This window comes from Hyalella azteca, unplaced genomic scaffold (genome assembly GCF_000764305.2).
Source record: "Hyalella azteca isolate HAZT.00-mixed unplaced genomic scaffold, Hazt_2.0.2 contig5880, whole genome shotgun sequence".
Taxonomy (NCBI): domain Eukaryota; kingdom Metazoa; phylum Arthropoda; class Malacostraca; order Amphipoda; family Hyalellidae; genus Hyalella; species Hyalella azteca.
The window spans coordinates 158,803-230,685 of NW_025936059.1; the positions used below are offsets into that span (position 1 = coordinate 158,803).

The 71,883-nt window shown below is 37.8% G+C and overlaps 1 protein-coding gene across 1 annotated transcript; it reads right to left on the reverse strand.

The window, feature by feature from the left end:
• Positions 1 to 29,947: 29,947 nt before the first annotated feature.
• On the reverse strand, positions 29,948 to 60,447 carry LOC108665908 (mucin-5AC). Its single transcript, XM_047880669.1, has 18 exons — positions 60,329 to 60,447; positions 56,012 to 56,142; positions 47,944 to 48,127; positions 45,750 to 45,868; positions 41,349 to 41,500; positions 40,604 to 40,749; positions 39,664 to 39,798; positions 39,095 to 39,278; positions 38,480 to 38,593; positions 37,603 to 37,749; positions 36,279 to 36,392; positions 34,448 to 35,503; positions 33,818 to 33,977; positions 33,229 to 33,350; positions 32,458 to 32,557; positions 31,403 to 31,567; positions 30,955 to 31,053; positions 29,948 to 30,615 (listed from the first exon to the last, which is right to left on the reverse strand). Exons 2-18 carry the CDS (start codon positions 56,124 to 56,126, stop codon positions 30,110 to 30,112), a joined length of 3,618 nt encoding a protein of 1,205 aa, XP_047736625.1. The 5' UTR covers positions 56,127 to 56,142; positions 60,329 to 60,447; the 3' UTR covers positions 29,948 to 30,109.
• Between the last annotated feature and the right edge of the window lie 11,436 nt (positions 60,448 to 71,883).

The following is a 71,883-nucleotide window of genomic DNA, read 5'->3' on the forward strand; positions in this document are numbered from 1 at the left end:
TTGATGAGTTACAAGGCTTGATGAGTTACAAGGCTTGATGAGTTACAAGGCTTGATGAGTTACAAGGCTTGATGAGTTACAAGGCTTGATGAGTTACAAGGCTTGATGAGTTACAAGGCTTGATGAGTTACAAGGCTTGATGAGTTACAAGGCTTGATGAGTTACAAGGCTTGATGAGTTACAAGGCTTGATGAGTTACAAGGCTTGATGAGTTACAAGGCTTGATGAGTTACAAGGCTTGATGAGTTACAAGGCTTGATGAGTTACAAGGCTTGATGAGTTACAAGGCTTGATGAGTTACAAGGCTTGATGAGTTACAAGGCTTGATGAGTTACAAGGTACATTACTTTTTATTAACCGAGTGATATAAGATCAATAGATGACAGAAAAAAATGAAGAAAAAGCAATAAACAAGTTGAATACATGAAATTCTTGGAACATTACCTAACCGGCACGAGTTTAGGTCAGTGGGATGCTGGTAAGTGGGTCGAGGTGACTCATATCAGCAAATCATCCTCTCTCTTGACTGCTATATGGTGGCCTCCATGGTAACCTGCCTCACCTCTACAGCCACACTCCTGACTCACGTCTACACAGCCACTCAATAATAATATTAATATAATATCCAATATAATATATAATATTAATATAATATCCAATATAATATATAATATTATATATAACAATAATATAATATATGATAAGCCACACAATAATAACGCCAGTAACATCAATCTGTATGCTGACGAAGGATCCCACCTACGGAAACTGAAGCAGGTTCGTAAATTACGATTTAATTATTAGGATTAACAAGACAATTGCAATAAATGATTAGTGAATAAATGTCAGAGTTGAACAGATGTCAAGTGATTGCATTATACCTGGAGTGAGCAGCCTTAGCCATGGTTGAATTAATTAATATGTATTAATTCAACCATGGCCTTAGCTACCATGACTCACTTGGTGCAGTCACTCCTGGCGTGGCCGCTGGCGCCTGTCTTGTATAAGTGTAGGTCTCGTGCTCAGACGCAAGGATATATCAATAAATAGTAAATTTATGTGTCTAGTGTTGGAACAAAAACAAGAATTTAGTGTTGTATATTGAAGAATTTATATCATTTGGTCGTCAAGTTCACAGCTGCTTCTCTCAAGCGTCTACAACTTCTCGACCGACACCCCTCAACAGACGGCAGCTGCTAATCTCGATTGTTGAATGATTGATTACATTGACCTGGTGGTCAATTGATCAATTTTCATTGACCTGGTTGTTAATTGATCAATTCTTTTGACCCGGTTGTTAATTGATCAATTCTTTTGACCTGGTTGTTAATTGATCGATTCTTTTGACCCGGTTGTTAATTGATAAATTTATTGACCCGGTTGTTAATAGATCAATTCTATTGACCCGGTTGTTAATTGATCGATTCTGTTGACCTGGTTGTAAATTGATCAATTCTATTAACTTAAATATAGTAACTACTAAATTCCTCACTCGTGTCATAGTTTCCAGCAAATATTTAATCATGAGATGCTGATTTTCAAACGACTTTCAATCAACTCAATCATTGTGATTTTTAACTGGATTCGATTTTTAGCTCCCCCTAAATCGAGCACCGTGTCAGATATGCCAGTACGGAGCTGCGGCGTACGGCAAAAATATCGATTGCGTATCGGAAAGCAAAGCTAAAGAACTCATCTGTTGCGCTCATAGCTCTTGCGCAACGGGAAAGATGACGAATGTGACTGCAAGTTAATGTGACGGGTGACTCTTATACTGTTATACATTTTAACAATGGAGATACGACGAGATATAACAGATTATTCGGCACCGTTTCCATGTTAGTCTTTCAAGAATATAAACCATGAACAACTTAAAAATCATCCTCTTGATTCACACTTAAAGACTACGCGTTTACTCTATTCTTACAAAGTCTATTTATGTATGCGTCACTCGGCGGGCTGACGCTGTGCTGCGCAATACCTCCTGATGACGTCACCGCCGCCCTATTGCCAGCTGATCCCGTGTACAAGTTGCTATCTCAACTGCGAAGCATCAGGTTGTAAGTCTTGTTAATTCCATTAATTATTATATAACTAATATCATTGTATTCACGAATTAAATATAATTTTTTTCTAGCCATGATAAATAAGCAAAATAAATAAATCTAGTGCACATTACAATGAATTGAGAGTTTAAAGCTGAGATTTTAGCAGAGTCATTCGAGGTTCAGAGCATAAATCGACCTTCGTTTTTGCGTCTAATCTACTCAAGAAGAATCGGGTTAAGTTTGCTCTAGAAATTTAGCCAGAACAAGTTAATGAGATCAAGGCTATCGTAGAAAAGAACAGCACTAGAACGTTGAGAGGAGACCAAATCTCTCCCTATTGGCTGCTCATCGATGACGTCGAACGCCGCTATTGGCTGCTCATCGATGACGTCACACCCACAGTGACGACATCATGACGTCACGACTCTCCGTTCATGCAGACGACCAAACATCGCATTTGCTTGGAAATAATCGAGGAATTTATAAGCAGCGAAGACTCCTGCAGTCACGCCATGAGCTCAACATCCGCAAATATTATGAATGCAGTTCCGCGTAGCGAAACCATTCGTGGAAGAGGCCGAGTTAGCGACAGCCAGGAACGTATTGGCCATCACATCAACATCCGGGGCGGCGCGTGGTGACGACATGGCTCATGGTAACGTGGCTCTGTACTCTATAGGAATACTTGCTGGTATGATTCAGAACGTCCGAGAGGTCTCGGGGTTCCTAGAACTAAATGCATCCGCCCACCGAGCCTCGAAGGACGCGCGTGTGGAGTGGTCAGGTATACATGTGGCTCGTGTGGCCTGTGTAGGTGATGAATGATCAGCTGATGCAGTGAATGGCCGTTGCCACGGTAGTCTGCTGGCAGCCGTTATTGCAGCCGTGAATAACGGCGACTTCCCTTGCGCTGACAGCCGTTATTGCGGCCGTGAATAACGGCGACTTCCCTTGCGCTGACAGCCGTTANCAGGTGACGTGTAAGTGATCGTCCCGACGTGCAGTATGGCATATACTAGTCCCTTAAGTCAGTGGCAGGTGCCAGGTGACGTGTAAGTGATCGTCCCGACGTGCAGTATGGCATATACTAGTCCCTTAAGTCAGTGGCAGGTGCCAGGTGACGTGTAAGTGATCGTCCCGACGTGCAGTATGGCATATACTAGTCCCTTAAGTCAGTGGCAGGTGCCAGGTGACGTGTAAGCGATCGTCCCGACGTGCAGTATGGCATATACTAGTCCCTTAAGTCAGTGGCCATGATTACATAGAAACGTTGTCTTAGGATAAGAGGAGGTGACAGGTGCACGTGGTGTACCGTTTATGTGGTAATGATACTTTCTATTATATAATTCTATTATATATTTAAATAGCTTTACTAAAAATGTCTGGGCTTCTCTACGCCTGGTCATGCAGTCTCTCTGGTATCACTAATCTTCTTTGAAGATAGATTTTATTACCCTAATCTTAAACCTGTTGTAAACACGATTTTAAATTATCCTAATTCAAATAAATTTTAAATATTCTTTCATTATTGTAACATATAACTCATTATGTGTCATACGTTACATATCCGTCAATAAATGTTGTCTCGAGCGAGGTTCTGTTCAAGTTAAACCAACTTCTCACATCAATTAATCATGATAATAAGCCAGATGGAAAATATTTCATTCAGAACCATTGATACAACTGCAAAGTGTGTGCAAACTGACGAATTCTAGTGGAATTCTTTGACATGCGTAATGTTGAATATAAATTAGGTGGTGAATAATGTGAAAGGTTAGCAGGAGCAAATCGTCCTATCCAAGCGACTGTAAAATTTATAATGACTAAATATAAATAAAAATATAATTGGGCCATAACAGCTATTTAGGTTTTCAAGTGTGATTGTCACGTAGCCAGTGTTGCTACTGAGCCTCACTGTAGCTAGTCCGCTTTTCCCTGCATCATTAAAGTGAATTCAAGTATAAATCCATAATATATAAAGGCATTCGTAATATATAAAGCCACAATATATGAAGGCAATCGTAATATAGAAAGGCATTCGAAATATATAAAGCCATAATATATGAAGGCGACCGTAGTATATAAAGGCAATCGTAATATATAAAAGCAATCGTAATATAGAAAGGCAATCGTAATATATAAAAGCAATCGTAATATAGAAAGGCAATCGTAATATATAAAAGCAATCGTAATATATAAAGGCAATCGTAATATATAAAGCCAATAAATAAAGCCGTAAAATATAAAAGCGACCGTAATATGTAAAGCACTGCTATAAAAATGCGTTGCAATCGTAGTATATAAAGGCAATCGTAATATATAAAAGCAATCGTAATATATAAAGGCAATCGTAGTATATAAAGGCAATCGTAATATATAAAGGCAACCGTAATATATAAAGGCAATCGTAATATATAAAAGCAATCGTAATATTTAAAGGCAATCGTAATATATAAAGGCATTCGTAATATATAAAGCCATAATATATGAAGGCGACCATAATATATGAAGGCGACCATAATATATGAAGGCGACCGTAATATATAAAGCCAATAAATAAAGCCGTAAAATATAAAAGCGACCGTAATATGTAAAGCACTGCTATAAAAATGCGTCCGTAATATACAGTATAGAGATGTTAATATCGCGGTCGCCACCACCTGTGTCTTCCAGTTAGTGCGGTGTTTTACAGTAAAAAAATAGAACTTTGTAGAATTAAATACGTTCACGCTACCATTCAATAATAAATAATTATTTGGTAACTCCCAGCTCAACGAATGGCAAAAACCAAACTTTGCCTTCTTTTTTTTTTGCGGCTATAAGGGGAAGAGCATCTGTTACACATAAATTACACATAAATGATAGGTTGCATATATTACTTTTAATTAATATCTTTTCTAGCAACCATATTTATTAGCTAACTGAGCATAACTTCGTCCTATATATACCTCGATTATTGAACTTTGACTGTGAATTTTTTAATCTATCCAAGGACATTATTCATGTTATTCACTCACTCATGCCTTGATAAATTCATGTTCATCAGATAGGTCATGTACACTTTAGGATGACAGTTACTGGAATTGACCTCGTGGAATTGGAAGCGTCCTCTAACAGCGGGACGTTCAGCCACTAACAGCAGGACACTCAGCCTCTAACAGCAGAACGTTCAGCCACTAACAGCAGGACGTTTAGCCACTAACAGTAAAACGTTCAGCCACTAACAGCAGGACGTTCAGCCACTAACAGCAGGACGTTTAGCCACTAACAGTAAAACGTTCAGCCACTAACAGCAGGACGTTCAGCCACTAACAGCAGGACGTTCAGCCACTAACAGCAGAACGTTCAGCCACTAACAGTAGGACGTTCAGCCACTAACAGTAGGACGTTCAGCCTGTTATTAGTCACCTTTACTTGTTGAATTCGTCTCGAGAATTCGATGTAACCGATCCATGCTAATCAGGTTTGGTTTTTCCTTCATTACGGGTCATGAATTATTCAGACTTTTAATGGTATTTGCACTACCTATTTCGTGCAAAATAATGGCTTTGACATATTATAATTTAATTAACGTCAATGCCTTAATTATGTCGTCATATTTCACTCCTGTGAACAGTGAGCGGTGCGCATCATTTTTTATATGGGAGTCTCTGCGAAAAAATTCTCAACTCTAAGTTTTTTTAGTCATTTAGTGAAGTAGAGTCACGCGTGAAAATTTCTAACAAAGCTTCGCTGCCGGCCGTCTACCTACTTCAGGCGACCCGCGAGTAAACAGGCTTGTGTTTACCTGAAAGCTTAGCCACTTTACTTAATAATTTCATATAGTCTGAACTCTGGATTGACTTACCGATTTATTCTTATAAAATATTTGAATAGGTAATCTATTACCTACCTTACCAGTTCATTGACTATTTACCGTCGGAAAAGAATCAGGAATTAAGAGAATAATACCTAGCAATGAAATAAACGTTGCATCGTTTTAAACATGTGACACGATTGGTTATATTTAAAATGATAACGTGAGAGTCTCGCGTATAAAACTCAGCTCAAAAGATTAAAGTTAATTATATTTTGATAGTCGTTGTTGAAGTCCACCTGGATTGAATTCGAATAAATAGATTATTCTAAGTATGAATCACTTTAGAATCGTAAATAAGAAGTAAGGCGTGAACCTGCTTTTGGTTATCTACAAACGCGGCTCTGAAAGCGGCCTCTGGTCGCCAATTGTTACCGCATATTTTTTGTTTAGAAATGTTTTTCATGCACTCGAATAAAAGCTTTCCCGACAAGTCAAATCTATTCGAGCGCATGTCCCGGAAAATAATGCAGATCTTTTAATGGACCTGTAGTGCCCTTTTCTCCCCTGCAGCGGCGCTTCCTTGGGTTCGTGGAACTCCTGCCAGGGACCACAACGCGTGCCTTGTTTATGGTCGGCAGCGAACGATGTGCGTTACCGTCTTCTGAGCGATGTATGTGTGTACAGATGTGTGTATAGCTGTGTGTGTACAGCTGTGTTTGTACAGATGTGTGTGTACAGCTGTGTGTACAGCTGTGTGTGTACAGATGTGTGTATACAGCTGTGTGTGTATAGATGTGTGTATAGGTTTGTTCTTATAGAGCTTTAGCACCATACTCAGAGCTGGGATTCCCTTAATATATAAGCCCAGCAGCTATCTCAATCAAATCGTCAGTTATGGAAAGATCGGGTTCCTAAGGCCAGATCCCTTGTGAATCAAGTCACGAAAAGTACAAGAATCGGAAACAGGTCATGGGCCTACTTCTTCAGTGCTGACACTTCTATTCTATAATATTGATGTAGATTAAATGAAATTTACTTTAGAACCTATGTTAGGGTTTTTTCATTGCCCATATCCGATTATATTATATGAAATAGAAAAAAACGGACATACATGTTGCCTTTACGTAAGACATATTCTAATTATTGAATCTCGTAAGGAATGAAAGTTAATTATTTGATTTACTGATGACACGCTCCTAAATAGAAGGTAAATAACTTTCATCGGAATTGAACTCTAATTAAAAAATGCTCTAATATGGCAGCAACGAATCCTCAAATAGGTAATTTCCCCGGCTAATGTTTCCCTGCGTGTGGCTGGCCCAGGCTGAGATTCATGCCGGATTACCGAGAATCAAGGAACGTTCCTGCGAGTCCCGGACGAGTCGCAGGACGTAGCGTCCCACACTTGGCACTCCCTGCGTCACTGTTTGCAGGACACCAGGCAATTGACCTACGTTGACGGAAAAAGGATCAGACTTGTGCCGGCAAATGTTTTGTCACTGCGTATAAAAAAAAACTTAAGATCACTCATAATATTTTACTGAACTTGAACCCAGGCCTTCCAAAGCCGAACCTCCTTTATCGAACATCCTGCATTTTTAGAGCATTTTCTCATTCATGGAAAAAATGCACTATTGTGCTCGCCGTGTCCGTCTGTCTATCTGTCCGTCTGTCCGTCCGTGACTTCACGTTTTCGTCAACGAGAAAATGCTCTCTCTGTCACTCGCTGCAATGAGTACTGAGTTTTATATGTTTTTTTAAACATGTTGCTCAAGGTGGTTTCATAATTAACATAATTTGTGTGATTGCTTTCGACGATACCCAGAAAAATAATTTCCGATGATTTCAATTCTTCGCCGCCCCTGACCTCATGAAAGTAGGATCCGCCTCTCATGGACTGGAGCTCCTACTGAGCATTTCCGAAGCTATGCTGCTGACCTCAATTATAACGTTCTACGTTGTCATTCTCGGCTCCTTGACGCAATCCGTAGAATGCTTTCTCTTCGCGCATCTTAAAAGTGATTTTAAATCAGTCGACCATGCCTGGCGTAGCACAGAAATGGTGTCGGTTAAATTTGATCGCTGGCAGGAATAGTGATCTTATTCAAGCTTTCTAATTATCGAACGTTGACTACTTCAACGCATAAATCATTGAGATTATTGACTGCATAATATATAATCGAGAATGAAAGTTTCAGAATTTTTAACGCCTGCTAAGAAAATAGACTGTATTGCAAATCCCTATGTCATCTGTCTTTAAAAAATGGCCGATAACAACGGCAAGCTTTAGTTCAGCGCTTGCTTTAGCTAGTTACGATTAGTTCAATGCAAGACTAAACCACAATAATTCGTAAAAGATCTTTTATTGCACAATTGTTCACATAACACTAAATGCCTGTAAATTTGCACATGAACCTCATGGCACCATTATTCGTTATCAATTCAATATGGTTTGCTCGATTAATTAAATTCGGTAGCTGGATGAAAGTTGTACGTGTCAAATTACTAATAGAAAGAGATTTATGAGAGATTCTTATGGAATTGAAGCTCACGGACTCTCAATTTATTGATCGCTGCGAGATAATTCAAAGGATTCATATTAAATGATGGGCAAAAGTTCCCACGACAAATTGCATAATCCAAGGTAATCACGATCTTTGTATTGATATCTTACATTGTAATAATCTTACGAGCTGCCACTGAATTCTCCTTAATGATCCTAATCTTAATAAACCTAATCACGGAAGACAAAATCCACCAGTTTTTAATTGCTACATCAATGGACGTATAGCTAGCGTGTGGCATATAGGAGCGCCGACACGAAGTCCGTCTAAACCAATAAACGAGGTCGGTCCTGCGGTCAATAGCCTCCCTGCACAGCATGGTGACTTTAATAGGTCAGTTACTAATATTATTTAGCGTACATTTCTTATTATATTGATATTTAATGTACAATACAGCAAAACTCTCCTAATTGTAAGCATGCCCAGGCAGGTGCAGTTTTATATGCCCTGTAGATCACGCCGGTACACGGCATGGCCACCACAGCAGTTCACCTACAACTCTCGCAATTTCCTCACCCTCGATCGCCACCTTCCAATGAATATCAACCGTGTACTTCTTAAATACATATAAATACAATTAAATAAACAAATACTATAAGTATGTACGTAAGTTGAAAGTGTTCTCGTAATTCAAGCTTTGATTTCAATCTGTAATCCATTATACCCTATGTTTTTACTAAATACAATTAAGTGAACAGACCGTTAATAAGAGAACCTCGTCTACTGTTTGCACGATGCCCTTATACGTACGTTTACTGAAGGATGCTGTATGGCAAGGCAGCATCATTGGCATTTCCCGTTACAAATGGTAAGGGATTATCCGAATTCCTGCGTTAGATTTATTCGTGCGTTGGAGGTATTCGTGTGTTGGAGGTATTCGTGTGTTGGAGATATTCGTGCGTTGGAGGTATTCGTGTGATGTATTCGTGCGTTGGAGGTATTCGAGCGTTGGAGGTATTCGTGTGTTGGAGGTATTCAGATTCTATAGAGTTATTAGTGAAAGTTTTCAACATAATAAAAGGCTTACAGCAGCTTACACTTACATTTTAACAGCAGAAATTTTTCGCTTTAAATTACACCTACGAACCTATGAACCTGGAGCGTAAATCTCAAATCGGGCCTTGTAATGAAGTGTTGCTGCAAATTTTCCACTACTGTATGTCAGACTACGAAGTTTAAGTAGGACCGACTCTGACGTCGGTGTTTTGAAGATGTTTCCTCTACATACAGTACAATCATTACTCGATTTCAAGATATCTGAATGATCGTCAAGCAATCCAACCGCGCACCGCTGTGATGGACCGTGCCACTTCTACGCACTATAGTTATGAGTCTGCACCATGATAATATTAATAAAAATGAAATATTTCAAACACGGTTTGTGTTTTGTTTTCCTTATTTTCAAATGGAACAAGAATCTTCGAACAAGAAGCATGCGCTCTTCTTTCAGCTCTGCGCCTATTCAATATTTATGCAAATGATGTAAAGACATGGGCAATGAAGATAACTACATCCAGCTATATTTGCATGCTGACTATATTCAATATACATGTACATAATACAATGGCATAGACTGATATCATGACTATATTCAATACAAATGTACATAATACAATGGCATAAACTTTTATGATGACTATATTTAGCTCTGATTGACAATTAGGATCGGTTTTTATGAAATCACATTTGACATCAGAATTAAAGCGAAATAATGCGATTTCATATATAATTAATAATTTTTTGAAGTTATGCAATGGTACATTACAATTTGCAGCCTTCAAAGTCACTGGGACTAACATGACAACTGATTTCTATTCCATTGCCATATAAATCTATCGTTAGAGAAGCAGTATATCGGTAACCTACTTATGCTCGCTTAGACCTGCACTACAAAAGGTCTGGTAACTATAACCATCCACCCAAGATTAGTGTGGTGGATGATGATTAACGTCTCTGTACGATCAACTATAAATAGAATTATTCAGCGAGTCACTAGAAAAGCTCGTAGAGGTCTAATTCATCCCTCGTGCTTGTCATACGAGCCATAAATTGCAAGAAGCTTTCGGCTTAAATCCTCGTGAAGAAAGATGAAGTTCGCAGGGAGCGTCAAGCGCTGAGGGGGCGCACGCCGACGCTGCGGCCGACAGAGACGATATCTTACCTCTTGTAGGTGTCAGGGGGAACCTTCGTAAACGGATGTTTTTGTTCATGTTGTAAGCACATGGAAATATATGGCTAATAATATTGTCTAATGATATTGTTTAACGATTGACCAATATTAGATAATATTATTGTCTAATAAAATTACTGTCTGATATTAATCCAAAAGTTAATGTTTCAGAGCAATGAATTTCATCCCTTTTGTAGGAATTTTAAAATGATGTTTTTTATTGGTATTCAGATGTTATATCCACAGAAAAAAACATTGAATGTCTTGCCTGCCATTGCCTCCAATATAGCAAGCACGTCATAAGACAGCCGTAAGAAGAATTATTGTCGATGTTCATGCAACATCTTGCGTTAAATTCATTGGAGAAAGATTTCATTAAGTATTCAGGATGCACTTGAAACTTTCTGAAAATTACAGGGATTTCATTTAAAATAACTCTCATGTTATTGATTCTAAACCATGTACAGCTTCAGCTGATTTTAGTCATTGACATGACTTTTATGAATATCTAATTGAATATGCTTTCAAAGAGAGTCAAACAATTGTTATCGCACCATAACTGATAAATGTTGATGACATTTCCCTAAAGTCTTTGATAACAAACTAATTATTAACAGATTATTAGAACTTTGTCCATCAATCTCATGCTCGTTTACAGCAAAGTAAATGGGATTTGCATTATTGTTTATAAGAATCACTCCGGTGTCATCGACAAAGAAAAACAAATTCCGTAAGATATGAGACGTCGATAAGAAATCTCACATTCGAAAAACGAAGGAAAGATTCCTCTTATTTCATTGTATACATGTAATGTCTGATGCTTCGTTTATACATGTAATGTCTGATGCTTCGTTTACACATGTAATGTCTGATGCTTCGTTTATACATGTAATGTCCGATGCTTCGTTTATACATGTAATGTCTGATGCTTCGTTTATACATGTAATGTCTGATGCTTTTACACCACACAGTCGAAGTCTCGACTCATCGTTGTTGTCGATACAACAAATTGGCACTCGTTTTGTGTCGCCCGTATCGATGTCTCTTAATTGCTTGTTTACGTCTACTGCTGGGCAAGTCTATTTCCTATGAGCATGCGAGGACGCCAGAGTCTGATTATCTCTGTATAATGCCGGATACTAGACGTGCTAAAATGTCCGTGGTTGTTTCAGTTCAGGAAAAAGTGTTTTGATGAAGCCACAAGGAAAGTGTTCACGGAATTTTTTCTCAGAAAGCGTTCAGAACGAAAGATACGCGAACATAGGCTGCAGAAATAAGTGGATACGCGTTCGAGAAATGGTGAAATTTAGGTTACAGATATATTCGAATTTGGATGCACGATAATCAAACATAAATAGGTTGCGAAATAAAAAAATTGAACATAAGTTGTGTAAATAATTTAAAAATCTTGTAAAAATAATTGTACATCATATATTGAATAAACAAATGACTATAATATTCTTTAAATAGGTCAATGTAGAACATGTATTGTGGGATATATATCTTTTTAACAAGTCATTCACTTGACATTTCGACCTCGCTAAAAGCTTTCATTTGACACGTTGTTCAATTTTTTATTTTGTACTCATCCATAACGCGTTTCTTGCTCACTCCTGTTATGCCAGGCAGTGAAGTGCTCACTCCTGTTATGCCAGGCAGTGAAGTGCTCACTCCTGTTATGCCAGGCAGGGAAGTGCTCACTCCTAATTTCCCTGCCCCATCTCTTCGATATTTCATGTAGACTACAGGTGCTTATCTTTTTATTCTATGTTTGACGAGGAACATTTAAAAATTGCAAATACATTAATGACGGTATTACCTTTCAAACGATCAATTTTGACAGAGGTGCATATCAAATTAGAAAATGAATAACAAATGTAGGAACAACTTATTCCGGCAAGTTCAGCGGCTAGTTCATGCACAGTATTTCCATTGAAGTGAATGGACATGATTTAGTTTATAAAATGGTTCATATTTTAATACTAACATGTATTATCAAAAATAAATCTTCACTCTCTTCACGTAAGACTCACAAGTGGATGTTTGAAACAGCAAATAAAAAATAATCTAAAGTCGTTTCTGAGTTTGGGCATTGGGCGAAGTTTGGGTGGAACGGTAGGAAAGATGGACCAGTGAGCAACATCAGAGTCGCGTTGCCAGACTCGGCCGCGTCTCAGACCTAAAATGTATAGCGCGCTCATGCATTTGTTTGTTCTTCATCTTTCTGACGGAAAGATCTATTTCAAGGCTCTATTTACGTTGCTTGTGCATCAATGATATCTTTTTATTTTTTCATTATTTATCGTCTAGAATTTAGTAGCGCCTATATTTGGAAACCAGGTTTCATTTCCTGCAAACTTCAAGGAAACATCATCAACATCAATTTCCCCAAATCTAATTTCACTTGATCGCCAATAATCAAGTATGTTTTCTCTACGGAACTCCGCCTTCGCATTAGTCTGTTATGTTTAATGGTTTAATGAGTGGATGCAAATCTTGTTCGTTATTTTTGCCCATTTCAAAAAACCCACGGGGCTGTCGCCATCAAAAAGTTGGTCTCAACTTAGACAATTTTCCCTCCATTACTCCCGAAAAAGTTATAAAAATGAATTCATAACAATAGTCTGATTTAATTTGGGGTCATGAAATACATGGGTGACACAAACAGTATAATAACGTCCCGACTTCCCGATCCCAATAAATGATTACTTATTGAACCTCGAGTATAAATTATCTCCAGTTTTTATAAATTATAATCATGTTTAGAAAATTGACTCTATTTGATTATTCATAGCAAGCAAGAATGAAGCAGTTATCAACGAGCGTGGCTACTGACAGCTCTTGACGGCCGGAATGTCGTCAAGTCTTCGTCACCGGAGGCGGCGACCTGTCGTCATAGATTTTTTGAGAGTCACGTGAGGCCTGCAGACGACGAGGGTAGGGTGAGGGGAGGGTGAGGGTAGGGTTAGGGTAAGACGAGGGTAGGGTGAGGGGAAGACGAGGGTAGGGTGAGGGTAGACTGAGCGTCTGACTCGTGACTTCTGCCAAGCGTTGGCAGTCATGAGTCACGGCGAGAGAATGACAAGCTTCCGGCGCCCGTTTTACATTGATCGATCATACTAGGAAAGACCAGAGTGAGGAGAATGCATTCAGTAATTCATTAAATGTTGAAGAGGACTTACTTACGAAACATTACTAGTTTTATTTGAATTAAATAAGTGGGTTTAGTAATTTTATTCATTGATAATATATAATTAATTATTATATTGATATTAGCACTAAGATTGATATAATTGATATTAGATGTATATGATATTAGATGTATATAATTGATATTAGCACTAAGATTGATATCGATTGATTATTCATTTGTATATAATAGATATTTGCACTAAGATCTTATAAAATCTTCTTATAGATTGAATTCGTTTGAAAAGAAGCATTTCCACTTTGATCCGAGTGAAGAAAAAATATTTTCCTTCAAAAAATATATGAGCACATTCTTTTATTTAAATAATGTAGAAAACAGAATTCAAATAGTAGATTCTGTAAATTTGAAAAATGAATAAAAAAATTACACAGTAAATTGTGTAAATAAAAACGAATTGTTTTTCTTAGTGGCTTTTAAAAGAACAAATTAATAGAATTTCCATGTCAGTTAAAATATTTTTTTTCGATGAATCAGAACAGACAACTGAAATTGACAGAAAAGATTTCCCGACCAAGTTTATTGCCAAATAAATGAGAAGATTCTTCTAAATAAAATGTAAGAATTTAACTATGTCCAATGTTACGACGTTCCAAAGTTATCAGTTTCTTCTCGAAAAAAATTTTATTCACTTCGGTACGGTATAGAATAATTTTAGTGAGAGCAGAATAAAGTGCAGATGAACACGCACTGCATGTTACCTGAGCCTGAGAGCGGCAAGGCATCGCGGTGTCGTGAAGGCATTTCCGCTGCAGCTGCAGAGCAGGAATGTCGCGCTTGTTGCGACGTACGATTAAAAAAATTATATGAACTCTGTAAAAATATGACACTGAAAATCGGGAGCTTCCGTTGAAAAATTCCGAATTCCGCATATATAAAGGTTAAGGAGTCATGCTGAAATGATCAAAACTTTGTTAAACTCCTATCAACAGTGACCCGAAAAATGAAACCCTCTAAATTCTTCACAATTAAAAAAGTGTTTTTGTACCAATTTCACTACTACAGGTTTAAATTAAATTTCAAATTAAAGCAAATTTTAAATTAAAGTAAATTTTAAATTCAAATAAATTTTTAATCCAGTTCATTTAATTTTTTCAACATTGATCAGGCGTCAAGAGCGTATGTTTTACCTTATTTGATCGAGCAAGTAACATCTGAGAATGTAACGCGACACAAGAATCAGAACTCTGTGTACGATCGATAACAAACAGACTAGCTTCTTGATAACTATTACTGCTTGACTATTAACTGCAATAAATAGACTCATTGACTCATTTGACCCCAAGTAACCACTATAATAAGAAAGAAGAACTGCAGCTCAGTAATTCGATGAGCGCGCGTGAGTTTGGCTCGCTCTCCTCAGTAACGTTAGCTGCTCGTGCTGACACCGCGGCGCCTTGCCCCCCTCAGCGCCCCCCGCTCTTGTGCACAATATACTGTTAGAAAAAACGGTGAAAAAACGGTCCCACCGGCATCCTAGTGGACGGTCGCCCAGTGAAAATAAACTGTTTCGCCGTTTTTATCAGATGTTTTACGGATTTCTGGTGTTAAATTAGAATAAAAACGGTGCCACGGTGTTTCTTTTCACGTGCCGACCGGCCACTGAAACGCCGGTAATACCGTTAACGGTAATTTTTCTAACAGTGTAGCGACGTTGCTTTGTATTGTAATGCGTGTGCTGCTTCGTAAACGAATATTTATTGCAGGAGTAATATAAAGTTCGATATATTTTGTGTAAGACACGGTATTGTACTGCAGATGTGGAGCAAGCGCACGGTATTTTGGTTCATTAGTATTCATATAAACAGCGGAATGAAGAGTGAGTGATAAGAACTAATTTTACTTGTGTGTTGCATTCAAAAAATAATTTAATCAGAAGTATTTTTTTAATTAATGTGGCATTAATGCCTGACCATATTGCCGGCAGTCTGTGGCAATGGAGTCACAATCACGAAATATATCAAGTTATTCATCACTGTTCCCGCTGAAACTATTCAGTGAGGAAACGCGAACATGGTTTCAGTTTGCAACCTTCATGGTAGCAACCATGAACTGCTGTACATTTTTAAAGGTAGAATATGAACTTTATTCTTACAATGTTAATTTTACGAAGCCATTTATTTGTTACCACTTATGTTTGTCTTGAAATAATGCAGCTTTATACTGAGTAAATTCTATTACAACTATTAAAACTAATAAGAAGCGTCAAATTTTTACGAAGTTTGCGGTAAACGCACGAGAAAGCAATCAATAGCATGAAGATTGCGCTCAATTATACAAAAGAAGTATAAAATATATATTCTATAACAGATTAATCATTGAGTTTTAGTATGATAGATGAAACTGAAGTGTAATTTACACAGCTGCGAATGTAACAAACATATATAACTCATGCGTTCATTATCTCTCTAGAACTAAAAAAGAATTTTTGGGAAATAGGTTTCATTGAAATTGATGAAGCGGCAACAATAAATTCATCAAAAGACAAATTAACAGCAACAATAATGTCGTATAAGCTCTTTGTAGCAGGTTAAATAAATTCATCGGAACTTAATGAAGTAGTTCCAAAAAAAAGAAAACGAAACTCAATATAACAGTTCCAATAAAGTTATTGAAACTCAATTTAGGAGTTCCAAAAAATTACTTGAAACTCAATTCCGCTAACTTAAACCAAATTCAATTTATAACATTTTCGTTAAATTAAAAGAAACTCTATATAACGGTTCCAATAAATTCATTGAAACACAATATAATAGTTTGGATAAATTTATCAAAACTCGATTTAACAGTTTCAATAAATTCATTGGAACTCAATTCAACAGTTAAAAAAAATAATCAAAACTCAATTCAACACATCTAATAAATTCATCAAAACTCGAATTAACAGTTCCAATAAATTCATCAGCAGACAATTAAACTGTTAAAACAATTACGGTCTTAGTGAATTACCTTAAATTTTCCTTGTTTTCTTAGAATTATCACGGTTCCAATTACAAAATCCTTTCTTAAAAAATAGAAAAATTATTCATAAGGACATATATTGATGAATCAACACACAAATTCAACAAAATTATTATGCGTCTAATATTACTCTACACTTTTATAAAGAGTTCGAATAAGGTAAATGAATGTACTAATCAATGCCACAATATATTGGTGCAATTTGTCGCTGGCAACCGACCACCTATTAAGCACAGAAACCTTTGCTTCAGAGTCAATTGTTTTGCTGAAGGTCGGACGAACTAGTAAATTTCAGAAATTAAATGAATAAATCACATCATGAATAAACATTTCGTATCATGAATAAACATTTTAATGTTCGAAATTTCCGAAAATAATCGTAACAGCGATAGTTATATTAAATTCACCAGCATTAAATACATCAGTTATAACACGTATTCAATTCACGTAAACTCACACCATACCAAACTAAGAAAGAAAAATGTATACATTCCATCCCACATAAACTATATATAGTATGCAGACATGTTGATACATACCTCGGCAATCAACAACAGGAAATACCTTAGTTTTTCTGCCCCTCGTATTGAACACAAATCCTAACAGTCGTCTTCAAACATCCAGTCTAAAATTACTGCTCTCGGAAAACTAGTTTTTTAAGAAAAAATATGTTCTTCAAGGATTTTTGTGCCTCAATCATGCAAGCATTAGATGATCAATTTGAATTTTTTATATGAATAAGGATACGGAAAACCATTATATCTGATGTTTGCTTTGACTTACAGGCAGTTGGTCCGTCTTGCGTCTGTTATATTTTCAACGTTTCCCTCCTCTCTATCCGTTAATTTTTATTTTTATATGCGATCTCCGATATATTTTCTTCGCTAGACTTTAATTTGTGGCGTACCATCGAGTTCTAAAAAAATTGTTCCGATTAATTTTCGAAGTCTTGAGTCGTAATTGAAATGCAGTAGAATTTGTTAGGATTAGAGGTTGTTTNTTCCGATTAATTTTCGAAGTCTTGCGTCGTAATTGAAATGCAGTAGAATTTGTTAGGATTAAAGGTTTATTTTCTTTGGCCGTTACTTGCTTGTTTTCGTCGGAGCATAAACTTGACTGTTATTTCCCTTCTTTTAGCAGCTCTAATGAAATAATTTATAAAGTTAAAACTTCAGCAAAATTTTCGTTTATGCGACCTCAATAAATCAAAATAATGTAAGGATTCTGAAAACACAAATGAAACGAACATGAAATTTCACGACACTACTCTACTTAACTGTTTTCATTTCCAGCAGTTAATGCCACCTTAAAGCTAAGTTAATAGCACCTTTAACAAAGATTCACATTTCGTGTGGTGCATAAAATGTGAAAATGTGGGCATTGGCTGCGAATGTGCCGTGTTCAATTGTCCTCTCAGCACATGCATATTATTTCTTAATCGGTGGTAGGTTTTAAAATACTGCTTCTTGAACTGCTAACTTGAACGAATCAATTTTATTTCGATTAATTAAGTATTTTTCTTGTCTCGATATAGGAAAAAACAATAATATTAATAAAAATGTTTGAAAATTTAACACATTTTATTAACATTGGATTTATCGTAGGAAGTACTTTCGAAAAATATGCGCTGAAAAATTTATGTCTCGTATATTTATTTCATAACCCAGGTGGAATTTCCTTTGAAACATTCATGGCCTGAGCCTTAACCGGTACAACTCGTGTCGGTTGAGCTTATCAACAACTACCAAGACAGAGGCAAGCGCTGTAGACTCAACTGCAGTTGGAATGTAGTCGAGTAAGTCTACAATTGAAATAACTTGAGTTAAAAAAATTATTTTAACTAACATACTGAATAATTTATATTAATACACAATATGCTTGTGGCATGTAATATAGGGTACGCGGCACTAGACATGCGTTAATATAGGGTAGGTGGCATGTAATATAGGGTACGCTGCACTAGACATGTGGCAATATAGGGTAGGTGGCATGTAATATAGGGTACGCGGAACTAGACATGTGTCAATATAGGGTACACTGACACATTCGTACGTATGTCCTATATATGAACTATGAATACTTGAATGAAATTGTAATTACACACTAAATATGAAATTAGGGTAATTTAATGAAACTGTAATCACATGCTGAGTAACTGCAACAGTTTTTGTATCGCAAAATTTTGTATCACATAACCAATAAAAATTTTCAGCGTCTCAAATTTTTATGAAAATTTACGCTTTTAGTAATTTTTATTATTTTGAAAAATGACTATTTAATTCTTATATATTATAAATGTTTAGAGATGTGTAAACTTTGTTAAGGTTTGCAAATGGTGGCCAAAAAAAAGCAAATGGTGGCCTCTTCGATTTTAAGATTACTAGGTGATGCTGGTTAAAAATGAAATTTATGAAAACCTGAAAAATATTGCAAGAATCTATATATCTATTACCAGAAGCGCGTTTTCCGCACCACAACTGCTTTCTCTAAACCGTTTCCTGTTAAAAAGCTACAACTTCACAATATTCTTGAGATTGTTCTCACACAATACATTCTAAGTCTTAGGTTCCCATTGCAAAATTAGAACACTTTATTATACAGATAATTGCACGTGCCGACGCAGAGATTGGGAGTCTCTACTGCCTGACTCAGGCACTGACAACACGCGCGCCTCTGTGATTTGCATCGCAGAATATCTCGCAGATTTTCCTTGAACATTAGAACTGACGTGCGGGCATTCGGAGGTCCACGTGTCTTTTATATCGTATTCACGTGGTGCTCCACAGTTATAATTATATAAGGTAGCACAAATTTGACTTCAGATTCAGAGCGAGAATCGTGTCAAAGTTTGGTTTTATATCCGAATGTTTTAAACATACAGTCAAAGTTTAACTAGAACGAGAATTGATCGCTTGTTATTTTTGCGGTTCAAGTAACATGCTTTTAGATGTTAAATTTCAATGATCATTTCAACATTAATGCTTTTCTCTAATACAACGTAATTATTTAGCTTCAAAATTTATACATTGGCACTCCCTCAGTCTATAACAAAGCTTTGTTGGAAACTCAAACCATCGCCCGTTTTTGATGCATGGAGCGTAGCACTTCAAACTCTAACGTCTATATCACTAGGTGTATATTTCTTAACCTAGGTAAAAATCATACTGAAGTGGAGACGGCCATCAGCGGTTCATTTGCAAGCAGCAGGTGTTGTTCTGCTACTGTGTAGGTGTAGCTCGGCTACACTTATTGTAGACTTGACAGCTAGCAGCCGGTGTTGTTCTGTTACTGTGTAGGTGTAGCTCGGCTACACTTATTGTAGACTTGATAACTAGCAACAGGTGTAGTTCTGTTACTGTGTAGGTGTAGCTTGGCTACACTTATTGTAGACTTGACAACTAGCAGCAGGTGTAGTTCTGTTATTTGTAGCTGGGCTACACCTATAGTGGACCTGATCACCAGCATCTGGTGTAGTTTGGTCATTTAGTGGATCAGACTTCAACTCCGATGAATATATGTTGCGTAAGTTCCATGACGCACCAGAACCAAAGATAAAGGCAGCAGGAATAGTGTCCCTGTTCAGTGGGACACCCTGCTCCGGGCATGAAGTTGAAGCAAATTTGCGTTGAAGCTAGTGGTCCTTTATTACTTTTTATTCTCTTTTTATTAGCATACCAAAAATAATTTATCAAAGTCCTTGATCCGGTTAATTTTCCGGACACGTGTCTCCGGAAAAAAACGACGTGTCTTCAATTATTAATTAGATCCGTTTCTCGATTTTGAGTCATATAAAACGTACAACTAAATGAGAATGAATAGTGCGAATGTAAATTTTTGTATTTAGAGCGAAATTTTGCCCGTCACCGATTCTAGATCGCAGAATTTTTACATCTTACTTGGGATTTAACCCGCAGTACTGTGTTCATTTTTGCTTCTCTAAACTTTGCTCGCTCATTTACCTTACCGGTCATATTTTTAATTGTTCTAGTGAAATTTATCCTATCGCAAAGAAGGAACGTTCATGGTTATGATTTTTCGACGCCTTGAATTTATAAAAATTCCCGAACGACCCGAATATATTTTTACGAATCGGATCCGCCCCTCGTGACAGGTCAGTTGAATCTGTAACCTCACGCGGTCGCAAATAATCCCTAAGAGATATTTCTGCCTTTAGCCATCTGTGGAGCTTTGTGTTTGACATTTTAACACATGACTTTTCAGGAAGACTCGCTTGATAAAGGGTACACATTTTAGCATAAGTCACATGTCGCGCTATGACTGAAGCTTCACCGGCACTCGCGCGAAGACATCAACTTGAGAGTGAGAACCGAGATTCGCATTTGTCGTCAAATATTTAACTTGATAGACTAAGATGCTTACATTTATTCAGTGTAGTATTTTATGCACATTATCAAGAAAAGACTCGGGGGATTTATCGGAGTATCGTAACGTAATCTCTGACTATGCCACCGACGTATGATGAGTGAAATGAGAAGCTGTCGCCATACGCAGTAAGGCTTGCGTCTGAACATTGCATGCATTCTTCCTGTCAACCTCATGATGACATGATATGTTAGGATACCTACTTTCTACATTATGTTGTCGGTGCAAGCTGTCAGGATAATTTTAGCAATTCCCTTAGTAAACATTTGAAGTTTCTTTCATTTGCTCTCTATCTGATGAAATTTGTCGTCTGCATATTTAAATGTTCTCCTTTTTATTCGTGAAAAATTTTTCCTCAGGAAATTATTTCGAATTTAACAATGTAACGACTTCATCCGCAAACTTCATTTAAATTATTAATAGTTGTCAGTTTAGATGTACCTGCTTGCATTATCTTATTTACGTTTTGAAGTATTATTATTTACGTTATATAGTGTTGTAGTGTAAACTAATCCACACAAGAGCGAGTGCCATACTTTAATAATTAAAGTTGTTTGACATCGTGTCTGGTTGACCGTGAAAAATATTATTATGTCTCGTTAAAGGATTCCATCATTAATAAATCAAATAAAAAAAACTTTTATAAACCCCGTTTTCTTAACGGACAAAAAAGAAAAACATTTACTCTTACATAACATTTAAGTTATGTAAAATGTCATGTAATGTTATGTAAGAGTAAATATTTTTCCTTTTTTGTCCGTTAAGAAAACGTGGTGTTTAAAAGTATTTTTTATTTGATTTATTTAAATATTTTTAGTTTTGTAAAAACCAGAAAACGTGTTTTTTCTGGTTTGTGGCACAATACAAATCAATTTCTAGGGTTGGAAAGTGCGGATGTTCGAGAAAAAACTCAATTCCAAACCGTGAATTTTACGAAACGAAGTCAAGAAAAACGTGGTAATAACAACGATTGATTTGGTATAAGGAAATAATTTTGATTGTTATAATATTACAGACGTTCATATTCTAACATTGGACCTCCTATTATATAAACCGTACTGAAGCCAAGTTACTATATTGAAAATGAAATCGGTTTCTCAGGAATAACCTATCACAACTAATTGCAGTTCACAGCGCATTTACCGGAAGATAAAGAAATAACGGAAAGAAAATCCGGCGAAATTCGATCAAAATACGAATACAAACTTTACGTATTCGAATAAAAAATTCTGCAATGAAATAAAATTCATAATTTTTCATGCGGCTTCAATAACTGAAATGAAAAGTTGTCATACATGTACATTAGAGTCAGGGAATGTTGTGTTACCTTGAGTTGCTTAATTAAACACTTGCGGTTGCTAGGGCCATAAATTTCCTCGTCTAAGATGAATTGTTTCTTGTCTGACTTCCAATCATTTCTCAGATTTATGGTTTGAAATTACATTCATTCGCTGCATGCACATGCCACTATGAAGACAGCTTGTGTTGCAGCGAAAATTTACTTCTGATGTGTTAGCAGCTCTGCCTTTGATCTTGTCCTCATTAAATATTAAGTCTATTGTTGTGCATCGAGTGTTTTTTTTGTTTGATTTAATTTGTTATAATCCAAACAAACCTCGCTTGTTACAGTTGTACTCGCTTGTTACAGTTGCGTGTCATTGTTCACTGTATATTTCTTTAGCGTACAGTTCACCCGGTGTCGTTACAAGGCCTTGTTTTCGTTCGTGGTGCCAAAGTCCAAAACAACACAAAAATGTAATCTGGCAATTAAAAATAATCGCTCTAATCCATGGATCACGAAGAAATGAAAGGGACATGTAACATATATCGAAAAGGCGATATTATTTAATAATTATGAAAATATCTACCTTCTCCTCATTCAGAAGCAAGTACTCTGCTTACCAAATCAATATGTGGCTCAAATAAAGCAAAGCGGAACCATTTTAGATCTGAAAAAAACGTCAGTTTTAAATGAAAATAACAAGCGATGAAACCAGTTGAAAATATTGTACATTTTCTAATCTAAATCTCGTCTGAAATCTGAAAAATGAGCGATTGTTGGTTCACCAGAAGAAATGAACGAAGCTGAGTCATAAGGAGGAATGAGCGATGTCGACTAATGAGGAGGACTGAATGAGGCTGGGTAATAAGGGGGAATGAGCGATGTCGACTCATAAGAGGGAATGAGAGAAGCTTACTCATGAAAATGAACGAGCGAGACTGCCTCATTACTATTCCTGACTCATCAAGCAATTCCAAGACTATAATAAATGACAAACATAGCTGTCACGACCTCCATAAAATGGTACAGAATTCTCCATAAAAGTCGTCTCATTTTTTTAAATCAATAAGAATTATTCCTAACAAGATGAATTATCTGAGCGTTTCTATATCAATGAGCCAATAACTGACAATTCTAAGCTCAGAAGATGGCATTTGGTGTTGCTGAGGCCTTCCATTCCATAAGCATGACCAGCCACAAAATCAGACCGTGTCTTAACACCTACGTCGACCAGCCACAAAATCAGACCGTGTCTTAACACCTACGTCGACCAGCCAAAAAATCAGACCGTGTCTTAACACCTACGTCGACCAGCCACAAAATCAGACCGTGTCGGCAGCAGCTTGTTTTTGGTCTAGCGGCATCACGGTACGTAACTGCGCAGCAGTAAACACTAAGGGTCTAAGCTATATAAATTCTCAGGTGTTCTTGATACCAAACTTGGTTTAGTTGCCAAAAATATCTAACAATCATTCGTATACGAAAGCTTTGTTAAATATGTTGGAGACAAAAATCCCGCTTCTCAGATGTAAGGAATGTCATGTCAACGATGCAAACTCATGTCGGTTTGTGATGTCTGAATTTGTGAATCAGCGCAAAACCTTGAAGAATTTCTTCCACTTACAGTCAGGGCGTGCCATCGAAGTGAACGATCACTCAGAAATACAAAGGGAAAATGTGAAAACTCTGTCACAAATATTTGCTGATAATTTCAGGAAAAGTTATTGTGTTCTCATTTTTTCGTAAGAGATGTAACAATAAAACCTTTCAATAATTTCCTTGCAATAACACGCCCATGTATGTCTGGTATAAGCATGCTTATAAAAAAGCTGTGTAAGAAAATTAATTCACATATACACGTGATGGCAGAACTTATTCTTTTATGCAAGTTTCATTGAAGGCTTGAGAATGAGTTATACTGATAATTTTTTTAAATTATTTTCAATGAGTCGAACAAAATTATATTTTACTGAAAAAACGACTTTCTGTCATTATCCTTCACTATGTTACATTAAAAAAAAATTGAAAAAAGGAACAATGAAACTCATTCTCAGGATTTCGACTGTCAAACTTGTATAATAGAATTATTTGTTATGAATGTAATGTTACTTAAAACCGCCCTTTTGATTTTTAAATAGAAATATTGTTTTGATTTTGATGATAATGTGAGCTTTTTATGATTGCAGCATGCAGTTGACACCCTGCCCCAAGTACCAACAAAATAATTAAGTTAATTAATAATTTCCTCATGAGAGACGATCCATGCTCCGACCTTCAAAATTCCCGCAATTATGTGCAACGGCATGGCCGTTCATAGCCGGTTCCTTCTACTGTTACGTAGAGCTGGCAATGTTACGTCTACTCGACTACCTATGGCAGCAAGAATCACTAAGAAGCGGTAGAATACGTAGAGCTGGCAATGTTACGTCTGAATTATTTGTTGTGAAGGTAATGTTACTTGGGGAATACCATCCCTTTGATTTTTAAATGGAAATATTGTTTTGATTTTGATGATAATGTGAGCTGTTCATGATTGCTTCAACCTGCATTTGACACGTACCCTGCACCTGAGCTTCGCTGTTCGCATGGCTACGCATCGCTTGCCACGAGTACCAACAAAATGGGCATGAAATAAGTTTATTAATAGTTACCGCATGAGAGACGATCCTTGCTCCGACCTTCACAATTCTCGCAATTATTTGCAACGGCATGTCCGTTCATGGCCGGTCCCTTCTACTGTTACGTAGAGGCCGGCAATGGTACATCTACTCGACTACCTACGGCAGCAAGAATCACCAAGAAGCGGTAGGTGTTTTCTGGGAGCTCTGAGTGATGGTGAGTGATTTGCAAAAACTTCCTATTTTGTATTCCGAGCCAAGCAGTCAGATGTTGTAGGAAAAGGAAGGGGAACATTTCATATAAAAGGAAAAGCCATGACGTTTTTTGTTCCGCTTAGTCAATTGTCACTATGTATTGGACAAGTGAGCAGCGTGCGCTTGCTGTCGAGGCGTACTTTTCTAGTGGCCATTGGATTATCGCCACTCAATGAGCTCCGTACATGTTTCCATATTCGTTTTTCTGGTCGAATTCCTGTTCGGAAATCGATTGTTACATGGGTGAAGTGTTACGTGATTCAGCTTTGGCCATAAAAGCTCATTAGTACGAGCCATAAAAGCTCATTAGTACGAGCCATAAAACCTCATTAGCACGAGCCATAAAAACTCATTAGCACGAGCCATAAAACCTCGTTAGCACGAGCCATAAAACCTCATTAGCACGAGCCATAAAAACTCATTAGCACGAGCCATAAAACCTCATTAGCACGAGCCATAAAACCTCATTAGCACGGGCCATAGGAGCTTTTTAGCAGCACATGGCACCTGCAGGTTCGCACTTACTGTCCTAAGAACAGATCTTGAAAGGCCTGCAGAAGTAAACTAAATTTGCGTCTTTATATCCGTGGAGTTTTTTAGCCCGCCGTGAACTGCAGTCTTCTGTCACCGAGCTGGTGCACGTCGACTCAAATGTGCGCGAGACAGAGTCTTCTGCTATGCACTCTTATCGGAGTAGTAGGTGTCTCATGTAATGTATTTCTCAGAGTAGAAAGGATCTAAGTTCTCAGAGCAGAAGGTGACTCGCACAACGCAGTTATCAATGTAGAAAAGTTTTAAGTTCTCAGAGTAGCCAGTCTTGTGCCACTCAGTTCTCAGAGTAGAAGGTGTCTCGTACAACGCAGTTCTCAGAGTAGTCAGTCTTGTGCTAAGAGCTTCTCAATGTTGAATGGAGCTAACATTTCCACAGTTTCTGTCCCGAAGTAATAAATTTAAGACAGAATTTTTTTTTTAATTATATGAACTCAGATCAATGCATTAACAAAATTCCGAGTAGAACGCCAAGTGTTCGATGTCGGAAGCTTCTCGTAGCAACTAAATCGACCACAAGAGATGCTTGGATTCTTTGCATATCTACTCAATTGGACTTCCCAATCAAGGTTTTATTAAAATAAAGAACCATCACTGTTCTTTATATTGTTTGCTTATTGCATTCTTTATTAATATTTACTTATTGTATTCTTTATTATTGCTTTCTTACTTATTACTTTATTTGAAAAATAATATTACAAGTCTTAGGAAAAGAAAGAAATAATTTGTTCACACCTGCGCGGTGAGCCTCGTGGCTCATACCTCGTGGGTTTGGGGCAATTAATGAGCGCGATTAACAGCTCCGCTAAGCTGTCCCTGCTTGTGAATAAGCAAAGTACGGCCAATTGTTTTACCTTGAAGCTCAATACCTGAATTATTTCTAGATGATAAAAATAGAAGTACGGAAAATGATGAGATCGTCTCAACTAAAGCAACTTGACCGTATGTATATCTTGATTGCCTGAGTATAGCTTGAAATTAAAATATTTTTATTGGCCATATATCGGGATAAATTATCTGGTAATAAATTAAATTTGGTGGCTTCCATGCGTTAACAATGTATTGAGTTTTCTTGATTCATAAAGCTTTGTCGGTCAGGATATAAATTTTATAAGAACTAAATTCTCGGGCGGCGTCGGCTGCCCTTGTTCCTCAATTCCCTGGTGCAGGTGACAAGGACAGCGCCAGTGTTGCCTTGAGCAACAGACTGCAGCGGCTGCCAAGATCTACAGACACACAACAGCCTTCTTGCTGACCTCGCATGGCTGGCAACCTCATGAGCGTAAAAACATTTCAGCTCTCGCCGCCAGTAACTCGAGTACTGCTTCCCACATAACCGATGCAACTCTAGTGTCGCGACACACATTCTTATTGTACCTTAAACTTCACTTCCGAACTTTTTGCAGCAAAGCAACTGTAGGAACTAAACTTTCCCAAGTCACCACTATTACATTGTGCCGTTACACTCTCTACAGCAACATTGTGCTCCTAAACATTTACCACTATAACACTGTGCTTCGCAACACTCACCACTGTAATTTTTTGCCCCTAAACACTCACCACTGTAACATTGTGCCTTTATACACTTCATTGTAACTGTGTCCCTAAACACTACCTATTGTAACACCTGATCCTGCGTAGGAGCTCGAACTGAAAGATTTAGGTTAGCCAATATGTCTTCAAGGAATAAAAAGCTTGCTATTACGAATAACGCTCGCCGTCAGTTCTCTGATAGTAAATTTCTAACTGAAGTGCGATCTTTTTTCCTTGTGGAGATAAAATTGTTTTGCGTTCACTCCTTTGGCAATCGAGTTGTTACGTAAGCACATACGCATTCACTTGTGCGTTATATTGCTATGAACGCATTTACTTGCTTTCTCAGCAGCGCAGTGCGCATTCAATTGCCTTTGAAATTACTACGTTGCTAGGTACTCATTCACTTGTCCTTCAATTTATGCTCATGCTCTCAGATCAAGACAGCATCATATACTTTCACCTAAATTTTTTTTTATGTTGCAGCTGAGACATCTGACTCTTTCATAAATTTTTGCTATATAAGAAATTAGTTTGGACAATTATAATATCGAAACATGTTTTGTGCAGCGGAACTTTAAGAACTACTCATGAGTTAAGGGCAGTCTGGCAGTGAGGGTCCAACATTGCAATATAGGTTTTCTCTCAGTCTACATTATCACGTTTTCGTTGACCATTTCAAAACATTATTGTATTCAGAATGTAAACTAGTTTATGGATAAAGGAAAGCGCTAACGCTCTTATATTAATTTACAATTTAACTCTTGGACTAACAGAATTTTAGTTTCGGGGGAAATTTAAAATTAGAATGAGGCTTGCGCAACTCACATGACGAATTATATTACAATAGTTACCCCCATGAAGAAGAATTTTTCTTTGACTAGAGAAAACTTTTCTCCCTGGAACTAAAATAATAAATAAATCATATGAGTTTCATATAGAAACTTGGCAACTTTATATAGACTTTTGAACAGCTAAAAAATGACTTGTTGATAAACTATGTTCAAGTTTTCACATTGTGAAAAACACACATTCCTATTTAACATTTGGAGCAAAAGTTCACATTGGTGAGTAAAAAATTCTGATACGCATTGTGAGCAAAATAAATTGAGTCACAAGGAATTAACAGAATGAAAATTTGGAAAAATTATCATGTTCATTTAAGCTATCAGTTATCACACGCTCAAAAAATTACAGCACTAGAGGACAAATTCCTCAAATAATAAATACTGTCACTAATAAAACTTTTGTGATATTATCAGTACATACTGGTCGTGGTTACCTATATTTTATACGTGATTATGTTCAGAAGAGCTGAGATTACGTCAGCTACGATCAAAACGGTTAATAAATTGACATATCCAATCAAAGTTATTGATACTTGAGGCATCCAATCCCTTCATCAAATAGGCTTGGGTAGAATCGGTATCATTCACGCTAGCTCGACGAGGCTGAGTGGATCATCAACATTGAAGTAGCGAGTAAAAGCGAGCTGTAAAAATTCTGCAATTTCTGCATGCGGCGAAAGGCCACACCAGGGCCTATACTTTCAAAAAAGTTAAGAGATCGTAAGTTCATCAGCCAATCACTGACGGCCTTTCAAGCAAAATCCACCAATCATAGACAAGAAAATAGCGCGTAAGTACTTACGTTCACTATACTTTCAAAAAAAGCTTAGAGATCGTAAGTTCATCAGCCAATCATTGACGGCCTTTCAAGCAAAATCCACCAATCATAGACAAGAAAATAGAGCGTAAGTACTTACTTTTATTTAGCGAATTTTGAAAGTATGGCCCTAGGCGTACATCTTAATTAAGCGCAGATGCTACGCTGCTCGTGCTATAATAAACAGTGTACTGGAATGCTGTAGGATAATGAACTGATACAGGAAAAATAATCATTTTATTTCACTCACAACGGAACTTCTAAACTCCGAATGCTTCTTCATAACACACACACCAATCGCCAGTCATCACAATATAATGACAGAAATTCAACCATTCTTAAATAAATCGATAAATCAGAAAAGAAATAATAGAATGAAAAAATAATATATTCCAGTACATCACTGCAAGTATTTGGAAATAATTAAGGAATTTTCTAATTAATAAGTACGACACAGAATTGCTCATTAGAATGGGAGATAAACAAAATTTGTGAAAAATTCAAAATTAGAGTAGATCACGAGAGAAAATTATTCAAGGAAAAATTTTAAAATTCCGCTGACGCGACCTGTTCCTGTGAAAAAATCAAGGTTAATTCATTTCCACAACAGAGCATTTGAGATAACAAAGGGCCAAAAGGCACGAACTGTTAAAATACGTCAATTATATAATGAAGAAAATATTTCTGGTCATTTCTGATAAGTACGTACGAGACGAGAAGACTCATATGTTTTACAAAGAAACATATATCAGAATTCAGAATTGACACGAGATCAACTGGAAACACTTGGATTGTAAATCAAATGATGCATGACATAAAAGTAATGCAAAGAAATATATAAAAATTGCCACAATATCAAATAATTTTAATTCTTACAGATAGATGATATGATAGTGATGCTAACNTGAGTACACCACACTCTACCATGTTTACCTGGGTACACCACACTCTACCATGTTTACCTGGGTACACCAAACTCTACCATGTTTACCTGGGCACACCAGACTCTACCATGTTTACCTGGGCACACCAGACTCTACCATGTTTACCTGGGTACCCCACACTCTACCATGTTTACCTGGGTACACCACACTCTACCATGTTTACCTGGGTACACCACACTCTACCATGTTTACCTGGGTACACCACACTCGTGACACCAGCAATGGAGGTGGTCGCCGCAGGGTTACTTGCCGCTGTGGTAGTGGTGGTAAGAGTTGCAGTGGTAGTCGCATCCGTGGTTGTTGCGGTGGTTGTGCCGATAGTGGTTGTGGTGGGAGTTGTGATAGGAGTTGTTGTGGAAGTTGATGTTGAAGTAGTAGCTTGACTTGTTGGTGTTGATGTGACCGTGGTCGTGGTGGGTTGAGATGTGGTAGTGGATGTTGTGGTTGTGGCGGCTGGAGATGTGGCAGTGGATGTTGTTGTGGTTGTGGTTGGTTGAGAGGTGGTTGTGGTAGGTTGAGAAGTGGTGGTGGATGTTATGGTCGTGGTAGGTTGAGGAGTGGTGGTGGATGTTGATGTGGTAGTGGTAGGTTGAGAAGTGGTAGTGGAAGTGGTTGATGCCTCAGTTGTGGTTGTGACTGTTGGAACAAAAATATCAGATGAGAACGTATGAAGACGCAACCGTTTTCGGCTTCGCAATCAATCACAGCCAATTTTAATCGTCGAGGATTTTGAATGTATCTCGATATAAAGGTTCTACTTGTATAATTATTATCACAATAAGATTAAAAATATCAATTACGCCTACATTTAGGACAAAATATGCAATAAAATATGAAAATTGTTTCTACAGTTGTACAATTGTACAAAAATGTACAATTACGATAACAATAGCAGACCCCTAACAAGTATATTTGCAAATTCCCCTGCCAGTATATTTGCAGTGACAGCATAGCACTTATGGTTGAGACACGCACTTATGCATGGCGCGGGATCGCTGATGTTGAGACTCCAGGTGCCTCCAGCCTGACACTGCGGCAGCACCGTGACCGTGCAGCTCACAAGGAAGCGACAGGCTCTAGACATGATTCAAGTGATTCCTTTACATTGCTTCATGTCTGCTATACCGCAACACTATGTACGGGCGCGCATAATGCTATTTCTACCAATATTGTGCAGCTCACTAGACTGCGACAGGCTCTAGACATGATTCAAGTGATTCCTTTACATTGCTTCATGTCTGCTATACCGGAACTCTTTGATCGGGCGCGCATAATGCTATTCTTACGAGGATAGTGCAGCTCACTAGACTGCGACGAGCTCTAGACATGATTCAAGTGATTCCTTTACATTGCTTCATATCTGCTATAGCGGAACACTATGTACGGGCGCGCATAATTCGGGCGCGCATAATGCTATTCTTACCAGGATAGTGCAGCTCATTAGACTGCGACAGGCTCTTGACATGACCGACCTGAGCGCCGGGCAGCGCATACGGTGAAGCAGGCGCGCCGTACCCCATGTCAGGCTGCGTCAGGCCGTTGTAACGTAAATGAGGTGCCAACGTCTGGTCCGGGACTTTGCACATCACTGTAACAAATTGTCAGGGGATTTTCTACTGCACCAGGTCCTGTTATTTTCTTGTGCTGTATTTTTATTCTCCATATTGACGAAAACGCTGAATTTAAAACTACACTTCTTCCATCAAGTTTCGAGACAATAGTTCAAACTGTTTACACAGATTATGCCTCACTAAATGAACGGTTGACAATCATTTGGTATATATTGTGTGGATTAACATTTTTATTTTTTATTGAAGTTAAATAATTTGAGAATTTGGCACAAGGAAGTACAAGGTTTGATCGTTTCTATGGAACCTGTTCTCAGAATTTAATTGTAGTGGTTTTAGTTTTCAGTAAGATTTTGTAATGAATGGGGCTTGATTCTTTCTTTACTTGATATCGACTTTGAACTTAATTCGACTGGTTAAAAAAGAAACAATAATGAAAATTAAATCACAACTTGCTGGCATATATCATGTATTCGATTAATAAATGAAATCGAAAGTTTGCCTTTCTTCCCTTCAAGATATTTCAACGAGCTTTCAACATGTTCGGAAAAAGCTTCCTATTTTTTATAGTTAAATCTTTCAAGTCAGTGTTTCACAATTGCAAAACTTGTATCGAGAAGTAGCAAATGTTACGATTTGGGCACTTTTATGGGGAATAAATGAGAAATTATTCTGAGATAATACTTCTTACTGAATACTTCGTTATTTCGAATACTTCGTTGTTACCGATAATGTTACTGAAAACTTCGTTACTTCGAATACTTCGTTGTTACTGATAATGTTACTGAATACTTCATTATTTCGAATACTTCGTTGTTACTGATAATGTTACTGAATACTTCGTTACTTCGAATACTTCGTTGTTACTGATAATGTTACTGAAAACTTCATTATTCAAACTTGTACTCACACACGCACGGCGGCAGCGGACGGTCTGTACTGGGTGACTCGTACGTCCAGCGCATGTCGCAGCCGCACCCGCTAGAGAGGGTGGCCGGGTACGTGGAAGCCTGAAATGTTACGATTTGTTACGATGAATCACGACGCTATATACCATTAAATTGGGCAAACTTTGACAAGTGGGAGAAATTACAAATTAAGTAAAATAGTAATACGACACTTTGTATTAATTAAATAATTAAAATGATCACTGATTACATACTGATTACTTCCTGACTTCACATTTAATAGCAGTTCAAATTTAAATTTCCGACTTTCTTGTACATATTAGGTAAATTAAAGCGAAGTAATTTCAATACTTCGAGGAAAAGATACTTCGAGTATGTGATTAGCTTCAACGGATCATGATTCGCTAATGTCTAACTTACTTCGATTTCGAGTTTGCCTCAAATTTTGGTATCAAAACCAAATAGAATGTATGGAAAGTTGCACTGAAGTGAGGAAATACATGAAAAGTGCCAGCGCATCTAAAATTCACTTGCCTTGTGTTGAAATACTACAGAAAATTGTCATCATGCGTCACGAATGACAGCGACGCTTTCGCAAGCAGAAAAAAATATAACTCAGTACTCACTACAGTGAGTGACAGAAAGCGCATTTTCTCGTCGACGAAAACGTGAAGTCACGGACAGACGGACGGACAGACAGACGGACGGACGGACATGGCGAGCACAATAGTGCATTTTTTCCATAAATGAGAAAATGCGCTAAAAACACCTGCCTGAAAAAAGTGATCAGCAGGACAAGTGAACTTCATGGAGCTGTCGTGCCGAACGGAGCCATCCCACTCCCTGGTGCCGTTGGTGGGAGCAGCACTTGGCACCGAGGAGCTGCAGTTCACAACTGGAACGACCACAGACCATGCAACAAACATAAGTTCTCTTCGAGATGATGATAAGATAATAGCTTCAGCATTAGATAACTCCTTCATTTCAATACAATATGTGCAAGCATCAGCATTACAGCCTTTTCAAAAACCACTCACGTACACTCATGTTCTAATGAACTGAGTACATTTGTACCGCGCTACTCACAGACGCAGCCATGGAAGGTGTTGGGGTAGTAGGAGAAGTCAGGCTGCACTTATGTTATAATGAAATATTTACATGTGTAAGGCGCTACTCACAGACGCAGCCATGGAAGGTGTTGGGGTAGTAGGAGAAGTCAGGCTGCACTTATGTTATAATGAAATATTTACATTTGTAAGGCTCTACTCACAGACGCAGCCATGTAAGGTGTTGGGGTAGTAGGAGAAGTCAGGCTGCACTCATGTTATAATGAAATATTTACATTTGTAACGCGCCACTCACAGACGCAGCCATGGAAGGTGTTGGGGTAGTAGGAGAAGTCAGGCTGACAGACCAGCGGCTCAGCGTTGGACGCGTTCAGGGCGGTGATGTGTGGGCACTTGCAGCTGATGCGGTCCTCTGTACCCACGGCACGACCTGGCCCCGTCGTGCTGGGATACACCTGCAATGCGAAATATCCTCGAATTATTTAGTTTCCATGGTACTACTTAAAAACTGTTACACCTGCAATGCGAAATATGAAATATCAATACAATATGCAATATGAAAAATCCTCGAATTATTTAGTTTATACGGTACTACTTAAAAGCTGTTACACCTGCAATGCGAAATATGAAATATCAATGCAATATGCAATATGAAATATCCTCGAATTATTTAGTTTATACGATCCTACTTAAAAACTGTTAGCAGAGCTGTAAGACACGAACAAAAAATTATATTTTTCTTATAATTTTGCAAATATTTTATTTATACGTCCACATATGTTTGTTTCTAAGTTTGTTTATAACTTTTGTTTATTATGTCCACGTACTTCAGACGACTCTCATTTTTCTCATTTCAAGATTAAGCATTTCACTTCACAATTTAGACACAAATGTGCGTTTTTAAGAGTTGAATTCTACAGCTTACTTCAGAAATGATCCCAATAGTAGTGGCATCTATGGCGTTGATGCGTCCGATGATTGTACTAGAATTACACAGCGGCTCGTCGAGCAAAGGCAACCGCAGCTGCAGTGCATACAGAGCAGCGGGGGGGCCGGGGACACAGCGAGATGACTCCGGGGCAGGAGGGCTGCTCAGCGGCGGGACTTTGACCACCGGCGTGCAGTTGCTGGAGGCGTTCCCTGCTGCTACACTGGATGTTACTGGCGTAGTGTCGGGTGCAAGCGTCGTAGATGTAGTTGATGTTGTTGATGTAGGATCAGTCGGTGCAGGCGTCGTAGATGTAGTTGATGTTGTTGATGCAGGATCAGTCGGTGCAGGATTTGTCGGTGGAGGATAGGTTGATGTAGAGTTTGTTGATGTAGTATCAGTCGGTGCAGGCGTCGTAGCTGTAGTTGACGTTGTTGATGTAGGATCAGTCGGTGCAAAATTTGTTGGTGAAGGGTAAGTTGATGTAGAATTTGTTGATGCAAGATCGGTTGACGTAGAATTAGAGTCGAAGGCTGGTGGGTTGGTAACAGAATCGATTAGATTCCCGCTGCTATCGGTCACAGAACGCTTACGTTTACGGCCTGAAGATGTATCTGTCGGATTCAGGTCTGGAGCCGCGGTCGTATTTAGGGACGTGGTGGCCCTAGCAGATGTGGTCGTGTCGGCGGAAGTGGTGGTGTCGGCGGAAGTGGTCGTGTCGGCTGAAGTTGTGTCGACGGAAGTTGCCATGTCGGCGGAAGTCGTCGTATGGGCGGAAGTTGTGTCGGCGGAAGTCGTCGTGTCGGCTGAAGTTGTCGTGTCGGCTGAAGTTGTCGTGTCGGCTGAAGTTGTCGTGTCGGCTGAAGTTGTCGTGTCGGCTGAAGTTGTCGTGTCGGCGGAAGTCGTCGTGTCGGCTGACGTTGTCGTGTCGGCTGAAGTTGTCGTGCCTGCAGAAGTGGTGGTTTTTGCAGAAGTTGTGTCTGTGGAAGTTGTGTCTGCTGAGGAAGTCGGGTCTGCGGACGTCACGAGGTTCGTTGTCCCGGAGCAAATTAACTAGAAAAAGATAAGATTTATTCCTACTCAATTCCAAGAATGTTTTTCAGTCTTTTGGGCAAATGCTAAAAAGAATCATGTACAAAATTTTGTTTGTCAGGTTCTTTTAACAGATTTTCATTTTGAGTAAATGAATAGGCTAAATGTTTAACTTCAGTTTTTTTTACATTACATCACAATAATCATCACTACATTTTTCACATCACATCTCTTCATTTCTTTCAGTTCACAATATGAAAATCGAAAGTTCTGAACAAGATAATGTTCATATCACATCCCTCCATGAAGAAGAAGCATATTTATATTGTACCCTGTAACTTTTTGATGCTGTGATGAACACTAACTATATACTTTTTCTTCAGCATACCCAGTTGATTTATAATTCTAAAAATTCATATTTTTTGTTAAAACTTTGATTTTGTTCTAAAAATTATAGACCCCCAATCATATTTTAAATTAATTTTAGAGTACGCAAGTTCTACCAAAGTGTCATTAATTATTTTTCTTTAAATTAACTGAAGATTCCCATCGATCAAATGATTAAACAATATAAGTAATAAAAAAAAATCACTGAAACGTGAAGATTTGTTAAACAACAAGAAATTTCGTATATTAGGCAATACGAACCGAGACGCAGAGGTAATAGGACTCCTTATAGTGCGCGACAATCTTCCTATCGATCAACTGATAAAACAATATTAGTAATAGAAAAATCACTGAAACGTGAAAACTTGGTAACAACAGTAAATTAGCAACAACATTTAGCAGCACGAACCGAGACGCAGAGGTAATAGGACTCATTGTGGTACGAGACGAGCTTCCTGTAGAGCTCCAGGGTTTGGTTGGGACACGTAGAGTGATGGCTGCCTTCGATGACGCGTTTCAGGACCTGACAAAATTCAAGCGTTTAATCTAATGCATTACAAACATGGATTGATCACTTTATCGTTCAGGAATATTTATCGGAATGCTGGGAATTTTAACACAACGAGCGCAGCTAAACATGAACAAATTTCGTTGTGCTGTGAAGCTGGATTGAGATATAAATCTCAAGACCCTAACTTCAACTGTAATGTGTTATCTCGCATGTACCTCAACTGTAATGTGTTATCTCGCATATACCTCAACAGTAATGTGTTTCTTCGCATGTGTCTCATTTGTGAAAATGGAGCTTTGCTGGTGCCACTCTCTGGCTGAATGCAGTGAGAAGCAAAGGTCTCGAACTCGTCCTAAGATGTCTACACAGCTGGTGCGGCTAACTCTCAAGTGTGTTCGAGGCCAGCAAATAAACAGCCTAATTAATGAGTGCGGTCGATTCACCTCTTACTTTGTAGCAACCTTTAATGGCCTCAATCAAGGAAATGCGTTACTGATCTCTATTTAGCAAGTGTATTATCTATTATACAGTGTATTATATCTATTTCGCCGTATTTGTGCGAAATAATTAGGAATAAATAAACGCTTAAATTAAATGCTTGAAACAATCAAATCTAAAATTTAATTTTTTACAACCTAAAAAGAATTTCTTTGGGCCCAAACCAATTTTGAAGCCTCATCAAAACCAAGAAATTGTTCGAAAAAGTAACTATAAATTTCTGAAGGGTTCTTCAGATAATAAATTGTATAGTTGAAGAAATAAAAAGATCAAATTTCCCATTTCGAAGTTCTGTGATTAGTAGCCTTGAAAATAGGAGCTAAAGAAGACATTGGAACATTTTGTCGACTTTTTATCACAAACTTTAATTTTGAACGAATTTTTGAGACAACGAATCAAAATTTCACAACTGAGAAGCACCACGATCACGCCTACTGTATAGCGCCGCTCCTCTCCCATCAGTTAATGTACGAATTTGACGCACTCAACAACTACCGAAAACATTACTTTAATTATATTATCATCATTACTACCGAAATCTTTCGTTACTTAAGTGGTAAAGGCGTAATTATAATCATGTATTAACCCCGAAGGAACAGTGGTGAAGGCTCAATTAGAATCATGCATTAACCCGGAAGGAACAGTGGTGAAGGCTCAATTAGAATCATGTATTAACCCGGAAGGAACAGTGGTGAAGGCTCAATAATTAGAATCATATATTAACCCCGAAGGATCGAAGAGCCGCCTTCTCGCACTCAGAGGCGTTGCTGTAGACGCCAGGATTCTGTCGCACCACCGAGTAGTTGCTTGCCATGGTCGCTGCCACTGACGCCGGCTGGCAGTTGATGGTCCCATTGTTGCCCATAATAATCTGCCATACACCAACAAACACAACTAATTACTGATGAGGTGTACGACTCAAATTAATAGCTCAGCTTAGCAATGCGTAGCAGCTTGACAATCAAATAACGCGCCTACACTGTTAGAAAAAATAACCGTTAACGGTATTACCGGCGTTTCAGTGGCCGGTCGGCACGTGAAAAGAAACACAGTGTCGCCGTTTTTATTCTAATTTAACACTAGAAATCCGTAAAACATCTTATAAAAACGGTGGAACAGTTTGTTTTCACAGGACGACCGGCCACTAGAACGCCAGTGGGACCGTTTTTCACCGTTTTTTCTAACAGTGTAGGTGATGTGGTACAGTACAGTATCCTGATAACACAAGCTGATAAAACGTTGTAGAAAACTTAAAACCACGGTGAATGGGATGATACCTGTATGATGATCGTACACCTTCACGGTTGAGATAAATTCGTCTTATAGAATAATAATGGATTAAGATAATTAAAATTTTACACAAACTATTAAAGTAACTTCAATTATGAATGAGTTTCACGTTTTACCATGTAAATTGGGATATTCTAACTACTACTCATTAACATAATTCAAATAACACCACTTGACCTCAATATACCTGATCATACTTTCATCTAAGAAGTTTATAGTAAAGCACTTGAATTCCAATTTTCCTGAGATCGTATAACTTTAAAAATGATCAATTAATTTATATTGTCATTTATAAATGACAGGCAGCTGACCGCTTCCTGCGTGGCGCAGGTCGGCGGGCTGACGGTGGAGCACGAGGCTGGGTCCGGCGCCCGGCCCAGCGGCAGAGACGCTATCTTTGGTCCGTAGTAAAGCTCTTCAGTGATCTGATGTGGACAGCAATACGGTCATTTTATTAAACATTTTGCATGATGCGGAGTCTCACAATCAAACAAATATAATACTTTTATGTAAACGAACTAACTAGTATACTACCAGCACGCTACATCGCGGAGCGTTTATCAGCTGTACTGAGGGGGAGGTACTAAAGGCTGCTAGCCCTTTTATAGGCTTCGCTTCCGCCCACAACTAAGGTCTTGATCGCGTGATCTATCACGTGTCTTCCAGATGTTGACTCGTTATCAATCTCTATCAGTTCGAGTGAATATTAAATCTCAATTACATACAATTATGATGATTATAATGAGAAGCCAGATTGACACGGGACACAACGTTGAAATCATAACTGCGATCATATCTGCACGATGTAACTATTTTATTCCGCGAGACAGTTTTCACAGTTTTCTTACAAACATCTTAAAAACGTCGCTACAGGCAGGCTCAACTACGATAAACAGAACTGGACGTGGTGATAACTGCACACTGACCGTGATGGCGTCAGTATAGACGTGTTCCCCCGAGGTGTAAGCAGCGGTGGCAGACGTGGTCTTCGTCATGGGCTCCTGGAAGACCTGCGCGGTGCTGAAGAGGTAGCAGCCGTAGGTGTTGTACGCCACGCGGTTGCTCTCCATCTGCTCGTCGTAGCGGCACCCGATCAGCTCCATCTTCAGCCTCACCGGGTTCAGGGGCGAATTTGGGATTTCAGTATTGTTCACATTGATGAGGTTTAAAGATTCTGATATAAATTGTAAAATAGACCATGATGTTCTCATGTTCAGTAGTTTTGTTGCAGTGAGTATGTTATTTCCAAGGTATTTAATGATCATCAAAGTTATTCTACATTGACAGATGAAAAGGCCATTGAAAGTGATGAACTTTTCGTACATATGTCGACGACCAGTTATCAGAGAACTAAGATCGTGCTTGATCGCACTAATTTAAGACGTATATTGCAATTTTTCGCAGCATTGTTAGCTGTTGACAAATCTCAGACATGCTTCAACACGAGCAGACAATACTAAAGTAAATGAGTAATAAGTTATATTAATTTACTTACAAGGGATTACCCACACCGGTGGCGGTTATGGTGATGGCCTGCGCAACAAATCTGCGCACTGGAATTCTTACGTAGCTCGCGTTCCCGAAAGCAACGGGTATGGCTTCAGGCGCGCTGCTATCGCTGGGCTTGGACCTGTGTCGTAACAAGCGCAATTAAAGATTATATCTTACTGGACATCATCATCATGGAATCAATTGAAATTTTGTTGATTAGAAATGAACATCAGTCCCTAAAGTAATACGGTCAAAAATCAGGGACAGGCCATAATTGGTCTAATGAACGCCGACACCATATAGTAACTATTCTACTAAAAGGACATAAGCACGAATCCATAGATTGTATTTGTACTGCTGTATCTCTGTATGCGCATTAATACGATTACATACCTTCGATCTTATGTATTATGTATTATTATGTATGTATTATTATGTATTAAAATAATAATACATTATGTATGTATTATTATGTATTATGTATTATTATGGGGAAATTTTGAAATATAAACTATACCCTAATATTTTTGACATTTTTTATCACCCTCGAATAATGACGATGATAAGATAGTGCAGTAAGTACGGGAAATATATTTTTTGTAATGATTTTTGCCCGTTTTGCGTGTTTTTGTAATGATTTATGCCCGTTGCCACCTCTATAAATGGTAAATGGATTTTTGGGACAATTTTCATATGTACGAAATTCATTCACATTTTTTGAATTTCAAACGACCCTCGAACCATGAAGGAATCAACCAGGGGTCTGAAATAGGGTTGAAGCCAGGGATTGATCTTCCACGACTTTACCGTACCTTTGTGAGACCGAATTCCATGAACATGAAGAAAACGTTCTACCCAACTGCATATACTGTGTTCATCCAAATATATGCAGCGTAAGTATTAGCACAATTAATGCATTCTATATGGAATTATTGGGTGCTCACGAGTATGCGTATTTGCTGATGTTATTGTAGTATTGTACGATGTTGTTGTCATAGTTGTAGTTGACCAGCAAGGAGGAGACGTAGTTAGACTCGTCCTGCCTCCATACGTCGATGTATCGCACGAGTATAGAGTGGTTGAAGCGTATCTGCGGACAACATCCCCGGTCATCTTAGATAATAATGACGAAATAGTATAATGAAATGATTCTGAAAAAAATTGGCTGTTCCTGCTGATAAAATTGGGACAACTATATTTGTAACCGATGATATCCTTACATGAACAAATCTATCTACCTCAAATGCCTCAAATTCGGCAATAAGGCTAATTTAAAGAGCATCATCAAAATTTTTTCTTGATAGAAAAATCGTTATGTTTCTGCAAGAAATGATTTTCAGCCAATATTTAAATAGAAAATTTTTACTTAAGAGTTAGAATGTTGAGATGGAACGAAAAAAATATTGAAAAGAGAAAAATGTACTTCCTGAAGAATAAATGACTTTTTCCAGTTACGGATAGAAAAACCTTGAGCAGCCTTGAACTAAGTAATTCATCGAAAAGTCACACAATAGTCCAGCTAAATATATCCGGCAAACAGCGCCATCGAGCATCACTCGTCCAGCTCAACAGCCGCTGTGAACAACTCTCTTTAACTATTATTATCATAACATTCCAGTTGAATGAATGACTTGATTAATATGTGTGTAATAATGTATCTGCGAGTGAAATTTACGCCAGTTTTCTCACTGTGAAAGGATTGTCTGCCTTGAAATAGGGATGGACAGAAGGGTCGAGGAAAGGTGAGAGTTCGTTGAGCATCGTTGAATTCTGTGCGATCATGTCGGGGTGCAGGTGGCCCGATGCGCCGTGGATTAGGTTGCCGCGACACAAACCGACACCTGTGACAGACAACGCTTATATTAACACGTTTTAGCGCCAGGATGTGATAGAGAAAAAGAGATTAACACGTTTCAGCGCCAGGATGTAATAGAGAAAAAGAGATTAACACGTTTCAGCGCCAGGATGTAATAGAGAAAAAGAGATTAACACGTTTCAGCGCCANAGGATGTAATAGATTAACACGTTTCAGCGCCAGGATGTAATAGATTAACTCGTTTCAGGATGTAATAGATTAACACGTTTCAACGCCATGTTGCAATGAATTGAGTAAAATTGCATTAAAATCACTAATAATGTCATATGAAAATTTTAAACGATTTTTTTAACTCTCCCAATTTAAATATTGTAGAGGCTTTTCTTTTTTCAAGACTTTGTTCACTTGCCTTTTAAGAAATAAAATGATTTCACTATTTATAGTTTCTATTTCCTTAGCCTCTGAGTTGCGAGCATTGCATTCAGAGCGTGAGAAACGGAAATCGTCTTTTACGTTGTAGACTGAACAGAGTCATTAGTTAGTAATTGATTTGCGAAAGGAAAATAATATGGGTTTAAAAATTACTTTTTAACGACAACACTTCTAAAGAGGCCAGTCTCTCCGATGTTACACATGTACAATGAATTTCTTATTTTATTTTTAAATATTAAAAAAAATATTTTTCAATTTTTTAATATTAAAAAATTTAAATTTTTACAATTATTTATTCTGTCAATTTATTCATGCATTGTCTCTGACTTTGCGATAGTGTGCAAAGTTTCAGGTCGATTGGACAAGTAGAATGTGTTAAATATCGATTATAAGATTTATAGCACACAAACAAACAACAACAAGTGAAGTTAAAGAGAAGTGTTGTGAAAACGGGCACGATCTATAAAAATATTTTATTTGTATCCACAAATAAAATACTTTTTAGTGCCCACGATCAATTGAGCCATGGTTGAACTATATAACTGTAACTTCCTGGGGTTTCACTGCGTCTTCCTAGGCATTTAATCCTTGCTTAATAATTATTTCATTATTGCTGAACGCCGCTACTCCTGCGAGTAATCGTTTTAGTGGCGAATATATGTTCTATGTAATCTCTAGTTAGAATATCAATTCTATGCGCTGGAACTATATACTTGTCGACATGCCTCATTTACTCTCTATCGCCATGCCTGGAGTAAGAAATCTTTTCTCTTGCCAATTTTTGAGCTTACAAGAACATTAAATGGATGATAAACCTACGTTCATTTTGCTTACTGTCTCGCCGACATTGCCTATACATGAAACACCTTGCCACTGATCATAGATGATCATAGATGATCAGTGAAGAAATGATGAACATAGCATTAGCATCAATGGTCCGTGCTTATATATTTGAGCTGTCGTGAATGTTGAGCGACTCGCTTCATTTTCGTCAGGCTTGAATACTTGCGGCATGAATTTATCCGAACGACTCGTCACAAGCTGGTAAAATAGATACCATGTTTGATCAAATGGCGGTCAGTGTGCGAATTGAGTGCGTTTGGAACATCTGGACGGTCGGGCGAACATTGCGGCTAGAATGAGACCTGCGGGACGCTAATTTTGGTCTCATTTGTCATGACAAGTTATTGGCTGCAACAAGGTTCACTTGCGATTGTCATATGCGTTCTGCACCATTCCTAAAATTGTCTAGCATCATGTATAATGAAAAACTATGCCATCTTCAAGCGGTAATTTCAATCAATTATTTGTATGAATTTATGTCGTAACAACAATATTCGTGCACAACAAATTCGTGTTGTGTCGTAACAACAAAATGATAATAGTGCAATACGGATAGACGTCATCCTGAAATTTTGCGTGCAAAAATGGTAGCATCTTTTAAGTAAGTCATTTACTTCTTCACGATCACATTCAGCAACATATGCGCGACGAGGAAGAGAGAAGCGGCTGGAATTAAATTGGATTTCAGTGTGTGAAGTTTATCTAGCCCGCTCATGTCTTCATCAGGCGCGAACAATCACAGCCATCACGGCACCATGCAGGCATCGTGATGAGTTGAAGAACCATATACTGAATTGTTGCAAAGAGCCCTCATTTAACGCACACATTGATGGTCGAAGAGACTTGGCAGTTTTGAATTAAAATTAAATTTGCATTCATGTGAATAAAAGCAAAATTACTTCCTTATTTCAGTATTTAACTCCCTCATTACCACATCACCTCATGGTATCATGGAGACCACACAATGGCACGCCTTCGAAGTAAATTGTAAATACTTTCATTCAGTTATAAAGATAATGGATTATTTCATTTGGAATATCGTTGCCTCAGGCCACGTTGTCTCCATTTCAGCGATTCATGCATTTAATCTGCCTTCACGATCATTATCGCGTAATTGCGGTACAAAGAAGGACCAATCCCGCTTCAAACTCCGACAAACTACAAAGGTTAAACACAATAAGGGAAACACCTAAGAAATCAACAAATTTTATTTTTATATGGCGTAGGTCAGCCCTTTGCGGCGATTTCAGCCTTAATTCTCCGAGGTAAAACTCCCTCCAGAATTTTTGAAGACGATGGCGGCGGGAATCAACAACTGACTTTCTCCAAAACCGACCATAAATGCTCGATAATATTCAGGTCTGGTGATTGTGGTGGAAAATGAGATGCTCAACTTCATTAGAATGTTCATCGTACCATTTTTTACCAATTCCTGCTATGTGGAGCTGGGCATTATCATCTTGAAAGATGGCGTTCCCCTCCGAAAACAGTGCTTGAACCATTGGGTGAACTTGGTCCTCCAAAATTACTAAATAGTCACGGATATTGATAGTTCCATGATGAGAAATCATTGATCCGCCAGATGTTCAAGAAATAGCTCCCCAGATCATTACAGATCACCCGCCATGTTTTACGGTTAAAATGAGGCAGTCGGGAATAAATGACTGTCTTGGCTGTCTCCAAACGTAAAATCGGCCAAGGTTTGGAAATAAGTTAAACGATGATTCGTCAGGGACCGAGGGACCAATCGAGGGACCAATTCTGGGGGATAATCGAGGACCAATTCTGGAGGAATAATCGAGGGGATTCTTCGAGGAATAATCGAGGGACCAATTCTGGAGGTTTCAACACCACTCTAAACACTTGGAAGCATTTGTATTTGACACCAGAGGAATTCTAATTGCAGCTTTTCCATAGAATCCAGATCTGTACGTGCAGCTTTCGGCGGTCAGTCTTTATGGAAACTGGATTCTGTAGGTGTCCATTGAGGTCTGCAGTAATATTAACAGCCGCGGTATTTCGATTGTCCCTCACCATTCGATTTAGGTATCAACGGTCTTTCTCAGACATTCGAATTTCGGTCAGCCCTGTGTTTTGCTGAGGACGTTTTTCTTCTCTTTCAAAAGCAGTCATTACTTTTGAGACAGTACCTCTAGAAAATTCAAGCATTCGGGAAGTTACTGTATCACTAGCGCTATACGGGCACCAACAATTTGGCCACTTTGGAAGTCAGAGAGGTTTGCCATTTATAGGCTATAGGTTAGGTTGTAGAAACAAAAATGTACTAAAAATATCAAAGCAAAGATAAATATAAATTAGCAGCAACGATAAACAATAAAACATGAAAATATGTTACGTTTTCATAGTTTAAAACATGTTAAAAATTTACGACACCAAAATGTCAGGGGTTTCGCTTATTTCGTCCAACCTAATATTACGGTTTCTTGCTCAGATTATAGATGGTCATTCAGCATAAAATAGTTGACCATTATTGATTCGCGATGTTTTATGGCCAATTCTTTTTTAGGCGATTTGTGTTGGGGCAAATATCCCGGTAATAAATGACAGTATTTTTCATTGTCCTCGATCTCAACATACTTTCTTACTTACCTTTTTGCCGACTGATTGACGCAATCTGTTATATTTATAAGTGCCCCATCAGCCTTGAATTTCCCAACTACAAAGCTAAACTGCGACGGCTTCTTAATTCCTATGTAATTTCTTAAAGCAAAGAGTAATTTTTTTAACATTAGGACCAGTACGTTTTGATTTTATGCACAAGTTTAACTTGAATTATATACCTATGTCTTAATTTTCGTTATTTTACATATTTTTATACGCTACAAGTTCCACTCGCACACATGCACATCAGATTTTAATAAAATACTTTCATTTAAGTCTGCGAAATCATTCTATCATTGACTCAAGCAACTATATTGTTGAACGGAGCATTATTAACCAACAAGAATAAAGTAATCTAACTACATGCGGTAGCCCACCTTCTATGTCGCAGATGAGGTAGCCGTGCTGGGTTAGGTATGGCGCCTGCACGAAGAGCTTCTTATTGATGTACACATCCTCGCATCCAGCCGACGCCTTCACATCAGCAGTTGACTTTCTGCGGTATAATAAGTCTGCTGATGTGGTAAATAGGAAATAATAAGTTATTAAACTGAGTAGTTCGGGATAAATTTATTACATGAAAATTGCAATTTTTTGGTCAGTTTAATATGGAAAACAACTGATCTTATTTGTGGCAAACATTTTTTGCCCCCGACATCAAATCCATGCGTTTGTTTAGAATTAATCGTAAAGGATTGAAGACTTCAGTATAAAGTTTATTTACAACTTTGAGAAATCTTAATGATCCACGAATTTCCCTCACTGAAATTCAAGCGATCTGAATTACTTAATACAACCGTGCTCCATTATTATGAACGGAAGATTAATTTATTTAACCATAAAAAGCACAGTGGCATGACTGGTGTAGTCGATCTTCGTAGCGTATGCATTGACATCAGAAAACACATTGGACTGATTGATGTGTGCGAATCTGTCGTTTAAAGAAACGAGCGATGAAATGGATGCGCTCATGGATTGCAATACAAGTTGTTAGAAATGACAAGGCGACCGGATCCTCTCGCCCTGACATGAAACTGATCGTTCTTCATCTGCAGGTATGGGAATTATTGGTTTAGCAATTACTCATTTATACTTTTAAAATGGAGCAAGGCAGAAGAGTTGATACGGTGTAGGAACATAACGCTGTTTGTGAAAAAGGCCGGAGAATAGTTTTACAATCGTCCATTACCGTCAGAGAACGCACACTGGCTAGGTTCGAATGGTTGTGTATTGATGTTTGCGATTTATTCATACTTTTCAGCATTATACTTTTTGTCATTTGTTTAGAGCATGTTTATTAAAATTTTCTTTATTTATTTCAGTAATCCGAGTCAAATTATCTTTTCTTATGCGAAAGCCAACTGAGACCCAAGTGCTGATCCCTTACAACATCGGTATTCTTTGCTGTAGATATTCTACAACATAGATTATATTCAACAATATTCTCGATATTTTCCGAACAATTACTTCAGCAAAGTAATCATCATTTCCTATCTCACGATGGGGATAGGGGCCCATACTTTCAAAACTCGTTAAGTGAACGTAAGTACTTACGCTCTATTTTCTTGTCTATGATTGGTGGATTTTGCTTGAAAGACCGTCAATGATTGGCTGATGAACTTACGATCTCTTAACTTTTTTTGAAAGTAAAGGTTAGGGAACGATAGTGGATTCCCACAGTCACGTGTCAGATCATTTGGCTTTTGTTTTACTTATCATCTTGAAATTAGTACTAAAAATACTTATCTCAACTGGGAAAAAATGGCTAGAATAAGCGTTCAGTGATGTAGCTAGCTAAAAAATGGATAGATATCGATTTGCACGCAAAAGCATTTCCTCTTATTTGTGGTGTTATTGATTTCACCAATTACTTTTTAGCATGGAATTCACCTGTTGATGTTGAAAAATCTGTGATTTCTGAAAAATGTGCACCAAATTTGATGAAAAAAGTAAATTTTTCTGAAAACTTTTAAACACCAAACGTTTCGGATACTCTTAATTAATAGCCATATTAATTGCACTTGCAGCTGCCGTGTCGTTAGAGCAGATGCGGGCTGACAGACTCACCCAGTGCTCGGGGTGCCAGATGCATCTGCAGCTGCCGTGTCGTTGGAACAGGTGCAGGTGTAAGTAGCGACGTCGAGGGTGTAGGTAAGGGCCGCCTGTCCGGCGCAGAGTTCGAGGCACTGGGCGTCGGTGATGCGGCAGAAGGTGGCGGTGAAAGGAGAGCTGGCCACCGCAGCACCGGAGTCTGCGCACAATTCAACCAGCGCCATTAATATGGATTGAATGCCTGAACAATCATTTGGTGGAAGCATAATTCAACTAAACCAGTGACATTAATACGAATTGAATGCCTGAGCTTCACCAATTACTTTTTAGCATGGAATTCATCTGTTGATGTTGAAAAATCTGTGATTTCTGAAAAATGTGCACCAAATTTGATGAAAAAAAGTAAATTTTTCTGAAATCTTTTAAACAGCAAACGTTTCGGATACTCCTAATTAATAGCCATATTAATTGCATCTGCAGCTGCCGTGTCGTTGGAGCAGGTACAGGTGACAGACTCACCCAGTGCTCGGAGTGCCAGATGCATCTGCAGCTGCCGTGTCGTTGGAACAGGTGCAGGTGTAAGTAGCGACGTCGAGGGTGTAGGTAAGGGCCGCCTGTCCGGCGCAGAGTTCGAGGCACTGGGCGTCGGTGATGCGGCAGAAGGTGGCGGTGAAGGGAGAGCTGGCCACCGCAGCACCGGAGTCTGCGCACAATTCAACCAGCGCCATTAATACGAATTGAATGCCTGAGCAATCATTTGGTGGAAGCAAAATTCAACTAAACCAGCCCCATTAATACGAATTGAATGCCTGAGCAATCATTTGGTGGAAGCATAATTCAACTAAACCAGTGACATTAATACGGATTGAATGCCTGAACAATCATTTGGTGGAAGCATAATTCAACCAAACCAGTGACATTAATACGGATTGAATGCCTGAACAATCGTTATGAAGAATTGCAGGCGAGAATAGCGATTCGTGATTGTTAATGAGGTAATAGTATTAGTAAGGAATTAGTATTATTGAGGGAATCGTAACAGTGACAGTATGTTATTTAGTGCAACATTTTTAAAATCGACAGTATGTACGAATAAAATGGGAGATGTAAAGTTATTTCATCTTTATAATGCATGTTGAATCGTTGGAAAAATTAAAGATTACGAGTGTCGTCAAGAACATCTGAGAAAATGGCCACATTTTCTGGCAATAAATTAAATGTTTAGTTATAGGTATAGCTCAGCTATTGAAGTTTTATTTAACTACTTTTTTTGCATTCCCGAACTCACCTTAATCAATAAATCGATAAGTCAATTTTCACATCTTATAACTTAATGTTTGTTTTTACATATCAATTCAAACCCGAATTAAGAGTTGAACAGCAGAACGGCATGTAAAAGCGTTTTATTCACGGGGCTATCGTGAATAAAATATGTTTACATTCTCACACTGACATGCAAAGGTTGAAAGTTTGAAAGATTAGTACTGAATTTTGCTGGAGCTAATTGCAGGTATAGGCAAGAACTTATCAAACTGCAGACTTGAACTCGCGTGAAGAAAATAATCGTGCATTGATCTGTTAAGTCCAATACTGGTGTAGCGATATCGATTCCAGAGAGCAGCATCTATAAATGTTCAATTGAAACCATGCAAATGCTCTTAATGGTGAGAGTTAATATTAACCAACCAACAATTGGAATCCTTGAGAAATGCCGGCAAATTTAATAATTCGTTTAATTTTAAATAAACGATCTCATTTCCGCACAATGATGTGTTAAGTAAGAATTCAACCATAAAATTAAATTTATCTTGAGAACGAGGCTCCTATAGTGAAAGAAAATACTATCAGAAAATAATAAATGACCATGTATTTCTCTATGGTTCTTTGTGAGGTGGCGTGCATGAGCTGTAATGAAAGACGACTTATTTGTACAGTACAGATGGAAGTTAAATATTGCCGAGTTATTACAGTCAATTGGCAGCGCGCTCTTTTGTAGAAGCTATTAGCTCTAGATTGCCAGCCCGACAATTTTGTTGTAGAAATTATTTCTTTATTTTTCGATGGAATGTTTTTATTTTAGAATTCTGTTCCCTTTTTATTGGCTGCTAAAGAAATTGAAATCAAATGTTATTGTTGAGTAGGATATTCGAGCTCATCAGTTATTCATCGCATTGCATAGGTGCCGTGTAAGATAATTTTTTGTGAAGGAAATATCTTATTCCGAATACATTTATCCCAATCGAACCGTAAAATTTGGAAAATCCCGAATTACTGTTATCTAAATTATTTTGTGATTTACTGTCTGTGCAAAAACTCTGCATATTTTACGTTCTTTCCAATCAACTTCATGTCATTTCTGCACATATTTGTAAATCTTAGTTTGTTGCCTTACAAAAAAAATATAACTNGAGAAAATGCGCTAAAAATTGCGTCACTCCAGGGGCCGATGTTTTTTTTAAAGAGTTTAGCTTCTCAGCTACTATGGTACAATTTGTGAAATTGACATATATATTGTCTAATTGACATAAAATTGCTATTTTCTTGTTCTCGCACAAACAAAACGTATTTGCAACACCCTGGCATGTCAGCATTATTGTTCCACTAATGTTGCAAGGTTCACCAAACAACTCCAACTGAATTACATGTTCTCTTCGTGGATATGCTAAAAATCAGCTATAGTAGATTTTAATGTGGTACAATTGAAGTTTAATATCTACTCTATATGAAACCTAATATTTATTGATCGTTGAACAAAATAACGCTGAAATTCATGCACCAAAAATTTCAAGGTAATCATAGAGTGCCAAAAATAACCTATGCCACACTCTAACCATCACCCACACATCATCTGGTCGCGCTACGCTACAATATGCGTATGAGGCTCGAAAAAAGCTCTAATTGCTTCAATCTTGGACCATGTTTGGTTTACAGGTTTATAATTGAATACGAAATATTTCTTCGGAAGCATAACATCAATATTACAAATTTAACTTCAAAAAGTTGAACATTGAATTCCAAATAATGCTGGAATAAGCTTTTTTGTAATTTCAAATGTCATTCCGGCAACTCACAAAAATATTTGAGTGAAAAATCATGATTCATTTGTCAGGTGGCTACATGAAGAAATCATAGTCGGATGACGAATTTCCAAAAGTAATAGTTGCTTACTGTTGTTCAAGCTTTGAGAACACAAGATACGAAGCATGTTAGACTTGGAAATAGGCGTACAGTTGACCAGTAAAAAATCGATGCACTTAAACTTAATGATTGAAAAATTCGTTGCTTTGAGCTGTGATGGATCTCGATTTCAGACTAAAGTTATAGCTATTCCGTTTGTATTTATTGCTTTAAAATAGCACGGCTCACCGAAATCGACTGAAATAAAAACAATAATAAAGGTGAATTTTACAAGGCATCAGAAGCAAGCTGTTTTGATAAAAAATTGATTGCAGTCTTTCCAACTGGACTGCTGGCTAGCCTTCGCTGGTCGCATTGATTAGAAAAGTTTTGCTGCACAGTCTCTGGAATTGAGCCAGAGATTGCCGACTAACTTCACCTTCGATGAAAAGTTTGCACCTCCAGCTAGGTGAGGCATTCCGAGCTTCACGCATTCATGACTTCGCTTAACTATACCTTCAATTATAAAATTTTCATTTGTTCCAGTCAAACATTGCTGCTGCAACGAGAACTTCAGCGTTAATCAAGTAGTATGTTCTCAGCAGCGATTAGGGTCCCAACTACAATGAATGCATTTATACAGTACAGGGTGATTAATGGAAACTTTGATAGCTCAATAAAAAAAGATAAAAGTATAGATTTAATTACAATATAGTTTTATTGAAAAGTATATTACCCGAGTTTTTGCACCACTTATTTTTAAAGATGAAATCGGACTAATGAGTGCCCCATAGTCAATGCATTCAGTTAGTCGATTTTTGAAGTTCAGTTCAACTCGCTGAAGCAAATTGACGGGTATGTTGACGATGGCTTGGCGTATGTTGTTCTTTTGATGAGGTAGGGTCCTTAGACGGTCATTGTAAATGATTGACTCAAGATAACCAAATAAAATATCGCACGAAACCAAATAGGGGGATCGGTCCGGCCAAGGAAGGTTACATTTCAAGAGATGGGGCGCTCGGCGAAATGTTGTCTGAGACAGAGACAACTCTGCAAAGCGGTCATTAGAAAAGTACTCCTCGACAGTAAACGCACGCTGCTCACTTGTCCAATGCATAGTGGCAACTGACTAAACGGAACACAAAACTTCATAATCTTGCCACGCTGCTTGGCGCAAAATACAAAACAGTAAGTTTCAGTGAATCACCCTGTATATCCCACATCTAATGGGTGTATTTACAAAAAGTGTACACACTTTCAATGAGTATGCGAGATTTCATATGTAATGAACAGCATCGAGCAGCAAATAATCCATGCAAATCATGACTGTAAGTACGGATATTTTTGACGTAGAAGCTATAAGACTACACGCATGCGTGCCGTCTTATCAACACCTGCATGATGGTCATTCATACGCGATGCTCGACTATATACGCGCTGGCTTAATTTTTAATAGGATAACCTACGAGTTAATCAAGGTTATATTTCAGTAAGCATTAGTAACGCTAGATCAAACACTGGTAACGCGTCATGAGAGCATGGGTGAGTGACATGAGTTTTCTCCCAAAAACAACGCAAAAAATACAGTAATCTTTCCTCTATCGCGGGTGTTACTTTCCAGGCATCGGCCGCGATAGTTAAAATCTGAGATGGGAAATTGATCAACTGATAGTAATTATTCATGTGTTTATATTATAAGGTCTTGAATAATTCATTGTACAAAGTATATCTGCACCAGGACCCGATAAAGTTCCAGCAGTGCTGCTGAATAAGTGAATCGAAGCACTGAAACTTCGCTCACAATGCTCTGAAAAGCATCGTTGATGAAGAGAACTATTCCTCAGGGCCTCAAAGTTCAACTAATGTTCACGTTGAAGCAACTCGCATATCGACGACTTGAAGACGGAAGGTGACGAATACGACGACCGGGGACCATGTATCCGCGAATGATTTTTCTTATCAATGTTTCTTGAAAACCCGCGATGAAGTGAATCCGCGGGAAGTTTAAGCGCGTTATAGAGAAGGATTATTGAAATCTAACTATCGGTAGCCATTCAAGCATTAAAATAGAGTTAGAAGAAAAGTATTAGATGTTGTAGCAGGATGATTTAGTGAATAACATTCCCATTTAGAAATAACATGCTGGTAATACAAACAATTTATTCTCACAATAACAATTAGTGTTTAATTTAATACTACAGCTAGCCAATCATTCATCGCTGTGAATAACCGGTCAATTGGCGAACGAGGTAGATAACCAGCCAATACCAATAATTATTAACAAAATATTATTCGGCATTGCAGAAGCGATTCTAACGTTTACTGCGTTGTCAACGTTACCTGATAACACAGCGGACCATAACTACTTTTTCAACTTTGACCTCGTCGACCAAACTTCTTCAGGTGCCATTAGGTGCTTCGATAAAAACATGACATGCTGTAAAACTCTTCAGTGTTGCAAATTTATCTTTCTGCGCTAAATGTTGCCATGATTCGCTGTGCCGGGAACTTAGGCGATGGATTTGCTCAAGTTTATCGCGACTGAACCGTGAGCCTGGTTATCTGTTATCGATCCGTGCATCAAAGCCTGCACGGAGCAAAATTATTATGTTCTATTTACGATGAGATAATTTACCGGCTAATCAAATAGTGATTGTATCATTTATGTATTATTTGTAGAGAACTGCTTTCATGGTTTACTTTAATGAACCTTGATCCAGAGAACTTATATTATCAGTCTGTTTATATCGCAAGTTCACAAGGAATTTAAAAGCAAAGAAAACGCCAAGAAAATTCAACATATTGATATTGAAAACCAGATCCAGAGAGGGTCGTACTACAATATAAATAAATAAAATCGTAAATAATTATATTGTGCAAAGTCTCTAAACCAGAACATTAATTGGTAAGAACTCCTTATGATTTCGTTGTGAATTAAGAAAACTACATTCATTTGGGAAAATAACGTTTCTAGACTACTTATTCTTGACTAGAGCATGTTTCCTATACTGAGCATCCCGTTTACTAGAATCTAAGCCAATTATTCACTTCAAAGATTTCTCTCTACTAACGCATTCAAATTATAGTTTTGATTTATTACCACTGTTTTAATATTTATCGACTACTCATGGGATATAGCGTTAATTAAAAAAATAGAGCTTGAGAGAGACTTGCACTTAGTGTAATTATATACCTCATTTGCATATATAAATTCTACAATATTCAAATTAATTGCCTCGAAAATTTGATGCGTTTTGCCGTGTAAAAATGAATATGATAATCCGCGATGGCCATTGTTTAATTATTGACCCTCTGCAGCCTGCCCTCCATTGTGTGCAACGCTCATGAGAATAAAGAAATACTAATGTTAATTATTTTATTACTGGGTATTTGATAAGAAAATATTCACTCTGTCATTCCACGACTGCAACCCTGGACATTCATGGGGAAGTATCATTACTCTGTCATTCCGCGACTGCAACCCTGGATATTCATGGGGAAGTATCATTAAAACTTACATAACGTACGTTCTAGTTCCGAGAAAGTTGGACGAAATTTATCATCACCCAAATTTGACTGCTGCAAATGGATAGAAGAGTTTGGGCGACTTCAGCTTCTGCGCACTCGTTTTATGCAAGTTTTCTCCTAAGAACAAAGCAGGTGAATTTTTCGTTGACCAATCGTGGGCAGACTATTATGAGTTGACGAATGACAGCTTCATGGAGCCTTATATTAGGGACAAATGATGCCTTTTTGTTCCCAATGCAATGCAGTTTACTGAAACATTGTCCATTAAAGCAATTTTACGAGCTCTCATTTACTGTAATGCCTCTATTGTTCTCTTACTAAATTTGCTCATGACCGCGCACTTAATCTTTGATATAAAGCAGCCCGATTGTGTGGCCAGCAATCAGTGTAGCAGTGTCTGCACAATATCCAGCAATCAGTGTAGCAGTGTCTGCACAATATCCAGCAATCAGTGTAGCAGTGTCTGCACAATATCCAGCAATCAGTGTAGCAGTGTTACACAATATCCAGTAATCAGTGTAGCAGTGTTTGCACAATATCCAGCAATCAGTGTTGCAGTTCTTGAATCTAAATCTTTCTATATGACCGAACCGTTTGCGTTTGTAATAATGCAATTATTTTTTATTGAATTTCGGATTTTGTTGCATTCTCGCGCTTTAAACGATATTTTTGATGATTATATACCAAATATAACTCAAGAACAAAGTTCAGCGTGAGCGACAGCAAAAAAGAATTGCAAACGATTGAAAATGGATCAAAGTGACCGAAATATATTGAAACATAAACATATTCACCATCCAGGTTGATAAGGAAATAAATTTCAAAGCAATTTTAACAATTTTCGCAGAAAATGATTACTTGGTGCAGAGCGTGCAGCTGATGCAGAGCATGCAGCTGATGCAGAGCGTGCAGCTGATGCAGAGCGTGCACCTGATGCAGAGCGTGCAGCTGATGCAGAGCGTGCACCTAAGGTTAGATATTGCATCAATTCTTCAACCTCGTTTTTTCGACGCATAAACTTCTATTCATCAATGCCTCCGCTAACATTAAATATTCGTACAGCTTCGATTTATCGATACATCAGATCAGGTTTATAAATGCATTAGTCGCCATTTATTACCGTTCCAACTCTTGTCGGGGTAAGAAATTGTGTAACATTTTATAATGTTAAATGATCGACTAGATTAAGAAAACTCGGCGAGCAGATTCCAAAACATGGCTTCAAAACTTACGGAATGAAGATTTACTATCCAGTCAAACCCAGGATATTGCGACAAATCTCTAAACCTACCCTTAATTTCTCGATAAACTGTAGCTACAGGTATTCAACATCCACTTATTCAACGTCAACTGAATTTCCAGCGTAATAAATTCAGCGCCATGTGTCTTGATATGAAGCCACCAAGAGTCAATAAATCACATGAAACCCTTGCTGTAGTTTATTAATCTTTGCTTATTATTCACTTATATTGTTTGATTTATTGAGCTGCATGGCTATTAATTTTTCTCCATCTTAGGCTTAATAATAATTTCTCTCCGTCTTAAACTTGCATCCAAGAAAAATTTCTCAAAATAATAAGAAAAATGTCAAAAATTTGAGCTTGTCATTTAATCCAATATAATAATTTACAGTCGGAAATTTTCCTCACGCGTAATCCGCTAATTGGTTAACAAAATGCCGCTAACGTTATTACAGCCTAAACATTTTTAGGACAATTTTGTATGAACATATTTACCACTTCAACCATTAGTACATTTTTCAGTCGGAAGAAAATTTTCCGTCTAAACTCATTAGTACATACAGGTACAGTCGGGCGAGAAACACATTAGTACTCACCGGTACAGTTGGGCGAGAAACACATTAGTACTCACCGGTACAGTCGGGCGAGAAACACATTAGTACTCACCGGTACAGTCGGGCGAGAAACACATTAGTACTCACCGGTACAGTCGGGCGAGAAAGGCGCTACATCAGCCACTGCTGTCCCGCCCAGCGTACAGATGAGGGTGAGGAGACCGAGGGTAGCCCTCACATCGCTGTTGCGTGTCGCAGTCATAACACTGACAGCAGCTCTGTAAAGTTAGGAAATTCTTTCTGTTCGCATTTCTTACTTGTTGTATAACGATGTTTGATTAATTTTACGCAGTCGCGAATTGTGGTTTTACACGGCAAATAAAATTATTTAATTCATTAATAATGATCAATTATAAATTAACAACCTTCGAGTACATGCATAGCCATGATATTTATATCTATGCACTTTTCCCTTTTTAGGATTGAAAAAGCTTGAAATTGAAAACATTAGAAAAGTACTACGGCACCTATAAAAAAAACACTTTTAATTTGCATGATTACACCGTCGATATGAAATACTCTTAACAGTCTAGCTGAACCCAGAGAAGTTCACTATATCTTTTATCATTTCTCTCTTATTCAAATACATTTATGAACTGTTAGGTTCAAACTGAGAGATGTAATTTTCGACTTTCAAAATTACTCGCTCAAACGAGTACAAGTTTCACGGCAGCCGTTTTCTTATAAATAACAGATTTTCTAGCATATATTGTGAAGTCTGTTCCTGAGATTTAACTGACCTCTTATAATGTGTTTATTGTTCATTTCAAAACATTGCCCGTGTAAAGGACTTTCTTATAGTCTAGTCCTTTGTGAACTTTGTTTGGCTATTGTACTGATAAGTTATTAATAAGTTATTGGTAGTGATACGCCATCATGACAGGATAAGAACGAATTCTCCATGACGTACGCAATGGAATAGCCAAACAAAGGTCCAAAGGACTAGACTATAAGAAAGTACTTTACAGTTTCGAATAGTTTGCGTTCTTCTGGTACTATACAGGCATCTATGGTCCCATACCGATACTCTGGCGCATCAGAAATTGACTACGTCTAGTACACTAATTCTACTTCTGAAAAATCCAGGAAATGGAAAATGGCGGCTACAGTCCGATTTAGAAAATTTGAAACCATTTTCACTAATGATGATCCAGAGAAATGGAAAATGGCGGCTACAGTCCGATTTAGAAAATTTGAATTAGAAAATTTGAAGCCAGTTCACTAATGATGGTCGCTATACATATACATATATTGACAAAATATCATTCAAATGTATATAAGTAAATTACTATTGCAAACCTAAGATCACGAGTGCATTGGCGGCTACAGTCCGATTTAGAAAATTTGAAGCCAGTTCACTAATGATGGTCGCTATACATATAATTGACAAAATATCATTCAAATGTATATAAGTAAAATACTATTGCAAACCTAAGATCACAAGTGCATTTGTTTTGGACGAGTGTCGCCAAAAGTTACGTCGAAACTTCCTTCGCAGTAATCGATTAAATCGATAATTAGTGATAAAAATATTCAAGATGAACATTGAACATAACTTAAGTATGCAAGGACAATATCTCATGTCAAGGGCTGGGCGTGCTACTGTAAATATTAAGCGACCTGAAGTGGCTAATTAAGGCCCAGTTTTGTTTAGAAGTTTAATATTAAATTCATCGATTGTTTTAATCAATTTAAGATTCATCCATGTGATAATTTTGCTTCGGTAAAATGTTTTTTTCGTGTTCAGGTTTTATTTATTACTCAGATATTTATGCTTAATTTTCTTACAGTGGCGACCGAACTGCAGGCAATTTTTAAAATTATTTACAAAAGTGCTTTTGCCCAAACTATAAAAAACTGAACTCATCCACGCGATTTATAATTACATAAAATTAATTGCATGAAAATTTGTTGACGGTATTTATATAAGAACCGAGACTTTAATTGCAAAAAAGATGACAATTTTTCGCAGCTATATTCAGATAACCTATTGTTAAATAATGACTAATATTTAAATGATAAACAGGCTCTGCTGAGAAAGTTAGTCGTGAGACTTCATGGCTGAACCCGGCACAGCTTATGACATAGCTTACGGTATAGATTATGGTATAGCTTATAATGTAGCTCACAAGTTATCCGTAGCAGGTTAATCACGGTGTATGGAACGAAAGTTTCTAAGCTCTGCGACGCGGTAAGGGCACGGTGGTAAAACTACGACTGTACTCATGAAATGATTCACAATGCATATTAGTGTATAGTGAAATATTTATCACACGTGCAATAATGTAATGCTTCTCTTATGAAGAACAAACTAGAGGGGACCCTGCGGTCTCCTCAGGGTACAAAGACATGTGAACAAAGGCCATTCCTCTCGCCATTATCAAACTAAGCCAATTCCAATAACTTGATTAGTAAGTTATTGGTAGTGATTAATAATAACTTTTTCGGCACCATATTTACCCTAACCGATATTGGTCATGTGTGAGCTAGTAAACAGAGCAAGGAATTCACTGATAGTTGAATAATGTTGACATTTCTATGCTAAATCATCATTCAACGATGATTGAATGTATTGATTGAATCTATGCTAAATCATTTCAAGACTCTATATTTGCTACGCTTTCAGACTGCAGTTCTGCGAAATTTATACCAAGAGCCAGACTTTGCAGCGAAAATTATTATAACTTTTGCTAGATTATTGAATGCATTACGTAATAATTCACTGCAATTCGTTAAAAAATTATCAGTTATAAGATTTGTAGCTGACAAAATTATTTTTTCAATTTTTTTAATATAAAAAAAAAATTTTTTTATTACTTTTTAAAATCATTTATTTTGACATTTGATTCATGCATTGTCTCCAACTTTAAACAATTATGCAAAATTTCAGATCGATAAGATAAGTAGAAGTGTGTTAAATTTTGATTACAAGATTTGTAGCAGACAGACAGACAAACAAGAAGTGAAGTTAAAGAGAAGTGTTGTAAAAAACAGCCCGATTTTCAGCTAAAAACATACTGCCAGAGTTTCAGCTCTATGACCTGGAAGAGTTTCAACTTCATAAACTGCCTGCGTTCAGCTCTGAAAAGTGGTCTGACTTTCAGCTCTGAAATTGCCTTAGTTTAGTTTAGGCTCTAAAAATTGTCAGAATTTCAGCCTCAAAATTTCCAGCGTTTAAGGTGTTCAGGAATTGCGACGAGGCGCGACTCTTCGATGTCTTTTTCCGGACAAATTCTGCGATTTAGTTTTTTTCAATTACGTTTGTCGATAAGAATTCTTGATCACATGACTACCTTATTAAATTTAAAAAAATTACGGAAAAAAGGAAAATTTGATTTATGCACGGGAACCTACAAATTTACTAGTATATTTTTATGACACTTCTCTTTAACTTCACTTCTTGTTGTTTGTTTGTCTGTCTGTCTGTCTGTCTGCTACAAATCTTATAATCGATATTTAACACACTTCTACCTGTCAAATCAATCTGAAATTTTGCACACTTGCGTAAAGTTGGAGACAATGCATGACTCAATAGACAGAATAAATGATTTTAAGAATTAAAAAAATTTTTGTTCAATATTAAAAAAAAATAAAAATAATTTCGTCTGCTACAAATCTTATAATCCATATATAACACACTTCTACCTCTCCAATCGATCTGAAATTTGTCACAATTGCATAAAGTCAGAGACAATGCATGGATCAGTTGACAGAATAAATAATTTTTGTAACGTACAAAATTTTGATATCTTAAAAAATTTTGAAAAATAATTTTTTCAATATATGAAAAAAAAATTTGAAAAATGCTTTTTTTAATATTGGAAAATAACATTAGAAATTCATTGTACATGTGTAACATCCAAGACACTGGATTGTTCAGAAGTGTTGTCATTAAAAAGTAATTTTTAAATGCATATTATTGAATTATAGGCCCTTTTCTCCACGGACTTGAGCGATTTTATTTCATCTGACAGCGCTATAGTGTGTGTGTCGCACTCAATGTGTTAAAACTGCTAAATTTTCTGCTCATAAATCAGTCATTAATCACTACATCATTTAATTTTTCTTGCGACAAGAGGTCAGCATTAAGAACTCTACGTATTTGGGACGTGAAAGGTTCTCATAATCTATATAATGGTTCTCATAATCTACTTAACTGTTATTAAGCTCATGACACCAATTGCTACGAATACAAAATCAAACATATCAGGTAACACATCGTAATTTAAATTTCTTAATCAATTATACGACTTAGGGTGGAGGGACGACGAAACGTCTGAATGCAATTAAACATTGATAAAGAAACTGATGGTCAGTATCATCCATAGATGTGGCTTAAACAAGAAAATTAATAAATTAAAAAAATTGAGCAGATACGCTAATTTTTACCCTAAAAGTTTCAACCTGATAGCAGCGTGACCGACGATGATGCCTAATGCCGACTTTCCAGTGCAGGACTGAACACCTCAGGAGGGAGTTTGGTGACGAGGCTGGAGCTGCAGGCGAGACACGTCCGACGATGACAGCGTCCACTGCGCTACTGAACTAACTGAAGGGCACTTAGCAGTTGGGGCTGCACGCGCTGCTCATTAGCAGTTGGGGCTGCACGCTCTGCTCACTCCATGTCAGGCTGCACCACATGCAATAAATTAATAATAATCTTATATTCGGCCCGTTGGACGCAGGCTGCTGTGGAAAGGGGTCCAGAGTTGGGTTGAGGGTTGACATACATCCTGCATTGAGGGAAATTACTTCGTGTGATTAGTCAGTGAGATTTAAAGTTGTGCAAGTGTTCAACTGTGTTGAAAGAGGCCAAGGTCTTCGAGTACATGATAACGAGTTTACACCATGTGTTGCGAGTATATTTTCTAAGTATTGGGATGGGGTTGTAGAAAGATTTTTTGGTTGACTATGTTGACATATATAAAAAATCGCTTCATTTTATTTCGTTACATCAAAAGGCGGTCACGCTTGCCTGTGACATGGAACCATTTCAAAGCGCTTAGTCTCCCCTACACAGTGCATTGCTTACATGCAGTAAGCAATCTTTAGGTCATATATGTGTGAGAATGATATCATTATTTTAAATAACAATTGAAGCCTTTGCTTATGTGCCCTGATTTGTACTGTTGTACTGAAATTTATCCTTTTAGTATAGGTGAAGCACGGTACGGATAGTAAATGTAAACATGCAAAAGTTATAAAAATATGGGTTTAGTACATTTGATCATCTTTAAAGTGTGCAATACATAATTTAACGCAGCTCTCCTCAATTTGACCGGAAGGATGAATCTTATAACATATTTTTTATTTGTATTAACTTGAAATTGGCAGCGGTTAAATCACTCACATTGTTTGAGTGCATTTTTTGAAGTTTTCATTCGATATTTCCAATAATATGGCCTATTAATGCACTTGAAAAATGTAAGAATGTTTAAAGTTTTTTTTAAGAAAAAAAGCGATAAAAAACATCATTTTAACTTTTATAAATTATTCCTGAATTCGGATTTCGTTACCTACTTTCCGCGAGTGCGGAAGTCTCGTAGTCTAGTAACTCTAGTTAATTTTTAGTTTTTACCTTGCCTGAAGTCCTGAACCCCTGAACAGTGCAGTAGCCTATTAGGTACCTTTAATAAGATCTAAGAAGATTCGATGTCTGAACCCGAACATGTTTCTTCTCGTAAAGAAAACGATTCTGAAATTGATGCCCTTCTTGATGGTGAGAATATTGAGATCATATTCTATTGTGTAATTGCGATTTGTGAGACTGAGACTTACTTACAGACGGCTGACCGGCCCACTGGCGGGCGGCGGCTGACGTTACTTTTTCTATCTCAGTTAGCCTAATTCCTTGTTGTTACAGACAGTTCGTTTACTCTGTTAGCTACTATTGCAGTCATGATGGAATGCTAAAAATGATGGTTCATATATTATTTTTGATCAACCTCCGATCTATTTTTGGTCCAAAAATTTTAGTTAACATAGGGTAAACGCGGTATATTCCAACACATTAAGTTAATCATTAAGGACGCATCAAGAAATGAAAAACTATTAAAAAAAACCGTATGCGTTACGTAAGTTCTGTTGCCTTCACGTCATAGTGGCAAACCAGTGATTTTTTGGAATCAGTTCATTTTTAATTTTCTCATTTACTCAAGATTTTAACAATTTCTTATGTATGATAATTCTGGTATCCAAGATACTTTACTGGTCTACTCATAGGACTCAAAAATGAACTTGAGGAAGAGTCTAAAAAACTCTGCTTTGCCACTATGCTTCACGTGACTCTCAAAACACTTCACTTCGCGCTAGTCTGGAAAAGTCCTATTTTTGTCTGAAATATCACGGTTCTAATATATAATTTCAGTAGGTATGAAATCTCGCGGCTCGAATGTCATAAATTTTTGTTTGATTAAAAAATCTATGCTATCAGGGAGGCTGTTCCACATGTCGGTGACTCGAAGCGAGAAGAAATGTTGTCGCGTGGATGTGTTACAACGCAGTTTTTTTAGTTTATAACCGTGGCCCCTGGTGTTGGTTCATGTTTCAAATTCTAGTAATCCTTCGGGGACCTTGTGTGAGCCATGAGTATACTTGTATGCTTCAATGAGTTCCCCACGCATACGTCGATAACTGAGGCTTGGAAGCTTCATAATCTTTAATCTTAAGCAATAAGCATAAGCAATAGTTTTAAAAACATGGGTTTAGTATATCTGTTCATCTTTAAAAGTGTGCAATACGCAATTCAACGCAGGTCTCCTCAACTTTGGTTTTGGTTTTTGGTTTTCCACTGGGGCTCTTAACAAAATTCACAATATGCTGTTAACGATTGTTTTGAAATTTACTAAACTATTTTTTATCATTCAGGGATTACACGAGCGTTATTAGTGCTCGAAAGTTGATGATTTACTGACTGGATATTTTTAAAATGGTTTGATAATGAAATTGATTAAATCCGAAATAAGCAATCGCGTTCAAGATAATCAAGTAAGATATTGCTACAGAGGTCGATAATCATGAGTTTAAAGGTTTAATAAAATTAATGATGACATTCAACAAAAATACTAATGCGAGATATAATTCGAGTCACTACAGTTAAATCACACACGTTGTCTGAGTGTATTTTTTGAGGTTTTCATTCGATATTTCCAATATGCCTAATAATGCTTATAAATGCACTTGAAGAATGTAAGAATGTTTGAAATTTTCGAAAAAAGATGAAAAATATCATTTTAACTTTTATAAATTATTCCTGAATTCGGATTTCGTTACCTACTTTCCGCGAGTGCGGAAGTCTCGTAGTCTAGTAACTCTAGTTAATTTTTAGTTTTTACCTTGCCTGAAGTCCTGAACCCCTGAACAGTGCAGTAGCCTATTAGGTACCTTTAATAAGATCTAAGAAGATTCGATGTCTGAACCCGAACATGTTTCTTCTCGTAAAGAAAACGATTCTGAAATTGATGCCCTTCTTGATGGTGAGTATATTGAGATCATATTCTATTGTCAGACACTCAGACTTACTCTTACTGACGAGGCTGACCGGCCCGCTGGCGGCTGACGTTACGGTCGTTACCTACTTTTTCTATCATAATGCCGATTGCCGAGAATTATTTTCTGAACTTTTTTTGGTTCCTTGTGAGAATATTATCATTTGTGATGGTAATAAATAATAAAATATATTCATATATTTCTTTTTCGTTGAATGTGAAAAATTATAGCTAACTTCACTTGGTTCCACTTCCAAGTTCCATAATCAGGATGGAATTCTAATTTCGGAGGTTCATATATTTTTTCGATCCACCAAGACCACTTCTTCTATCCAACATCGTTATTTGAGGCAAAAAATGAACTTCTTTAAGGCTTAACTTGCTCAGTTTCTATAAAGTACCTAATCACTTGGAAGTTGTAAACCTGCACCTATCACTCAACAATTAAAATTAGACTTATAAAAANCAGTGAAAGAGTTGAAGTTTATCTCATAATTTTGTGTGAAATCAAAAACTTTGTGGGTGATGTCCAATTGTGAGAATTTTCTACGAAGCTGGATGTGTTTTTTTTTTTATTTTAGAATGTATTCATTGCAAAAATGTGTCCGATAGCCTACAGATAAACGACTAATTAACTTGATTAGTCGTTGGCAACATGGGATTGGATTTCAAACCATGCGCGATTTTCAAATGAGCTCAGTTTGTCAATTTTCATTGCAGTGGAAGGTGGTGTAACGCAGTGGTAGGGTTGGTATTTTGATACGTTTTCTTATATTGACATGAGAATATATTACCTATACAGAATTCCACACTGCAAACCAGAGATTTTTTAGAATTAGTTCATTTTTAATTTCCTCATTTACCCAAGATTTAAACCACTTTCTTATGTATTGTTACCATGTGTCTCTAGCGGGTGAGACAAACTCGTTGTCTGCTTATGAATTTAGAGGTAACTATCTAAGTGAAAGGATAATGAAACAATTTCTCTACAAAATTAATTAAGGGATCTTGTACAAAATCTAAGGTGTGGGTTGCTGTGGTGGTGATAGGGGTGGTGGTGGTATTGAGTGTGGGGTTGACTGGGATAGGGGATGTGCTTGTGGTGTATAGGTTTGTGATGAGGTAGTGTTTGTGGTGTTGATTGTGGATAGGCAAGTGGTGCATTTAAAGTCGCTTGTGTAGTGGGTAAGTGAAGGGAGTGTAGTGCACCGAAGGTGGACCCACTCGCTGCAGGAATTGCAGCAAATGGAGCCAATGGTACATTTGATGCGTCTAGTGCAGGTAGCAGATGTAGATGAGTCCAGGATTGGACTCGATGTCCCCGGCGAGTAAGTGTAAGAGGGATTCGATGGCCGGGACATAGAACCCCTCTGTCGAAAAAACGAGGGACGAATCCCCCGCCGGCGGCGCCGCCCAGGACGCAAGGTACCCCGGGCCAGGGCCCGGGGTGGGGTTGAGGTCGGGAAGTTTGGCCGTCGAAGGTCGCACGCTTCCTCCGACGGGTGCCGCCACTGCGCAGAGACACCCCAGTGAGAAGGGGCGCTCCACTTGAAGAAGCTCCTACATCCAGCGGCATACTAGCTGTAGCTGGTGACGTCGGCTGACTGGACAGACTTTGATTTGCCTCCAGCTCAATCACAGAATCAGATTCATCACTCTTGCCTTAAGTAATCTCCTTCAGCAAAAAGTTTGGAAGGAAATATCAACAACATTTTAAAATACAACAAAATTTAGGTTGGAAAAAATATAATAGCTTGATCTTCAAAAAAGAACTCGAAATATCTATGTTTATCCTTTCTAAATAACGTTAAACAAGACCAAGTGTTTGATAACAATTCAGGAAACTGCGCAATTGTGAAGATTTTCTGGAGGCGTAGCACAAAATTTTACAAAAGGCAGAGATAATCTAATATAGTCAGATGGGGTAAGACAGGACCGAAATCACTAACAAGCCTGTAGCATCTATACCAATAATAACTAAAAACCCTAAACCTATCACAAGGTGTATATATGCAATGGGCTTCTAAGCTACAACTTAGATGTTTTGCATACAACATAGTTTTCTGTACAGATTAAAAAAAGTGAGCTGGTCCCATCTTACCCCATTGGGGTAAGATGGGACCAGGCTGGGGTAAGAAAGGACCAACTGGTAATTCTTATGTTACAAGGTTTTTAATAAAAGTACAAATCTGATATTCAATATTATCCATCTAGAAACACATTATTTGATTAAAGAACCACTTGTTACTGTTTTGTGTTGCGGGAAGTCCACTCTAATATCAGTCACATTGAAGTTTTTGTCACGAGAAAACTTTGTTAAGCATAGTGATAGTGGGTTGGCTTTGGTTCATTGTAGAGCACTGCTAAATGCTTCATGTATATTCAATTAGTGTCACTGTCTGAAAAATTTATCAAATTGGTAATAAAAATAAAGTGTCAGATGTCAGTAAAAAGTGTCAGTAATAAACAGTGTCAGATGTCATATGTTTTCTTGCTAACTGCATTTGTGGTGCCCTGTCACAGAGTTGTGATCATAATTATTTTTCATGTTTCACACAATGATTTTTCCCCCAGCCAATCTTGCACATGGTTCTGCAGCTCACTAATGGGAATAGACATCCCTAATTTCTATATCCCTTTGATGCAATTTAAAATACCGTAGTGCACTAAATTTCTCTAATTAAAAAAGCTAACAAGTTATAATGAAGTTTGAGCAAAAGATAAAAATTTTGACCAAAATACTCCATATACAACACAATAATATATTAATTTAAAAACTATTTTTGATAAACTGTAGGGTAATAGAGGACCATTTGTGGGGGTAAGACAGGACCACTTGTGTGGTAAAACAGGATCATTTAGCGGTCCCGTCTTACCCCATGTCCGGTCCTTTTTTACCCCATTTTGGAATACATGTCAGGCAGTGATGGTAGCAGGTAGGAATGCCTAGTATGTCTAAAAAGTTGCCTATTACTTGAGGTTACCTGCCTACATCCACAAACCCGGCCAAAAAAATTTTTTGTCATTAGACAGAACTTATTTCCCAAACAGGGTTAACTATTTTGTGACCCATCTTTACATAGGTTTTCTTTAAAAATTAGCCAGAAATTAATTATTTGCAGAAAAGGGTTGTCACAAACACTGAAATGACAGGCAATGATTGGTCTAACATATTCTTTTGTCAAATTAAATTCAGTGCAATTAGAATGTACGCCATGGGCTGGTCCTTTCTTACCCCATGAAGGTTGCGATCCTGTCTTACCCCATTTGACTATACTAGCTTTAGTATTATTAGGAATATCTTACCAGGACTCCACTCCTCTGTCTACTAATTGGCCTACTAATCTAGACACTGGCACACTGCATCCCTACTCCCTATCCAGGTCTCATAGTGTGGCACAAGAGTCGTTGTAAAATTATCTCCAGGTCAATCTGGCCAATGAACATCCACATCATGGCACATGCCAGTCAGTAGTCGATGTTTTATCCAGTCGTCAGTTGATAGGTTTCTTCAGTCATTCAAGAAGTCATCTGAGATACGTTCAGTACTTTAGAAGATATTCCAGGTACACTGACGGCTGCGAGACCGGCCGTAAATTTGTCCGAGACGTGTTCCGGTTGACATGACATCCGTTTGCTTGTTTGATGCTAATTTTGTAAAGGTTGCTTCAGATAAATTAATCATTGCCATTCCCACGTTTCACCCTCAATTTAATGTAGCTAACAATATTGAATGGCATTATTCATACAAAGCTGTATCTATTAAACTTTTACATTTTAAGATCTGATGGAAGCGGCGAGCGTCCCTAACAATACGAGGATGTATATAAAAACATTATTGATCTAGAAGCGGGCTTCAAAAAAAAAAACATTTCAACATGGTTCTAATTAAATAAAGATCATTAACTTTATTTCGTTGGTCATCAAAGATCAAAGTTTATATCAACTACGGGAGTCGAACTAACAATAATAAAATGTAAGACACGTCCGGGTTACTTCTGACTCCTCTGCTTGTTGGATACGGAACGTACGGTAATCGTAAACGGCGGCTATTATACATACGAAATGTAAACAGACGGTGTTCAGTGTTGCCATATGAGATATGACTTTGGAGAAAATTTCATCTAAAATAAAGTTCTAGATTTCTCATTCACCAAATTTCCGTATTAAGAAAAATAGTATATTATTGAGAGATAATTAAAGGCATACTGTACTGAGTATTACGTCTGTTCCTCCACAAACTGCTCTTGCGCAGCATAGAATTGATGGCCGGGATTGCGCAAACACGTGCGCGAAGAGAAACCATTTTGATTACATTGCGCCAGCTGTGTGCAGCAATGGCTTAAAAAAAATCAAAATGCGCAGGAAAATTCACTGAAAACATACATCATCCTGAGTATGGTTAGAATGCACCAGCAGAGTGGAAATCTAAGATTAGAGGTTCACTTAAAAAAAGCGTTTCGCCTTAAAAAAACGTTCCAGGCAAGTGGCAACTAGAAACAGGTTTGCAGGTCGTCAGAAATCGGCCTCGGCATGAACGTTATGTCAGGTAACACAGAAAAATCCCAATATTGTTAATTGTGCGTGTCACTCACGGATTAGCAAGAGGAATCTACTGAAAGAGTACACGTTGTGCTCAGTAGAAGTTACAAGGTTGCTACTGACACCAGTAAAGTCTCATCACTCACAGTCACCGATGAGCAAGGAAGATCTTGGGAAGGCTGCATAAGCTTTGCGCCCCGCATGAACGTTTCCGAGTTCGCCGATAGAGACGCGTCACTCTCCAGTGAGCATAGGATATTTTGAGGCTTCACAATGTTGCAGCTGGTAAAGGATGTACTCTTGATTCTGAAAAAAGTTCCATTAGATCTTGCTGATATACTTGAATGCAAAAGTCGCCTATATACGAGTTGATTAAGAGCACTTGATGTATTAGTTGTTCAGAGTTTGACCAGTTGATTCAGAGCCTGTCTCTTATACACATCTAGATGTGTATAAGAGACAGCTACTATAGTTCGGCCAACAAAGTTATTCATCCAAGTTGACTTGATTTTACTTGAACTAAATTGTATAACTTCTCAAAGAATACTTTCTCATAAATTATGAATTGTGAACTGCATAAGCCCTGTCTCTTATACACATCTAGATGTGTATAAGAGACAGGTGCTGGACATTCCAGATTTTTGGGTCCTGCTTTCCAATTTGCTATGTTTACCAGTTAATATATTACCCCTCTGGATTTCCACACTGTGCACCAGGGTGCAGAGGGTGGATGCCGCGTTGCCAATATATGGGTTTTTAAGCCTTAAGCATTGCCGGGTAATTTTAAGATGCGTTGCCAGGTAATTTTTAATGAAAAGCCATTTATGCTGAGTAATGAAAAACTATTTACAAGCCACAAACTTATTTACAAGGTTGCATGCACGTGTTACCCCAAATAACTAATTTTACCCTAAAAACAGTCTGATTGTACAGCAAGTGTCAACCGAACATGTGATAATGCACTAAATGCAGTCTGACCGCTCTAATGTGACCGCAACTACGTAATTGTAAACTTGATGTTTACATTTTTTTGGCGGGAACTCATCGCAGCTCATTTCTGGACAAGCTTCACTGCATCCTGATCCATCCAACATACCGGAAACCTTACTTTTTTTTAAATAGTTGGCCGAAGACTGACAAATATATTGAATGCAAGAATTTCAATCTAAATGTGTTGGCAAGATCTTCTGAAGGCGTAAATTTTGCTACTGAAGCGTCGCCAAAGATCTTGCAATATTCATCCACTCTCTGCACAGTGGAGAATGCAAACCTACCAATTCCATATATTCCGACACTGTGTGTGACTAAATTTGGAATTTTGTAAGACTAATTCTGGCCGCGCTTCAAACTCTAATTTGTAATGTCGACACTCTTGTGTTCGAATTCCGATCGTTGTGTGAGCTATATCGGAATATGACACAGCTTGGAATTAGAACACTATTGAATATCGAACACTACTTAATTAGGCTTTTGATTGAGAGCTATTAGGCTTTTAATTAATAAAATTTTAATTTTTGCACACAACTTGGAATGAGCTGTGTGTGTCTAATTCCAAGCTGTGTCAGAATTAGTTTTTATGTGTCTAAAACTGTCTCTTAACTTAATCATCTATTAATTTTTTTACCACTTGAAATCAGCAAATACAAGTATATTAAAGCCTCAAAGGATTCCTAATATATTCACAGACGTATTCAAAAGTCTCAAACCATAATATTCTTTCTACACAAACAGTTTATCACTATTTGATAGAGCAAGGTCAACTATAATTTTTGACACATTTTTTGATATTCTCACTGGGTGACACGCACTGTCTCTCTCTGGATCTCAACATTTTCCTGCCAGACAGCCCAGACCAAGTGTTTTGGCAATAGTATGGCGCGCAAAAGTATGACATCACTATTTCAACCATCAACAAAGGCATAGGAACTAAGAAAAAGCTTAATATAAAGGAAAAAAGTCATGAAGTGTCAGAATTACCCACGATGTACAAATATACCGTGTTTACCCTAGTGGCAGAACAGAGTGATTTTTAGACTCTCCCTCAAGTTCATTTTTGAGTCCTATACCTAAGTAGACCAGTAAAGTATCATGGATACCAGCATTATCATACATAAGAAATTAGTTTAAATATTAAATATTTAAATGAGGAAATTAAAAATGAACTGATTCTAAAAACCTCTGGTTTGTCACTATGAACTCAAGCAAGGTTATTCATAATGGATAATACATAATATAAGTATCCATAATGGACAATCCAGGGTGCAGAGGGTGTAAGCAGCATTGCCAATATATGGGGTTTTAAGCCCAAAGCATTTAAACTCCTGTGTTTGGTAATTTTTTTTATCAGAGACGAGACAACAGGCTCTGACCTGGTTCACAATGAAAACCGAGACAATTTTCAGCCCTCCGTTGGAATTCCGGGACGATAGCAAGATGAGTCAAGACATCCTGGTTAAAATAGGTACCTTAAAATTTCCTTGAATTTATAGCCATTTCAACAAGACATAACAAGACGAATCAATTATTGATATGGTGTAAACTTTGGCTTACCATCATGCATTTACACAGAGCTGGGCAGCGCTACTTTGAAATGTAGCGGCCACTACCGCTACATGCTCTAAATGTAGCGGGAGCTACTGCTACCGCTACAATTGCTTGAATGTAGCACCGCTACCGCTACAGAATATGTAGCGGCTGCTACATGTAGCGTGCTACTGCCCACCTCTGGTCTGGTATCAATTAACATGTTGACACTAGTAACAGGCTGAGGTTGACAACATTACACCAAAATCATTCGTACAGTTTAATTCTGTAATTTATATTTTGTATGTATCATGCTGGTTTTTTAATAGTTAATACTATTAAGTAAAATCTAAAGGCTTTATCTATAAATGTAGCGGTAGCGCTGTAGCGGCAAAACCTCATATCGCTACTTGAATATGTAGCGGGCACTACCGCTACAATTGCTTGAATGTAGCGCCGCTACCGATGCTGAAAATGTAGCGGCCGCTACATGTAGCGCGCTACTGCCCACCTCTGCATTTATATAATAACTTGAGACATATCATTTTACTATTCTGATTGGAATTCGGTAATTGGAATGATTTTTGCTACAAATACATGTTGTGGTTTAATATGGTACTTAGTCTTGACAGGCAAATAAAAATGGAAAAAAGAGTTTTTTTTAAATTATGTTCTATGATGGTTTGGAGGAGGCCATACTAGCTGTTGTTGTTGTGGTTCCCCGGTCTCAATTTTACAAGAGACCCCCCTCGCGCAAGTACGACACCACTGACAGGGGGTCGCTCCAGAGCTGTAGGGTCGAGGTTATGTGGTGGTGTTGTCTGAGGTCCTGCCAGAGCGGACATTCCAGGAGAATGTGAGTGATTGTGTGGGGAGCTCTCTGGCAGGATGGGCAGGTGTCTGTGTCTGCTTGGCCTACCTATTCTGTTTGCGTATGTTTGTAGTGAGGGGTGGTGGCCGCAGCGAAGCCTGGCTAGGTGTACTCTCTCCAGTCTAGAGAGCTGTGTTTCTGTGCTGCTTATGTCAGGTGGTGGGTGTCCAAGGACTTTGTTGTTGCCAGCCAGCTCCAGCGTTCTAAGTGTCATAATTGTGTGTAAGTTTTTTTTTGTGCTGGTGTTGCCTTGGGGTGGGGGTATTGTGTTTAGTTTGTTGGTGTAATATCTGTGTGGGGTTTGCACTATTTGTCTGTGTGTAGGTGGGTGGTTGCGTAGGTAGTGGCACGGGTGTTGTGTGTTGTTTATGGCTGCGGCTATGAATTGTGTTCCTCTCATGTCGAGGTGTGCTTTTATGGGAAGTATTTTTGTTTCTGCATGAAGGTGTTCTATGGGGGTGCTTTGTGTGCAGCCTGTGACTATCCTGAGTGCTTTGTTTTGTAGTGTTTGGAGTTTCTGTATGTTTGTGTTGGAT

Coding starts and splice junctions, on each gene's coding strand:
- LOC108665908 (XM_047880669.1), bottom strand. CDS start 56,126: ATGACTGCGACACGCAACAGCGATGTGAGGGCTACCCTCGGTCTCCTC. Junction 40,750..41,348: donor AGGCAGACAATCCTTTCACA/GTGAGAAAACTG, acceptor TGTTGTCCGCAG/ATACGCTTCAACCACTCTAT. Junction 37,750..38,479: donor CCTGCGCCACGCAGGAAGCG/GTCAGCTGCCTG, acceptor GGTGTATGGCAG/ATTATTATGGGCAACAATGG.